Below are 72,089 nucleotides of genomic sequence, written 5' to 3'. Positions count from 1 at the left end.
TTTTTTTAATTGTTTGCTCATTTTCACTCAGCTTTTAACTCTTTGTTTAAGTGGGGCTCTCTTTCCAGAATGGAGGGTGCACTGTCCCAAGCTTCTGTTGTTTTATGCAGCTGTTTTCAGAGATCCTTTGCAGCTGTTTTGAGAGATCCTTCTAGGGACTTGGTCACAAGTCCCCTTTTCTGCCCTGAAACTGTCCCTGCTTCCACTGTAGCTATAAAGTCTAGTGTGCTAAACTTCATAGTCCTGCTTTGCTGACCTGGGGTGGGGAATAGATGCTGCAATGGTCTGCATGGGGACTGCATGCCTGACTCCCACCCCAATGACCCAGATCCTCTCTAATGACCTTCCAAGTCTTCCCTGGTATCCTCAGACCAAGAGGTCCAGAAACTACCTGCACTGCCTGCAGATTCATATGGCTCTAGGGTTGTGCATTGGGCTCCCCTGTTCCACAGACCTTTTCTGCTGACCTTCCAGGTCCTCCTTGGTGTATCTGGGCTGAGAGGTTTGGAAGCCACCAGGATTGCCACTGATTCAGAGGTCCTGCTTTGCTGGCACTGGGTCTGGGGCTGCGCTGGTACAATCTTCACCAGGACTGCACATTGGACTATCACCTGGTGTCATAGGCCTTTTCTGCTGAGTTTCTAAGTTGTCTTCAGCTGGAAAATGTTCTGCTCCACCTTTTTTGGGTGTTCTTATACCCATTTGGGTTTTTTTTGGCAAAGAAACTGGAATTGTTTGCTATTTCCTTCAGCAGATTTTTTTTACAGATTTTACAGATGAGGAACTGAGGCAAACAGGATTAAGTGTTGTGTCCCAGGCCATAGGTCAGTGACTAAAGCCTTTTTTGAACTCAGCTCTTCCTGACTTCAGACCCACCTCTCTATTCACTATACCACCTAGCTGTCCCAGGAGGGGATCTAAAATCATATAAATAGACAGGGTATTGAATCCACTGGAGCTGATGAGATCATCATGCAAATTGATATAGAGGATAAATAGAATAGGACTACAAGCCTGAGGACCCCCACAGTTAGTGGGCACAGAACACTGAGAAGAAGCCATCAGACAGGTAGGAGAAGAACCAGAGTAATTATACTGTCACAAAAACCTAGAGAGAAGAGTATCAAGAAGAGGGTGATCAGAAGTGCCAAAAACTACAGCAAAGTCGAAAAAGAGGAAGACCGAAAAGATCATTTAGCAAGTAAAAGATCATTGATAACTTTGAAGAGAAGATTTTCAGTTGCTCTAGAAACCAATCTGCACTTAGAGAGAGAGGTAAGAGAGTGGAAGCACTGGTTATAGATGCCTTTCTCCAGGAATTCAGCCACAGAAAGGAGGAAAGCTGTGGGAAGATATCTAATGGTCATGGATGGAATGAGCAATAATAAAAAAAAAAAAAGCAGAAACTAAAGGAAATATTTAAATCTGAAAAAGCACAGGTGAGCAAAGGAAATCATTTAAGGCTGTTACAGTAGTCCAAATAAGAAATGATTAGGATCTGGTTATGTGATTGGAGCGAAGATGGATTCAAAATACATTCAATAACTGACAAGATTTGGAAACTGATTACACATGAGATAAAGGGAAGAATCAGTGATAATTCTGGAATTGTGAATCCAGATGATAAAGAGGATATTAGTCCCCTTAAGATAAATAGTGAAGGAAGAGAGGAAGGGGTTTTTAGACATGTTAGATTTGAGCTGCCTAACATCCTATTGGAAGTGGCCAGTAGGCACTTGAAGGTACAATTCAGGAGAAAAACTGGAGCTGGATATCTAGGTCTAGAATTCATCCCTATAAGTATTGATTATACTATAGTATAATATACTATAAGGGGGGTGATGAGATCACTTCAAGCAGTGATTCAGGGAACATGGTAGCTGGGGAGACAGTGAACAGAGCCCAGGATTTGGAGTCAGGAAGACATGAATTCAAATCCTTCCTCAGACACTCTATGGACTGGTCACTTTCTGCCTCAGTTTCTTTGTTTATAAGCACCTACTTCACAGGATTGTTATGAAAGTTATATATGTAAAACACTTTGCAAATGTTAAAATGGTAAATAAATGGCAGCTGCAATTAGGAATGAAGAGAGAAGTATTCAGAAGTAAACGGTGTGAGATGTCATTTATAGACAATAGAATGAGAATGATGAACTAGCCAAGGAAACTGAGAAGGAAAATATGGACAGATGAGAGGAAAATTTAAAACCAATAACATCGTGTACAGTATTTAAGAAAGTGAGTATGGTTAATAGTGCCAAATGCTGCAGACAGGTCAAGGATAAAGACTGAAAAAAGACTATTGAATTTTACAATTAATAGGTCATCTTGGGGAAGCCATGTCTCCCTTTGTCCTTTCTAAATTTTCATTAGTTTTGACTATAGCATTATACCATTACCTCAATCCCAGCTTCTTGCTATCTGAAAATATAATGAGCATGGCATTTATGCATTTATTCAGGTCACTGATTAAAATGTTCATCAGTACAGGTCCCTGGAGTGCTTCCTTCTGAAAGTTGACATTAAACCATTAATAATTAACTACCAATTATTCAGCTAGATCCAAATCCTTTGAACTGTGCTATTATTTAGCTTTCATCTTTCCATATTTTCCACAAAATGAAGATAGTGACTACAGACATGGTGGTAAGATTCTGAAATGTTTTATTATGTACTATTTTGCTGAAATCTAGGTACATTTTTTCTCTTTAGCATTTCTATGAGCTAAAAGTTTTGTAACCTCATTTTTTAAAAAAGGAAGAAAATAAAAAAAGAAAATAAATGAGGTTACTTTGTTCTTGCTGAAGCTTTGCAAGCTTTTTATTGTCATTACTTCTTGTTTTTTTACCACCTTTTAAAAAATAATTTATTCTAGAATCCTATCAAATCAATATCAACTCATTGGCTGTTAGCATTATTTTTTTTAAATTCTGACAATATTTGCCTTCTCCAGTCCTGTGATACCTGTCTCTTTCGCCAAGGTTTTTCAGATGTTACTGACAATGCCTTCAGTCACATTTTTAATTATTTCAGTTTATGTGGGCTAGATAACTTGAATTTCTCAAGAGCAGCCAGGTACTTATCATTATCCTCTCTCATCTTAGAAATTAACTCCTTCCCTCATAACTATTTTTGTTCACCCTTTCCAAGGAACAGATCCTTTTCTTTGGCTGAGAAAATTAGCAAAGTAGGGGTGGAACAGTTCAGCCTTTTCTCAGGTCCAGTTACCATAGAATAGAGTCCTGTCTTCTTGGATTGTCTTTTCTTACTTTTTGTTGTCCTGAGCTTTCCTTAACAAATTTAGTTCTTTCTCAGTTTAAGTTCTAATTCCTAATATCATTCTTGCATTAACTTCCCTTGCATCCATCTTCTTTATATATCTTTTTTAAAAATTTAAATTGGCTGATGAATTATCTGATCAGTCTCTTCTGGCAACTTATTTTTTCTCATCTGAATTGGTTTCTGTGTCCCTCATAAAAACCTTTCCTGATTACTATAGTTGTTTGTATTATCTCCCCTATCAAATTATCAAATGCATTCTTGTTTGCATGTTTTCCCTTCATTGAGTGTTCTTGAGGGCAGATTTTTGTTAGAGAATGGACTTTTGTATCCTGTACCTTGCTTAGTACAATAGTAGATATTAAATATATTTTTTATTAAATAAGGAATATTGGCAACAAAACATATTAACATAAAAAGAGGCAGAGCTGGTCATATGTTGCTTAAAAATAGCAAATAGATATCATAAGTGCCATTAGAACAGAAGTTTAGATGAAGACTTATAAGGTATAATGAACATGGCATGTATGCATTTTTCCAAGTCATTGATGATAACTTCCTCTACGAAAGATCTATGGAATAAAGCATACAAGATTGACAAAAAGTAAGGAGGACATGAATAGATTAGAGTTTGTATTTATGAACGGAAAATTCTCAGCAATAGGATTGTAGTTCTTTGGGAGTAACAGCAGTGGTTTTAAAAAAAAAAAAGTTCTGAACAGAGTCAGAAGAGACCTGATTTTGAATTTAGCTAATATTTGATCATATGCAAATAATTTTATTTCAGTGAGCCTCATCTTTTATTGTTTAGTTGTTCAGTAATGAATGACTTCTCATGATTCTGTAAACCTTAGCACACCAAGCCTTTGTATTTTCCACTATCTCCCAAAATCTGTACTGCTTCATGCTCATTGTTTTCATGGAACTTTTTACTTCATTCTCTGCTGTTCCCTCTTCTTTTTCCCTTCAATATCTCCTAGCATTAGGGTCTTTTTCAGTGAGTCCTATCTTCTCAATATGTTACCAAAGTATTTAAGCTTCAGTTTCAGTATTTTTTCCTTCCAGTGAATAATTTGAATTGATTTATTTAAATATTGATTGATTTTCTCTAGTTGTTGTCCACGGGACTCTAAAAAGTGTTCTCCACACCACAATTGAAAAGCATCAATTTTGTAGCACTCAGCATTCCTTACTTCATCTCTCACAATCTTGCATTGTTACTAGAAGAACAAGAACCATAGCTTTGACTCTGCAGACTTTTGTCAGCAGGATGATATTTCTGCTTTTTACTATGTTGTCCAGGATGGCATAGTTTTCCTTCCAAGAAGCAAGAATCTTTTAATTTCATGGCTGCAGTCGCTGTGTGCAGTGATCTTTGAGACCAAGAATATAAAATCTGGCACAGCTTCCATTCCTTCCATTTCTCTTTGTCAGCAACTGATGGGACCCATTGCCTTGGTTTTTGTGATGTTAATAAAACTTTTAGTACTTATAAGGAAAGGGTTTCTGTAAAGATCAAACAACATGTAGATATTATATCCATACTGTATAAATGTAATATGTAAATTTTTGTAAAGCATTATGTAAATCATAGAACTTGATATTATTATTTCTTGATTTTCCTCCTCAAAATAAGGTTGCATTCCCTATTCCCTAGCTCCCTATAGAAAGAACCTTACTTATGTATAAATCATACTGGAACCAATATAACATGACTCCATTTTAGTAGTTTTGTGTATGTTTACATATATGTATTCATATAGGACATTTTATTACAATTTATAAGAAATTTTACACTGGTATGCTATGTACTTATTTATACTAACGGTCCATAATATGTTGTTTCTTTGAGAGTACTAATCTTAAAATAAATGTTGAATATAAATTTATCCCCCAGGAGCTGTTGTGACCATTACTGCACCAGTTAATATGAATGTGGACAGCCTCCAATCTCTGTCATCTGATGGTGCTACATTAGCAGTGCAACAAGTCATGATGGGAGGACAGAGTGAGGATGAATCTGTGGATAGCACTGAAGATGACGGAGGAGAACTCACAGCAACAAATATTAGTGGCCTGGTATTGGATAACAGTGATTCTCTGCAGTAGGAAGCCAGAGAATGTGACCATAGTTAGGGGGAAAAATGGACTTGACTGACTTTTTATAGTTTGCACAGCAAACATTTTACACAAGTTTTATTTCTAATGTTTTATATGTAGATATAGAAGGGTGCACTTTTTGTATTTCAAGTAAGCTTAAACAGTCTTTGCAGGTACAGCAACTTCTTTCAAATGTGTGTGTGGTTTTATTTTTGTTTGTTTTGGGGGGGTTTGAATTTTTCTTTAAAGGTTTAACTCTAATATAATGAATGACAAACATCCCTTGAGTCCCTTTATTATATCAATGGAAAGTGCTACCATTTTCTAAAGAATTATGCTGTTTTAATTTTTCTGTCTACTTTAAAGCAGATTCTCAATGGGCTAATTTAAATCTATAGCCAGTGAAATTGGATTATTACACTAGGCCCAATTATTTAGAAGAAGCTTTTGCACCTTAAAACTGCCAGTATGAGGTGAACAACAACATACCAGTATAAAAGAAGTATGATTAAGTTGTATTTGTATGGAATTTTAAAATAAGCTTAATTTTTCTCATTCAGTGAGCCTGTTTCATTTATTATTTAAAAAAAAAAAAAGAAAGAAAAAACCCTCCTATATTTACTTTGTTGGAATTATTGGATAAACACTATTTTTATAAATTGGTTACTAATTGGGATTATGGTTATATTGAACATAACTTCTAGAAAATAATACTTATTTAGTATTTCAAAATGGAAGTTTCTAAACTGACCAGATTTAATGAACATGCCAAAAGTTAGTATTTCATGGTTCTCAGAGTATATCTCAGATCTATCCCAGAATAATAATTTACATTTAGTAATGAAGCAAAAAACAGCAACTACTTAATGAAATTTTTTGTATCTTCAAATACTAGTTTATGTGTTATTTCACACTTGATCTAAACATATCTAAAGATATTTGCTAAGTATATATTTAAGTAAGTTAAATGAAAATGGTACCCAGTAATAGATCTTAAATAACCCAGTGTCCATATTTTTTTCATTTAAATATTTTTTATTAGTTTTCTATCACATTAACCATGTTGCTTTGGAGTTTAAAAAAAAACAACACAATGCTATGTAAAATATGTGACATTCTCTTCAGATAATTCAGGACACTAGGATAAATAGCAAACAATCTCCTGCAAGTGATTTTAAAATATTCGTGAACTAGTGATAAAAATTAATTTCATTATAATTATGGTTTGATGATATATTTTCCTTCCAGTCATCTTTCATTTTTGGTGGTTGTTCATGTGCAATTGTTTGGTTTTGATACTGAAAATCAACATTTCTTCATTATATCTTGTTTTAAACATGACTTATAGATACTGTCAACTATTTTGAAGTCTCAAAATCATTTTCCCCTCTTGATCTTATGGTAATGCTGGATTTGGAATAATATTAGAGCTTTTGATTTCTGAGTTGACATATAACTAATGAAAAGAAAAAAAAATGCTTATTCTTTTTTCTCCCAACAATCTAACCTATTTTATAGTGCAAAAAGACATTCTTTAAATGATTTTTAAAGAAAAGCCAATAATTTGTTTACATGAGATAGATGTATGATTTGGATATTATCAGTTCTTGAGATGGATGTAGCCAATTGGTCATTGAACTAAGATTATAATGAAGTACTTTTTAATGAAGATTTTGTTTTCTGGCACCATTTCCCCTCAGTAAATATTAAATTTATAAGTTATTCTTCGTTAAATTACTGCATATACTTTTAGCTTTCTAAAAGAATTGTTTATTTTAAAGACTATTTCAAAAACCAACTTAAAATTACTTAGCTACTCAATTTAGCAAGGAAAAAAAATACACTTTTTAAAAGCAGGAATTATTTTCTTATAAATTTTATTATGGTAATTAAACATGTGTGACTAAAACCTCACTTTTTTTTATCAACTTGATTTAAACTCTTAAGTTGCCTAAGTTATTTTTTTAACCAGAAAGTGCAGAAACTATTTCTTCCATTTAATGTTATTCCCAGTATTCTTCTTTACTAGTTTTTTGGTTCCAATTTTGACTGTTTGCTTTTTTAATTATTCCAGGTATTTGGAAATCATGTTAAATTTAATAGATTCATTACATTGTGAGTTGGGTGCATTGTGCTTTATTAGAGTGCCAAACTAGAGTAGTTTGGAGAATATAAAAGTTATTTTCATTTTGCAAATTGGAAATCAGAGTTCAACAAACTTTAGTGATTTGGATAGTGACTCAGGCTAAAGAATATTTTTTTTTCCTCCCTTTCATTTTTAAAAATGTTTGAAATAGTTTCCCTTCAAACCAAAATCCTCAATTACCAGTTTAGAAGACTAGGCAAAAGATAAATTTAGGTTTGGGGGCACATGCCATAAGAAGCCTTTAATCATCACTACTAATATGCTTTCAACATACTTTTATATGATAAGCAGTTTTTGTTTTTCCTTCAGTAATTCAGTCAGTATCTCAAAAATTTTCCTTTCCATCTATTCCATGGAACTAAGAGAATCTATGAGATATATTTTTGAATGAACAAATTGAATCCCAAACTCTATTCTTAATTGAAATCTTTACCATAGGAGGATCCTTCTAAATGTGTTTTAAAGTCTGATTTCTTAAATTTTGTTATTGATAATGTTGTTATTGTTGTTCCCTCATAGATCAAATGAGTTAAGGTTGGCTTTGCCAAACCCAAATAAAACTCTTAACTGCTGGACTTGCTAAACTGCTTCAGTGTTTTGGGGATTTTTTTCCCCAGGTGGTGAAATATATTCTCCTTTTATCCAGTATGTGAAATAAACTGGGAAAGAGCACAAGTATGCTGTTTAGACAGACTACCAAATATTTTTATTGGTAACCTGTTGTGTGAAAGCATACAGCATTCTTTCTTATGAATTAGTTCTTTGTAATCTGTTAAATGATCTTTGTTTCTAATCTGTGTGAGAAAATAATAGGGCACTTTTTTTTTTTTAACACAAATTTAAGCCTATCATCCAATCTTTCGTCCATATAGAGGGCTATCTGGCAAATAGTGACAAAAATATTCCAGCAAACTTTCTTTGTTTTAAATATATTTGGTCTATGAAACTGACAATCTTTAAAATGTGAATACTGTAACATTAAGTTTTTCTTGGATTGTTGTCTTTAAAAAAGATTTTTGTGAAGCAACTGATTTATCAAAGAAAATAATTAAAAATAGAAACATGCTTTGTGGATGATGTATTATTACGTGAAAATGAAACACATTTCCTATTTTAAGTAAAGCATTCAAATAACTCGGTCTCTTGACATTTAGGGTTTTAGCATAATTCCTGAACATAACAAAAATTAATTTACAACTATTATTGGAATCCCATCAAATCTAAACTGAATTTAAACAAGAATCTTTCTATTAAGTACCCAAAAAGTAGTCATCCAGTTTTTGTTTCAAGACTCCCACTAAGGGGAAACCTCCTTGTGCACCTAGTATTTTATGTATATGTACAAATGTGTTTTTAACATTCCCCACTGCCTCTTGGAGGTGTAACTTTTGGATAATCCTCATTGCTAGAAACTTTTTCCTTACATCTAGATTACATCTGTAATTTTCACCCAGTGTTCCTGATTCTGCCCTCCGGGACCAAGCAAAACAAGTCTGGTCTCTCATTCTTCCTTTGGAAATGGTCCTTCATTACTGGAAGGCTATCTTATCTCCCCTAAGTCTTATCTTCTCCAAGTTAAAAATCTCCACTTCTTCCACAGCTCCTCATATGGCATAATCTTCAGACCCTTTTTATCTTGAAACCTACTTTCCCTTCTTTAGACACTCTGCAGTTTATTGAAGTCCTTACCAAATTGTAGTGCCCAGAATTGAAAACAACATTGAAAATGATAGTGATACTATCACTAATTCTCCTATTTCAGAGGCCAATTGGTTTTCACTATGCAAAGGAAGAAGGAGAAATTTGGTTTTGAAAAGTTTTGAAAAAAATTAAGATGGGGATAGGGAGCAGATTAGATCTGGACTGATAATTTCAATGGAACAGGAACTCTGGGGCAAGGAAGCTCCCTCTACTAACACATACCAGTTTTTTCTTAAGGTCTTCGAAACTTGTCTAGAACACTTAGAGTGTAATTGAATTATCCCACTTCACATAAATGATATGTGACAGAAGCAGGAGTTAAACACAGATCTTTTCATTTCAAAGCCAGCTCTATGCTGCTAAGTTCAAGTTCAAGATAACAGTAGCAAAAAATACTGGAAAAAAATTTTTTTTGATTGAACAATAATGTTCTTCCTACTTTGTATTAAGCAAATAGCATCAAAGAATATCTATGAAAAATCATTCATTGTGTGGGAGTCCTTGAAAAAACATCCAGACCTCTAAATAAAAGAAATTAGTTTTCTTAATTCTAAGTATCCTTCCTTGTAATTCTTACCAGACCTTTAATGTTATTTAAAAAACAACCTTTATTTCTAGTTTTTAAAATATCCTCCCAAAATAAAGCTAAAGAAGATACTTGTTTTTCTTGTCAGGGACTATATATAAAAAGTTTATAATTTGAAAGAAATAAACATTTTTTTCATTTATAATGGGCTGTATTAAATCACTTGCAGAATATGTACCAAATTTAACAAGCAAAAAAATATCAATAGGCTATACCATTGAGTTGAAGCTAATAAAATTAAATGTAATAGTGGTAAATGTAAAGACCTGTGAAATTGATTTTTTGAACATAAGTACAGACTTAGAAGAAAAGGTTTATTTTTAATGATGTATATTCTATTATATTTTTATTTATTTAAAAATATTTCCCGTATGTTTTAATATTTTTTGAGTTCCAAATTCTCTCCTTCCCTCCATTTTACCCCTATCCATTGAAAAAACAAGCAATGTGACTCAATATACATGTGAAATTATGCAGAACATATTTCCATTTTAGTCATGTTGCCAAAAAGAAGCAAGAAAAATTAAAAAGTGAAAAAATATGCCTTAATTAACACTTAAGATTTTATCAGTTCTCTTTCTGGAGGAGGATAGCATTTTTCATCATGAGTCCTTTAAAATTAACATGGATTATTGTATTGAGCAGAGTAGCTAATTCTTTCACAGTGGATTATCATTGCAACATTAACTGTTATTGTGTACTGCTTGTTCCACTTCACTTTGCATCAGTTCTTGTGTTACCAGCTTTTTCTGAATCTGTCTATGGAGATGATAGCCAATTCTGAACAGCATCCAGGTGTTTTAAAGAATTACAATCCCAATATGAGAGAGAAGAAAATAATATAAATATTAAAATAAGAAACCTCTACTTTTTTCCTTCTTCTTTGTTTCAAGAGAGTTCCAAGAAGGAAAACAAAACTTTTAATTAAGATTAAAAGAGGGAAAACTGAAAAGAAAAATAGAATAATTGGAATAATCAGAAGAATGTATTTCTATGGTCACATAAAAATTTGACATTTCTATAGCAAAGAATGATAACTAGATATTTGTGTAGTACTAGCTATTTGCAAAGTATTTTTTGTTCATTAGTTTATTAGAAGTTGGAGTTAAAGAATTTCAAATGGCACCTTAGAACGTCCAGAATAGCCCTCACTTGAAAAAGAATTGCTCTACAATACAACTAGCAAATGGTTATTCAGCTTTATCTTGAAGGCTCTGGAGAAAAACAAACTATCTCACAAAGGCAGCCATTTCTGCTTTTAGATAATTTTTATTTTTTGGAAATTTTCCTCAAATTATCTCTAAATTTTCCTTTTGGCCATTTTGACTCATTGCTCCTGGTTCTTTTCTTAATCCCATCTTGTCCATGGCAGTCCTTCAAAGAACTGAATACAGCAGCTTTCCCCCTTTTAAGTCTTGTCTTCTCCTTGAAAAACATTGTCATATCCTTCAACACTGATCCTAATGTGACATAAACTGATCCTTCACCATTTGAAATGTCCCTCAAATGCTCTCTGTCTCACCAGCATCCCCTGATATGTGGCAGCCAGAACAAAACAGTAATCAGCTGTGACCCGAGCAGGTCAGAGCTCAATGGGACCATCCTCTCCTTATTCCTGAAAGCTATACCTTTCAACATATCCTAAAACTGCATTAGCTTTCTTGGTTACTGTTATCACGCTTTTGCACTTTGTGAACTTGCAGTTCACTAAAATTCTCAGAATCTTTCAGATTAATTGATTTCTAGCTTTGCCTCTTTATTTTGTAAATATGGATGTTTTTAATCTAAATATAAGATCTCTTAAATTTAATCTTGCTTTATTTATGAACATCTGTTGAAAGGACTTGGACAAAGATGTTGGATATCTTCAGAAATATTTGAAGGTCTATGATTAGAAAAGAGGGGCTAGATTTGTTATGTGTAACAATGGGAGTAAAACCCAGGAACAATTAGCAAAAGAGACCAATTTAGAATTGTGCTAGAAAATGCTGCAATTAGAGATATACAAAAGTGTAAGTGGCTACCTTAAAAAGTTGTTGGTAAATCCTCCTTCAAGCAAAACTTTGCTGGATGACCACTTGTTGGTTATATTATAGTGCATGGTTACAATCTTGAATGAGTTGAACTAAATCATCAGTCAGCAAATTACAGCTAATAGGTCAAATATGGTCCATTTCCTGTTTTTGTATGGCTCTAAGGATAGTGTTTATATTTTTAAATGGTTTTTAAAAATCAAAAGAAGAATAATATTTTGTGATATATGAAAATCATAAGAAACTCAAACTTCATTATCCATAAACAAATTTTATCGGAATAGAGCCATGCCCCTTTGTTTACATATTGCCTATGACTATTTTTGTGCTGCAATGCCAGAGTTACATAGTTGCTACAAAAACTGCATGTAATATTCTCAGCCCTGTTCCTTGTCTCAATACGGATTGCAATGACTTGACTGGCAATTATTTGACAATGTTTCCTAGTACATATATATCAGCATACATGCCTGCATACAAACACACACACATAAATATATATATACATATAATTACCAGCACATATCCCTCATGTCAAAACAGGAAATTATATTTCACATGTCATGCTCTTAAAGGACAGTGGAGGGTGGATTATTTTATAATCAAATTGATGGCAAAACATTGTGTTTATTAAGGAGTGATTTAATTATGCTAAGAGGATATGAAATACATCAATGTTATTTGATTAAACATTCATCACATTATTGCTATAAAGTAAGTTTCTGAGCAGTTCATTTGTTGGTCAGGCAAAAATTTTACTTATAGTGAATTAATTAAATCACATTTGATTGCAGCTGCTGAATAAATGTTTCCACAGAAAATAAACTTATTTAAGACCATTAGCCTTTCAGCTCAATTAAGCCCATATAATCATGGATTGATAGTAGTATTTGGCAGTACTTCTCTATGTGAAAAGACATTTTTTAAGATGAAATATGTAAAATATCATTACAAAACAGCATTAACAAGTGTCCATTTGCAATTGATTTTGGTGACAGGAACATTAACTTTGAACCCCATTTAAGTGAAATGTTGCCCTCCTCCTCCCAAATTCCTTTTTTTAATATTAGACCTGTATTACAAAAAAATGTACCTATTATTTTTATATTTTGAATATGGTCAATAAAAATATGGAAATTTGTTTTCTCTTGTGTATAAATACCTATATAATATTTTGCCTCTTGGACTACAAAGCCTAAAATTTCTGGCTCCTTGAATAACAAGTTGATCCTTGCATGAAATAAGCATAAAGGTTCCTTTCAAATCTAAAATTCTGTGATTTAGACCAAAACTTAAAGCCATAATTCAATTGATGAAACAAAGACATCAAAGGGAGCCTAAGAAGTGATTTAGAAAACACTTGAATTACTTGCCAAGCAGAAAGAAAAGTAACATCCAGAAGCAATAGTTTCTAATATTTTTTTAATTTTATAGAGGCATTCTAGGTCATGTGACCACCAAGATGGAGAACTAAACCTTTTCTTTTATCCTCTGGACTTTTCAAACCTCTCTATATTAGAGATTATGCACCAGAGATAAGATGATTTCAGTTGTCTCACAGTCTAGGAGCAAGAACCCAAACAAGGCAAAAATTAAACCCCTAATTACCCCCGATGAATACTCAATACCCTCTCCCCCATTGCAAAGGAAAGAAAGAAAAAGTGTCAGAATTGTCTATTGGAGTCTAGGTGAGGAAAGAGAAGGAATACTGAAGTGGAAGCCAACCATGTCAATTAGAGGTAAATAGTGTTGATTACATATCCTTGTTTTCACCATCTTCCTTAGAAAGAAGTTAGAAAAATGTGAAAAAGGGAAATAACCAACTAATAGTAACAATGGGATGACTTTATTCATAAAATGGGAGAGCATAACAATGCACTAAAAAGTAGAATCTATGGATTATTTGCAAGAACTATACTTGAAACAGACTGATTCAGAATTAAAATGAGAGATTAGAGCAGAATTTGTTATGCTGTAGGCAAATTTTTAAAAGTAGAGTAGTAATCATCTCAAAGTTTAAAAAAAAAGTAAAAATGGAAGTTTTAAAATACAAGCAAACGGAATCCATCTTCTAACTAGAGAGGAATCTGTCATATATGATGAGATGTGGCCAATATGAGAATCTGTTTTGCTTAACTGAATTTTTGTTTCAGTGATGTAAGATGGAAAGGAGAAAAGATAAATGTTATTTTTTTTAAATTTAATACATACAAATAGGGAAACTATGTAATATTTGAAGGCACCATAGATATTAATATTAAACAAATATGCACTGAATGACATATTGTGATAAGTAACAAAATTATAGTAATTGAGGATTTCAGTATGTTCCTTTTGTTTGGGACAAAGAGATCTACTCAAACTGACTACGCAGAGATCACTCATAGAAAGCAGAATTATTTATTAGAATCTCAAGAAGTGGACCCCATCCTGGTCTGTGAGCCAAATTCATATCAGGAGAGAGCCACTCCCTTGAAAATGTTCACAGCTTTTATACATTTCAGACAAAGGACTTCTAAAATCCCACCCTCTATATGTTGTGATTGGTCATATGAGTCTGTATTCCCCTATTTGGTCAGTGGAATGTAGTAGGCAATGTGATATACAGCCTCTTCGGCCACTTACATGTTTTTAATCCCTTCTTTGGATAATGGAATGTAGCCTAGGCTTTATCTAAAATCATGTCATTGGGGCCTATAGGCCTGATCTACGTTAGCTAACAGTCTCTGATCAATATGTGCTTAATCTGTAAATTCTTCACCTTTCCACACACTTTCAAACTTGGACAAATTTAAGAAAAAGCTAAAGCTAAGGACCTGAAAAATTTCTAGAAAAAGTAATTATAAATATCTGGTGATACTAACTGGGCAGATAAAGTAGTGTTCATATGTTCAAGTATACGTGACACCTTTTTGAAAATGAAAGGATCAATTCAAAAGAGTAAGTCAAATTTAGACGACAACAATATAAAGTCAAAACAGTCTTTACAGGAAAATTCATCTCACCAGATCAGAAACCCTTCCCCACCAAAAAAAAATCTAGAGAAGCAAAACAAATTTTTTTTTGAAAATAAAAATTGAATTATTTAATTCAGTTAATTTAATTAAGTTTTATTTAAAACAGTACCCATTTTAATTGAATAAAGTAGCTTGTTAACCAATCTGATGAAAATCGGGGGGACCAAATGGGGAGTATCAAAAGATGAAAAAAAATTCATAATAAAAGGGAATAGTTACAAAAAGACTAAATGCCAAGATTAACAAATCAATAAACAGTTTTAATTATGCATATTTGAATAATCCATACATTACCTTCAAAGAAAAAAACCAAGATTTGCAAATTAATTTGATCAAATATTCAAAGAATAATCCATGTCATGTCAATTTTTATTAAAGTAGAGGAAAAAATCAATTCTATCAAATTCCTTCCATGAAACAAATATATAAAAACTGAAGATAAAAATTAGAAAATAAAATTATAGACCAACATCCCAAATGAATATGATTCAAAATCCTGAATAAAATATTAGTAAATCTACAGTAATATACAAAACAAGCATATACTGTGACTAGTTAGGATTTGTACCCCTTAATGCAGGCTAATCTCAAATATTAGGGAAATGACAAACACAATAATATGAAAATCAAATATCAATAGATGCAGAAAAAACTTTTGACAATACAATGCCCACTGATATCAAGGACATTATAAAGTATATGAATCTATATATTTAAAAAATAATATATGGGGCAGCTAGGTGCCGCAGATAGAACACCACCCTGAAGTCAGGAGGACCTGAGTTCAAGTGTGACCTCAGACACTTAACACTTCCTAGCTGTGTGACTCTGAGCAAGACACTTAACCCCAACTGCTTCTGCAAAAAATAACAATAATATATTCAAGCATATCCATCCCAAACAAAGAGTGAGTGTTCCCTACGGAAAAATGCTAGAGGTCTTTCCAATATCAGGATAAAGTGAAAATATTCATCATAATCCTATTTATTATATAATTTTGGAAATAATCACTAAATCAAAAAGACGAAAGGTTAAAGAGGAAAAAAGTATAGGCAAAAAGGAAACAAAATTGTTATTATTATTATTATTGTTGTTTTTACAAATACATGGCTATTGTCCTTCTTAAAGAACAAAATGACTTCACTATGTTGAAGTCAAGGTACAGTGTATCCATCTATGTCTGGTAAGACCAATGCAGCCTTGGAAGGTTCTGTCACAGGTTGGCACAAATAGTTCCTATGAACATTTGGAATGGAGATGTCTCTAAATTTGCACATCTCACCTCTCTTTTGAGCTTCTTGCACTTCTGCTTCACTTATACAACATGTACCTTTTTTGATGCACAGTTCTTTGTCAGTAATTCCTATATCACTCAGTTGGTTTCAAAGTTCTTCAGAGATAACTTGAGAGTGTCCTTGTATCTCTTCTTCTGATTTACATAAGTTGATCATAAAGTAGTCTTTTAGACAAATATGTGATTGACATTCGAATAATATGGGCAGCCTAATGGAGTTGCTCTCTCAACAATAGAGTTTGAATGAGCATCATTTTAGCTTGAGAGCAGACTTCAATGTCTAATACCTTATCAGATAATCTTCAGTCTTCCTCAGATAATTCAAATTTAAATAGTTCAATTTTCTGGTACGCTGCTGGTTAGACTAGGTTTCACAGGCATGCAATAATGAGGTCAGCATAGCAGTTCTGTAGTTTGGAAGATAATATACTACCTTTTATTTCCCACACTTTGCTTTGGAGCTTCCCAAACACTGAGCTATCTCTGGCAATGAATGAGTCAACATCAACATCTATGTGTGTAACCCTGGGAGGTATACTGCCAAGGGTAAGATGATATGTTGATCTACTTAGAAAACCCTTAAAATTCAGTGAAAACTAATTGAAACAATAATTTTAGCAAAGTAGAATATAAAACAAGCCCACATAAATCATCAACCTTTCCATTGAAGGGAATTCCATTTAAAATAACTATAGAATAAATGAAATATCTAAAGATCCTTTGACATATAGACACTATATGAAGGGGCAGCTATTTGGCATAGTAAATAGATCACTAGCCCTGAAGACGAGGACCTGAGTTCAAATGGGGCCTCAGACACTTTAACATGTCCTGGCTGTGTGACCCTAGGCAAATCACTTAACTCCAATTGCCTCAGCAAAAAAAAAAAAAAAAAAAAAAAAAAAAAAAGAAAGAAAGAAAGAAAAGAAAAGAAAAGAAAAGAAGAAAGAAAAAGAAACTATATGAATATAACTACAATTTATTAAAATTAATTTTAACATTCATTTTCTTAAAAATTTTGAGTTCTAATTGTTCTCCTTCCCTCCTGCAAAATACTCTGTAGAGGGAGATACAAAAATAAAGACATCTAAATAATCCTGATATATTCCTGGCTAGGTCTTGAGAATATTTTTTAAAATGACAAACTAGTAAAATTAATTTGAAGATTCATACCAATCAAACCTCCTAAAATGTTATTGACTTAGAAAGAAAGCTAAATGCATCTGGAAAATTAAAAGATCAAGACTCTTAAGGAAGATAATTTTCTTAAAAGTTCTAAGAAAGGGGCCTAGCCTAAAGATTCTCAAATTAAACCAAAAAAATAGTAATCATCAAAATTATTTGGTGCTGATTAAAAATAAAATTTGATCAGTGGAAGAGATTAAGCACTTATAATATCTGGAAGAACATAACAATTTTCAATAAACCCAAAGACCCAACTATTAGACCTCATGATTCTATTAAAACTGCTGTGAAAACTGGAAAGGAGTCTAGCAGAAATTTGGTTTAGACCAAGATTTTTATCATATCCCATAAGACGTTCCAAACGAATATATAAATTGGATATGAAAGATCATATAAAAAAATCAGAGAACAAGGAAGAAAATACCTTTTATTTAAAACAAAAACTATGGCATAGTACTTTTAATTTTTTAATTTTTGAAAATTCTAAACTTAACACTAAAAAAGATGAATACTTCCACATACATATATAGTAGAACATATAAGAGGGTTGTTCATGGAACTGTGATTACTATATATAGCTTTCTTATTAAGAGTATAATAAAGACATGTAATTTTAAAAAAGAAATCTTGTTTGCAATTCCTTCTGGTGTGTTCCTTAAGGGGCTTTTTGTGCATTTTAAAAAATATTTCAATAACCCTTTTCTTTTTTTTTCTTTTTTTCTTTTTTCTCTGTCTCTGTCTCAGTACAAAGCTTGCAGTCCCCCACTTCCAGGAATGCCTTCTCCAACCCAGAAGCAGAATTTAACTTTAAAAGTATTGAAATAGGCTGGGGGAGGAGGGCAATGAGCAAAAAACAAAACAAACAAAAAAAAAGATATTTGAATTATTACTCCTATAATCTTTTTATTTTGCAATTATAACAAATCATAACAAAACTTGACTATGGAAAGTTATATGGTGCCAAGGAAGATCAAAACAAACTCAGAAGAGGACAACAGTGTTTAAACACCTACATTCAAAATCTCAAAGAAAAATGAGACTTGGTTTTAAGCACAAAAAGAGCTCCTGGAGTTCTACATCATAGATGTAGAAGAAAAACTGGGGAAAGGAATGAGAATGATACAAGAGAATCATGAAAAAAAGAATTAAAAGTTTGATAAGGAAAGCATAAAAAAATGAGAAAATATTTACAAAAATATACTGAAGAAAGGAACTCCTTAAAAAGTAGAATTAGACAAGGGGAAGCTAATAACTCCATGAGACATGAGGAATCAATCAAATAAAATCAAAAGAATGAAAAATAGAAGAAAAATATAAAATATGTCATTGGAAAAACAATAGACAAAACTAAAAGCCATGATTAAAAAAAAGAAGAACCAGACAGCATATTCAAGAAATGATCAAAGAAAACTGCTCTGATATTTTAGAAGCAGATGGCAAAATAGACATTGAAAGAATCTATCAATTATTCCCTGAAAGAGTTCCCCAAATGAAAAACTCCAGGAACATTATAGCCAAATTCTGGAACTCCCAGGTCAAACAGAAAATATTACAAGCAACCAGGAAGAAACAATTTAAGTATCGATGGAGCCACAATAAGAATTATGCAGGATTTAGCAATAATCTTTCCACTCTATTGCATTGCCTCCTATTTTGTGACTGCTTCCTTCTACTATATGACTGTATGGCACTGAACATTCTTGAATAGAGACTTCTAACCATGATTAATTCATAAGCTTAACTATTCTCCTATCGATCCCTACTATGGCATGATTTTGTCTTATTGAAACATCTTAATATTTGAATTGTTACTCCTTTAATCTTTTTTATTTTGTAATCATAACATTCAATGTCTGTGTAGCAAATTGAGAAAATTGTGAAAACATTAAAAAAAAAAAAAAAACTGACACCAAATTCATGGAAAACAAGGAAATCCACTGGAAGTGACTTCCTAGCTAATAATATCCCTGAGCTCCTGTTCCCTTGGGAGTTTATAGTCTACTTCATCAAAGTAATTGCCACATTATGCTACCCCAGATTTACTTCTGTGGAACATTTGTCAGTGTCTCCTTCATTTTCTATTTTTTTCTACAATTCTTTAGATAGAGAATGCATTTCATTCTGCTGATAATAGATGTTTTAAAGCAAAACACAAGGAATTCATGTTCCTTTTTTTTTCTCCAACTCAGATCAGACTGGAGAAAGAGCTATCAATCTGTCAATCCTTTCCGTGTCCGGGCTGGGTGAGGTTTCCCAAATAAAGTTAGGAGCAAGGTACACTTTAGACTTTATTTTCATAGAATGTGGTATGCAGAATCAGCTTCTTTTTGAGAAAGCAACATTCAGCCACCCTTGGTAGTGTGGGTGCTGTTCATATTAGTTGTGTGTGTGTGTGTGTGTGTGTGTGTGTGTGTGTGTGTGTGTGTGTGTGTGTATACATCTTGGGTCACTTCATTTACATACTTGTTTGATCTTTTTAACTCTATTCTATTTGATTACTTTCTCTTACCATGATATACATGGGCTTTACTTTACTCAAGTAACTATAAGCAATAAGACCTGGGATAAGGTAAGAATAAATCATGTCTCCTTTTCCAAATGTGGCATTCAACAGCTCTGAACTTAGCTGAGTGTTGGTTTTTTTTTTATTTTGCTTCTGATTTTCTCTACCAAGAGGTTAGTTCCCCACCTCCTTGCTTCAAGATGTTGTTCCTTTGCTTAGCTCAGTTCTCCCCCTCAAGAACATAATGTCTTTTCTGTAATATCAACTCATTACTGAGACTTGGTTGTTGGGCTGGCTCTTCACCAGATTCTGCCTATGACTTTGATGTTCCCTCTTACTGGTTCTGGTTGCTGAAGGAACCTTTGATGACTCTTCTGATGTTTTGAAGTTAATAAGATCACCGACTCGTTGATTTTATCTTAGGATATTCGTTCATCTGAAAAGTTCTGAGTTCTCTATAAAGAATGGCTTTAGGAAGTGTTTATTGGTCCTCCTTTCAGCCCTCAAATAAGAAAATAAGAGGCAACTGAGGAAATAGAGAAGTCATTGAGTATCAAATCTGAGTCAATCAGAATGGTAATGAGATTTCAGATACACACACACACACACACACACACACACACACACACCCATCCTGGGGGAAAGAAAAATAGAGCTGCTGATAGATGTCTGGGATTCAACTTGGCCAAAACTGAATTTATTGTCTTTCATTCCAATCCCTCTTTTCTTCCCAACTTTCCCTTTATTATCTAAGGTACCACTATCAGCTGTAGCTGACCCAGGCTCTTTTGAAGATGTCAACAATTCTGGATGTACAAATAATGGAAAAAAATTCTTTCCAATTAATAATATTTATACTATCCTTACATGCACTTCACAAAGCATCATGATTCTCTTAGTAATTCCTTAGAAACCTATGAAGAAATATGCAAATAAATATATAAATATATGTATTATAAAGATGTAAATATATACATATGTATGAACACATGGGTTTGTATATGTAATAAATACATACACATCCATTCATTCATGTATATTTGCCTTGAGATTCTTGACCAAGTCAATTTTGTTGTAGCCCTAAACATGTTAATCTTATTAGTACAGTTGTCTTTATTACCTTGACCTCACTTAATCATCAGTAAAGAATCATCTCTAAATGTATTTCTTTTCCTTTTTTCATGTAAATATTTTTACATAAGTTCCTTCTTGGTTTGTAAAATGTGTGAAATGAAATGTTTGCAAAGTGTGTCAGACAGGGCCCAATACATAACTGATGTTTAATAAATGCTCTTTCTTGCCTTTCTTCCTTCCCAATTTTAACGAGCAAAATTAGTTGCCATGCAGACAGACATCACTATTTCCTAAGAATATTTCACTGTTATAAATCAGTTGCCATAACAAAGAATCCAAAGACCCTAAAAATGCCTCAGCCAGCAAACATTTATTTGGGCTTACAGGGAGAGATATGGCAACCAAGGGCAACAGTAATTTAAAAGAGAAACTCATTTATAAATCTTATAGAATAGTATAAGATTATCAACTCATGGAACAGTGAAAAGTTGAAGAGGGTAAAGAAAATTGCAAAAAAGTTAATTAGGAGACTTAATTAAAGCAGATCACTCAGTGTTTAAGATGAAATTGAGAGGACAACAAAGAAAAATGGAAATATCCATTAAGATTTCTGAAATGAATTATTCTCATCAATGACAGTGAAATTATTATGTCTGGATGTTGATTCATCACAATAAGAACTAACATTGATATAGCATCTTATATTTTGTAAAGCTTTTAAATAAGTGTTATCTTATTTGAAGCCCAGGATAACTTTGTGAAGTAGAGGCCATTATAATCCTCATTTTACAGAAGAGGAAATTGATACTGAGAAGCTAAGTAACTTGATGGGGGCAGAACTTTCAAAACTGTTTGGAACACTGTTTACTGGATAAGAAAATAGAAATGGCAGTTAAAAAGAAAACATAGAGGAAAAGCTAGTGAAGATCAAATATACAGCACAGTAGTTTGTACTGGAGACAATTGAAGGAATTAAAGAATAATTCTCAAAATATTTGAAAAAGGTTATCAAGAGCTTAGAAAAAAGTCATGTGATCACACAATTGATTGAAAAATACAGTCTATTTATTGTTTACAAAATTCATTGAGAGATGAAACAACAAACTTTACTGAATAGCTCTCTGATTGTAAATGCCAAGTGGTTATAAAACAGAAAGATGTTTACCAAAGATATTTCCCACTATCAAAGACTCTCATGCAGAGTTCTAAATGGAAGAGATCCTTTATAGATAGCAAGAGATTTTTAATTTGAGATCTCTAAACTTGATGTTTTGAAAAACTATTTTGAGAGCTGTACAGGATGTCCACATACCCTGAATTTCGATGTAATTGATTTCTTTTGTAAGTTTAAGTATTTTATTTATTTAAAAGCATTCTAAGAAGAGGTTCATAGACTTTACCAGACCTCCAAAGAGTTGCATGAGACAAAAAAAGTTAAAAACCTGTTTTCCAGATGCTTTCTGGGAAGGTCTGCTGCTCAAGATTACCCTTAGGCATTCAGTTTCTTATAAGCAATCCGCCTTGGGAGAAAAAGCCACTTCATATCATTGATCTCCTACTGTGTGATGAAGAGAGAAGGCTTGATATCATCAAGTCTCAAACCTGGTCTTCAGGGGAAGCCAAATTATACCATTCCTTCTTCTCCCTGTCTGGAAATGCTTAAGGCTCTGAAAGAATTCCACACAGAAAGCAAAATCCTATAAACATTTAAAATCTATCTAAAATCTTCCCTTGGTGATTATTATAAACTTCTTGATTATACCCTTCCCATCCAATCATACTGAATCACTATCAAGCTTTTAGTTCTATTTCTATTTAAACTTTATTCTCCATTTCCTATTGATGATTCTTTATTCCCATTTCCTACAATTCTCCCAATGACCCATTCCCAAACTACCCATCCCTTTCACTGTGCTCTCTGGAATGCCTGCTGCATTTAGGATGAAAGCAAGTTTGTTGCCCATGCCTGCTGCATGGGCAACAAACTTGCTTTCATCCTAAATCTTTCTTTCTCATTCGTTCCATGTTCTGGGTATCAATGGTTCACTCCTGATGACAGTTTCTCTGGCTGTCCCTTCCAACACTGGCTGTACTTTCACTCATTCTCCTCGATTTACTGATTGAGATGAGGGAATTGGAATAGTTTGCTTCTCACTGCCACATCTGGGATCTCCCTCAACTACTATCATTCAGTAATCTCTCATCTTTTGACTCAATCCATACCTACCACTCCAATCAAAATTGTGGTAGCTGTTGTCTACTTATCTCTAGGATACTCCCCTGCTTTCTGCAGTGAATCTCACAATCTCCCCTCAATTCCGGCCCTTATACTAGAGTACTTTAATCTAAATAATGGCAACCCCTTAAATGCCCTAAAACCTGAACTCAATCACTGACCTACTCCCCCACCATATCTCAGTCACATACAAAGATGCTCATTTCTTTGGACATGCTATCATCATAGACTCCCATGTCCTGGAATTCCCTTATATGATTCACTGAATAGAGTTGAAAAATGCTATTTGGAAGAAATAATATTACTTTGCGGTTCTGGAAGTTTGTGGTGGGATGTGAAATGTGTCAGTTTGGAAGTCAGGGTTTGTGGGTTTAGTCACTATCTGTGTAATCTTAAATAAGACACTTTGCTCCTTTGAGGTTCTCACAATCCATATCTACCACCCAATAAAAATTCTAGTAGCTATCATCTACAAATCTTTAAGATATTCCTCTTCCTTCCTGAATGAGTCTCAATGCCTGGCTCACAATATTTCTTCCCTCAGCAATTCCTCAGATTATACTGGGGACATACATATTGATACTACCTCAAAAGTCCTAATCTCTCAATTCCTCAATTTATTTCTCCTTCTCTTAACTGAGACCCTTACCTCATTATTTTACTGAAAAATATTAAGGCCATTTGTCAAGAGCTCCCTCTTTTCTCCTCCTTATCCTACACCAACCAGATGCCTTCTGCCACTGTCTCCTCTTTCAGCCATGTATTTCATGAAGAGATAGCCCTTCTCCCTGCCAAGGCCAATCCCTTACATGCATAAGTAATCCCATGCTCGTACTACTACTGGGCTTATATCCCAAAGAAATACTAAAGAGCGGAAAGAGACCTGTATGTGCCAAAATGTTTGTGGCAGCTCTTTTTGTAGTAGCTAGAAACTGGAAGATGAATGGATGTCCATCAGTTGGAGAATGGTTGGGTAAATTATGGTATATGAAGGTTATGGAATATTATTGTTCTGTAAGAAATGACCAGCAGGAGGAATACAGAGAGGCTTGGAGAGACTTACATCAACTGATGCTGAGTGAAATGAGCAGAACCAGAAGATCACTGTACACTTCAACAACAACACTGTATGAGGATGTATTCTGATGGAAGTGGAAATCTTCAACATAAAGAAGATCCAACTCACCCAGTTGATCATTGATGGACAGAGGTAGCTACACCCAGAGAAGAAATAATGGGAAGTGAATGTAAATTGTTAGCACTAATATCTGTCTGCCCAGGTTACATGTACCTTCGGAATCTAATGCTTATTGTGCAACAAGAAAATGGTATTTACACACATGTACTGTATCTAGGTTATAGTGTAACACATGTAAAATGTATGGGATTGCCTGTCATCGGGGGGAGGGAGTAGAGGGAGGGGGGGATAATTTGGAAAAATGAATATAAGGGATATTATTTTTAAAAATTTTTTAAAAGTAATCCCATGCTCTTTGATCTTTTCCAACAGATTGGATCTCCTACCATTCCAATTCTTTCCTCATCTTCAATCTCCCTCATCCTCAAAAAGCCCTCCCTTGATCCAATCATCCCCATTATCATCTCAAATTTCTCCTACTAAAACTCTTTGAGAAGGGAATTCATGTTAAGTGATTCTATTTCCTTTCCTGTCAACTCAACTCTCCACAGTCTGCCTTCTGACCTTTTCATACTGCTGTAAAGTTTTTAACCCTCTCTTAGTTGCCAAATCTAATATCTCTTTCTCAATCCTCATCTATAACCACTTAGCAACTCTCTAATGCTGTTGATCACCCTTTTCATCTCTTACCTGTTAACTATATCCCCTAGATCTTTGAACTGAGCTCACTTCCTTTCTCTATTTCACTCAATTTCATAAGCTATGTTAATAATCGCCCTAATGATTCTCAAATCCACTTAATCAATCTTAACCTCTCTCCTGACCTTCAATCTTCCACCTTCTACTGCTTATTAAACATCTCAAACTGGATATTCTACAGAATATCTGTAAATTCAACATATCCAAAAATGAACTCATCTTTTCCCCCAAACTCTTCCCATCTCTCTTATTACTCCTGAGGGTACCACCATTTTCCCAGTTCCCCAGAGCTTTGGGAATAACCCGTCAAGATAATCTCTAAAATTCCTTCTACTTCTAAAATTCTGCCTTTTATCCTCTTTCTATATATGTGGATTTGTGTTTTCTGAAATATTTATAGTGATATGCATACCAAAATAAATTATTCAAAAACAGGTAAGTGTAAAAGTAAAAAGAAAATAGGGAGTGATAAGAGTTTGCTGGACATCTGTCAAAGTTCATGGGAGACAATGACCAATAAGAACAGTACACTACTTTCCCTTTCATTTTCAGGGATACAGGATGAGCAAGTATGCATGGATTATGACTTATATGGCACGTCTTATATTATCTTTCCTCCTATGTCAATCCCTCTTCCAAAACTTTTATTTCTGTAAAGGACATGACTCCAGCCAACCAAGTTAACAAACTTAAGTATCATCAACTCAATTTCCCTTGTCTCATATCTCCAATTATTTGCCATAGTTTGTAAATTCTGTTGCTTTCATATTTCTTGCAACAATTTCTGCTTTCTCCTCACAAAGTCAGCACCTTAATTCAGTCCCACATCATTTTTTTTAACCATGTGTAATAGACTCCTAATTAGTCTGCCTGTCTTAAATCCCTTTCTATTTCAACCCCTTTCACACATATCCTGAAGTGCAGGTCTGATCATGTCACTCTCCTGCCCAAACTACAGTGGTTCTAGATTAAATGTTATTTTATGTTTATCCAAACTTTAAATTTTTTTGGTTTATATGTACCTAATTAATAAATACTATGTGTACATGATTAATATGACACATATGACATATACATAACTAAATATATCTATATGGGGGTGCTCAAAAATTTATCAGTAGGGATAAAAGGGTTTAAAGGACACTGTTCTCAAGACCTAGGGCCAAGAAGCTAATATTATACTATATTTAGGCTACAGAAACTTGTCATTAGATTTGGGTTTTTTTTTCTGGCTCTAAGTGACTATTGTACTTTCATAAAAACATAACCTAAGCTTTGCAGAATGTTCCTTCTCCTTCTCACATTGCTGTTTTGTTCTTAGTCTTTAAAAAATGCTACTCATAGTTATTGGAGCTAAATATTAACCTCCCTGACCTGCTAAAGAAAGAAGCCAGAGGAAGTTCAAAAGACCCAAATCATATATTTGATAAGATCTGCATTAAAATCTGAAGCCTATTTGAATATCAACTCGTTGATAATTTCTTTCTGCTTTCCCCCAAGCATGAATTAACATCAGTTCTGAACTTGGATTCTTTGTCCTCTGGTCTAAGCTTCTGGCTTTCCATGATTGATTTTCATTAGAGAAGAATCTAAGAAAAACCCATACTTGTTTCATTTATAGTGAGTGCCTATTTCCATTTTCTATCTCCATTCTGGGACTCTATCCGATTGCCTTGTGTCCTTCCATCCTTACCACCCTCCTGTGTGCATCTCACTTCTCTTGCTTCACTCTCTGTTCTGATCTTGTACTGAATTTAATCTGGGCGTGTTGCATCTCCCAGCTGTGCCTCTTCTCTCCTTAGATATATAGACCTATAAGGGATATTTGTAACTGACAATTCAGCATCTGAACCTATATCCCAATTTTTTTTACTTAGGGAATGTGTAAAAATTAAGTGCTGAATCCCAAACTATATGCTCTGATAGCAGAGCCTTTTCCTTCTTTGGCACCAGCGCTGTGACTAATGGTGAACTCTGTGGCTTTGTGCTTTTTCTTTGGTAATATAATTGGTAAAAAAAAAGGAACATTGCATGTTCCTCTATAAGACCTTGACATTTCCAACCCTCTCCCCAGTCTTACTTTAGACAAGCTAATCATTTTGTTATATTTAGCAAATTTAGACTTAAAGAAAATCAGATATTTTTAAACCACCAAATTAATTGTAGCATAAAGAGATGTATTTCTGTAAATACTTAAAAAGAAAAATTGATAACCTTTCTGGTGATAAGGTTAATATTTCTTTACTAAATCAGATGCCATTCTACATGCTATTTATTGACAAAATATTAAAGCAATGCTTATTGTGTTACATAGTGAGTTTATCCCTTGATGTTAAAAAATGTCAGTTCTAGAAAATCAAATGATAAGAACATTTTTAAGCTAGTACAAAAAGAGAAGAAGAAATAAGAAGATGGCTTTGCAGTTTTCCTTTAGTAGCATCTTTATGCAGAGTACTTGAGATTAACTTGTCTTCTGTTCTCTTTCTCGGGAAGCCACAAAATTCAGCAGATCAATAGCTGTGACAATACCAAACACCATATGTCTTTTATTGGAGTTGCCATTGCTGTGATCTAGGGATTAAAAAAAAAATAAATTAATTAAAAAAAAAAAAAGAAAGAAAAAAGAAAAGAAAAAACCTTATTAGTTTCCTGGAAAACTTAAGAAGGAACTGAACACCAAATCTTTCTCAGGAAGCTCTTTCCCCAGACATTCAAAAGTACCAGAGCAATTCTGTCCAGATCAGAGAACAGCTGGGCTTGTAAATAATTGTACTTCAGATGACTTTGCCCCAGTATGTTCAGGGATGGTGAGAGGCAATACCTTGTTTACTTCTAAACTCTTCCATCAAATAAGATATTTCTAGAACAATGTAGTCTTAGTGTAAGATAGGGATACATAGAAATTCAATAGATAATATTAATCTTTAAATATGAACCACAACTCTAAATAAGTGTTACTATAAAAAATATACCCACCAACTGTAAAGACCTTTAAAAAACCTCAGTGTTTACATGTTTCATTATTACAACTCTGGACTACTAGTAAGTTATTAAACACTTAAGAGATCAGCATAGTATACCACCATATATATATATATATAAAACTTGTTCAGTCATTCTTCTATTGATGAGGAACTTCTCAGATTTTCATACTTTGTCACCTGACGATTTTTGTGTATCCTTATAATTTGTTTTTCTTTGGACCAATCTCTTCCTTAATCTACCCACCCTCAAATTCACCCTCCCTTGTGTCTTACTTTGCCCTGCTGAATGGAATGTATTTCTATACCTATTTGTGTTTATATTCTCCCTTCTTTTGACCAATTCAGAGAAGGGTACAGTTCAAATGTCAGCCACTCTACTTTTCCTCCTTGATTATATAGTTTACTTGTGTATCTTTATTACATGAGATAATTTTCACTAACCTTGTTTTCCTTCCTTGCTCCTAACCCTCTACCAGGGTGTTTATCTTTCTCTCTATTTCCATTCTTTTCTTGAACCACTCCATAGCCTTGTCTAATTGGATTGCATTTACGAATCTTGCCAATGACAGGATTTAGAAGGGACAGATATATCATCTTTCCCATATTTCAATATAAGCTATGAATCCTTATTTAGTCCTTCATCATTGTTCATTCATTTTAACCTTTTTGTTTCTTTTTATTCCTGACAGAACTTCAAAATCTCTCTATAGTGCTCATCTTTTCAACAGAATTGCTTAAAAGTCCTCTATTTTATTAAAAATTCATTTTTCCCTTTATAGCATTATGCTCAGTTCTACTAGGCATGTTATTCATTGAATGTAAGTCCCATATCCTTTGTCTTGGAATTCTGTATTCCAGTTCTCTTCTTCTTTACAGTGGTGGCTGCTAAATCATACATATGTGATCCTGACTTCTCAATACTTGAATTCTTTCTTTCTTTCTCACTGCTTGCAATATTTTTTCCTTTGACCTGGAACCTTTATATTTTGACTACAATGTTCCTGGGAGTTTTCATTTGGAGGTTTCTTTAAAGGAGATGACCATTGGTTTCATTCCACTTTGCCCTGTGGTTCTAAGAGATATGAACAGTTTTATTTTAAGAACTCTTGAAATAGGATATCTTGGTTCTTTTTTTTTAGTCATGGTGGTCAGATAATCTAATGATTCTTGATTTTTTTTCCCCTCCTGACCAGTTGTTTATATTATGAGGCATCTTATAGTTTCTTCTTTGTTTTTCAATCTTTTGACTTTGCTTCAATATTTCATGGCTGCAATTTGGTCTATTCTAATTTTCAGGGAGTTTGCTGCTTAGATAAGGTATGCTAAGTTTTCCAATTCTTTCTTCCATAGCTGTCATTCCTCTTCCATTTTTTCCAATTATAAAAAATATTTTAAAAGATTTTAAAAAATATTTCTTACTTCCTCCCTTTTAGGAATTCTGGATGAGTTTGTGTCCAAGTTGTATTATTCTCTGAGGTTTTCCTTGTAGATGTTTTGGAGATGTTATTCTCCTCTTTCATGTTTTGGTCTTGAACATCCCTGCCACCATAATAGCTCTTTATGAAAGGATTCTTTTTTTCATATGCTTATTCTTCTAGCCTGCTTCCTGACTCTGCGCTTTGGGGAAGTTCTATAATACTTCTGGAGGGAAGGCATGGTTTGGTCTTACTGCTGCTTTTTTGGGATTTTGAATGTTGTATGGTTATAAATACATAGGATATAAATAAATATAAATGCAATTACTACTATTATTACTACTACTACCACAACCACTACCATAAACATGACATCATTTGAGCCTCACTATTACCTTGTGAAACAAGCGTTACTGATATTAGTATCCTAATTTTATAGATGAAGAAACTGAGGCTAAGGGAGGTTACGTGTACATACCTGAAATCCCTCCTACTATTTCTGACAAGGACTGGTCCTGTGCTGTAGGAGCCAAGTGTATTAAAGTCAAAATGTTAGAAAAATGATCATGTCAAAGAAACCTCACTGGCAATCTTCACTATTGGAAAAACAACTGAAAACATTCACACTCCTATTGAAAGTAACAGTAGTTAAGAAACTATAAAAAATTCTGAAAAGTCACTATTTTAATAAATTAACTACTGATAATTTCCTATGTAGGAATATTTAACCTTTTTTTAATAATACAGATATACATATTTGTATCAGTCCTTATGGCATGAGCAATAACTTGGACTCATTTTTCTTTAGTAATGAATTACATAACTAGCCTTGCAAAATACCTCAATATTAATAGCTTATAATTTTCATATATTCACACATGCAGACTTTGGGTGGATTGTGATTTGTGATTTCATCAGTATGAGGAATTCCAATGAAGAAACTATTCCTCTTTCCAACAACAGATGAATAAATAATATGTAACATAGTTTTGGAAAGTTGACTAGAGACACTAAGAGATTAAGTGAGATGCTCATAGTCATATAGCTGGCATATATATATAGAAGGGCTTGAATTCAAGTCTTTCTGATTCAAAGGCTGGTCCTCTTTCTATTACCTCATGTATCCTTACATCTTTATTCACTTTTAATACACATTGCTTTATGAATCATGTTCGGAGAAAAAAATCAAAACAAAACAGAAAATGGGAAAGAACAAAATGGGAGAGAAAAAAAAAACAGAAAAAAGAAATGAACATAGCATATGTTAATTTACATTCAATCTCCATAGTTCTTTTTCTGGATGCAGATGGCATTTTCTGTCCAAAGTCTATTGGGATTGTTTTGGATAGTCTTACATCTATACAGAATTTTTTAAAAGTTAAAAAAGCAAGTTTGTTATTGTTCAGTTATTCTGGAATAGTCTGTCATTTCCTTCTCAGGGTCACATAAGCTAGCAAGTGTCTGAACTGTGATCTTCAGATTCCATGCCTAACATTTCATTCACTAAGCCACTTACCTATTTAGTGTAAGGTAGGTAACACAAGTGTTATTATCTACCTTTTAGATACGGGAAAGCAAAATCTCAAAAGTGACTCGCTCTAGTTACAAAACAAATAATAGTGGACTGAGAATTCAAATCCAGGTCTTTTGAGTCTTTCAGTGTTTTTTACAGTATATTATACCTCTATGACGATAACAATTCATAAAATAAATTTGACATTTGCAAGGTAATTAAGACAGTAGCTAAAGTTTCAGTAATGAACTGAATCAACTACATTCCTGGGTTTTTCTTTTAAATGTAAGATTGCCCTAAGTCTACTAAAGTAACTTTTATCAAGAAGGTCAAAAGATCTGAATATATAACCCCTTTAATATACTTGGTTCCAACAGCACAGGACTAAAGTCTTGGAAAGGTCAGCCTTATAGTGTGGACGATATAGTTTGCAAGATTCCACAAGATCTCAAGAATCTGAAAATAGTCTTCTACAGCCCTAGTAAGACATTCCTTGCTACCTGAATCAAAATTCCCACTCACACACACTCTCACACTTCTACCTTTGACTGCTCTTCCTCCCCCACCCCCACTCCAAGAACTTTCCTTCCTTTTCAGAGTTGGAAGGGAACTCAGAGATTTTTAAAATTTGTATAGAAGGTTAGATAGTAGAGGTGAGGGCACTGTCTTAAAAGGTTAGTGTTAATGTGCCCCTTTTAGTGCAGAGAACAAAAGAGGGGAAAAGAAAAAAAGCTGGAAAATTTCTCTTCTAGCCTTTTCACCATAAGCATGGGTTTTTTGTTTTGTTTCATTTTGCATATCAATTGATTATAGATTTGGAAAGCACTGAGAATCTAGCTTGAAGAAATGAGATAGAGAACATGGGTAAAGTCATACACGGGTTCACAATTTTGCTTGAATTCAGTTCTGAGTTATGCAAGAAAAAGGATTGGTGGGTCCCATGGCTATGAAAACTAAAAAAGGGATGTGTAGTTTGTGATATTCCTTCTAGAAAAGGGAAATGGCACCTTAGGGAAGGGGAGTGCTTTTTTTATGTAGTACTTACTATGAGTCAGGCTATGTGCTTTTTTTTTTTTTTTTTTTTCCCTGAGGCTGAGGTTAAGTGATTTGCCCAGGGTCACAAAGCTAGGAAGTGTTAAGTGTTTGAGACCAAATTTGAACTCAGGTCCTCCTGAATTCAAGGCTGGTGCTCTATCCACTGCGCCCCCTAGCTGCCCCCCAGGCTATGTGCTTTACAAATATTATTTGTATATACAATACAAATATTTGAGCCTCATAGCCCCCCTATAAAATAGTTGGTATTATTATCCCCATTTTACAGTTTAAAAAAAAAAAAACTGAGGCAAACAAAGATTATGTGACTTGCCTTGAGTTACACAGATGGGAAGTTTCTGAGGCTGGATTTGAACTCAGGTTTTCCTGACTGGGGACCCAGGATTCTAAACCATTGTGCCAGAAAGAAAACTTTCTTGTACATATACATGTGCCTAGAATCTGTTCCCCTATTTCTAATGCTAAAGAATGAAGGCAGGAGTACTAAGCCTGGTTTTAAATTAAGTAGTAACAAAGTATGGTTTTAAATTACTTCTTTCTAAAGAATTTCAAGTTAGAACAATGTAATAAAACAATACTTATAAAGAAAACAAACAAACAAAAAAATAAGGAATCTCCAAGATCCCTGGATTTGGACCTTAAACCTTATCTCAGGCTCTGAGGATCTCCATAGATGGAATAACAAACTAAACTTACATTGAATCTGTTCGTGAACCACTACAGCAAAATGGTCCGTCTCCAGGATGTGGGAAAGCATCCCCAAGGTGTCTGTCAGGTGAATCTGCAAAATAAAGGTTATTTATGTTTATGAAGCCTCTTAGCTCCCTAGAGACTCCTTCCTACCTCACTCATATCCCCTTGAAGGATTATGGGACAAAGAGTAATAAACTATGAAATTCCTACCTCCTTTAAGGTCTTCAAGTTTCTCACAGAAAATAGAACTCAAACTGAGTCAATAGCTAAAGTAGCAAGTGTGTAAACTTAACAGTTTAAATATGCTATGATTATGTGTGTGTGCATGTGTGTGTGTGTGTGTTTGTGTGTGTGTGTGTGTGTGTGTGTGAGAGAGAGAGAGAGAGTATATGTGTGTGCATGTGTGAAGGGAAGAGAAGGGAAGGGAAGGGAAAGGAAGGGGAGGGGAGGGAAGAGCAGAAGAAGGAAGGAAGGAAGGAAGTATAAACTAATAGAGTGAAATTGAACAGAATCAGAAGAACAGGAACAGAAGAACAGAAGAGTAACAAAATATTGTCAAAATAATCAACTTTGAAAGATTTTGTTACATATTACTTTTTTGGAATATGGCTAATTCATAAATTTGTGGGTTATATTCTATATATATGTATATAATATTTATATAAACACATTTGCAATGAGTTTTTTTTTTCAAGTTTAAAACATCAAATTTAAAAAAAAAACAGAACAATGGAGTAACGTATGAATGGAAACAAAATGTGAGTTTGCCTCACTAGAAAGTAAATAATTTCAACCTTTCATTCAACAAAGGACAAAGAATCTATGTTGTCATCAGCAAGTCCCCTTTGAGTCAGAAAAGGCATGTTAATTTGCAGTGAAGAAACAATATAAAAGAGAAATGATATTCATATATTCTAGGCATGTTGGTATGGAGAAAAGAACAATGAATGAATTGCATTCCTGTTCCTGGCTCTGATACTATCTAGCTGTGTATAACACTAGTCTTCATAGAACCAAGTAAGGAAATGTTATGTGAAAGTGTTATGTAAATCCCAGCAATATTAACCACAAATATTTAGGTGCTGATTTCATTCTTTTTTTTTTCTTTATATTAGTAGGTGAGGGAGAAGAGAAAATCTATTATAATAGGATATGATAGAGGAAAAAACAAACACTTCATAATCATGAAAATGAATAGGAATGAATTCAGAAAATACAGAAAGGTAGAAAAATGAAGGATGGCAGAATAGATTACAAAATAAAACCCAATAATTTGTTGTTTAAAGGAAATGCATTTAAAACAATGGTGCTTACTGAGAGGAAATAAGGGGTGATGGTAGATTTACTGTGTCTTAGTTAAATATAAAAAGCTGGAGCTATCATGTTGATAGCTATCATACAAAACACAAGTAAAAGAAGACTGACATAAGGAGGGATACTATAATAAGTTAAAAGATGCTGTAAGTATCAAAACAATATTAATATTTTTACATGCACATATACACACTGAATGAAGAATAACATCTAAATACTTAAAGGAAAAACTAACAACTATGAAGACTAAATAGTAAAATAAACATTTTAGGCAGCTTAAATGTGCCTCCCTCAGACTTGGATAAATTTGACAACAAAAAAGTTAAGGATCTTAATAGAATGTTAGAAAATTTAGGTTTGAAAGACCTATGGTTATTATTAAAGAATAATCTTAAGGAATACTTCTATTTTTAGCACATTTAGATACTAAATGCCTATATAAAAACTAACCATATACTAGAAAGCATTAAAAAATACATATACTATAAAGCATAAAATAAATGCCAAAAGGAAGAATTTGTACATTTTAAGAAATATTATGTAAACTGTGAAATGCTACATATACAAATATAAAGAATTTATACTTTTATTTTGAAATGACCTAGGTAAGCACAAATTCTTCCCCTCTAGCCAGTGTGTCTGTAAGGACTTAAGAATTTGACCTGTATTAGTCATGAGATAGTGGATGTGGTTGATTCAAAGTATGAGGTAGTGGTGGGAAAGTGTTACCTTCTTTGTTCATTAAATTATAGTTAAAAAACAAAACAAACAAACAAAAAAAAAACATTGCTGCATTGGAAGGTACTTTGCTCCAACACATTCAAAGCTATATAGAATTTCCTCTTCAAACCTCCTTCTACTTCCCAATTAAAAACTAAATAAGAGGATTTAACAAGTAAAGAAGTATAATAACAATTTTTTTTTCTTGCCAGGATATTAGCCATGTACTGAATTAATCCAAATCTGGCTAAGAAAATGCTTCATGTTTGATAATGGTTCCATAAATATATCAATCAGCCTTCACTAAAGAATTTAAAATGTAGCTCAAACTTCACAGCTTAAGAATTTTTCCCATTTGTTTTATTTCTCCTGCCATGAGGGCAGGGACTGTTTTATTGATCTCACTATCTTCCATCTCCTAGTACAGTATCTTACACAAAGTAGACTCTAATTTAATTGAATCTATTAAGAAATTACTTTGAAGAAAGGGCAAATTAAATTCTTGAATGTCCCTATTACTATCCTGTTTCAATATTCTGCTATTAAAATCACTAGTCTTTAAAGGCTGAGCTCAAGTGCCTTGTTAGGGTAGCATTTTTTTTTCTCTCACCTGTCAAGAATGACTGTTCCTTATATAGGCTTTGAACAGAACTTTAATGCCTCCATCTTAAATAGTTATCTTAGAAAAGTGGCTGGGAAAAGTGCTCAAAAAATTCTTGTTCCTTTCCTTTCCCCATATATTATTATTTTAGAAAAAAGTGAGTATATCTTCACCCCTCATTCTTTTACAAACTAAGAATCCATGAAGACAGATGCTATGACTTAATCTTTACATTGTTCTCTGTGCAAAGCACAATGTTCATCGCAGGCTCCTTATAAATGTTTTGTTTAAGTTGAATTCCCAGGGTTAAAATGTAAATGATATATCTCTTACTATGAAGGGTCACTAATGAGTGATCAGTTTTCTTTCTAGAAGGTGTTCCAAATCTTTCAGAGTATGGTTTGATTAAAAAAAAAAATGGGGAGCCCCACATAATTTCAAGTATAGGATTATGTGTCTGATTGCATGTGCTAGGTGAGTAAACCATATTTTTACCTGACGAAATTGCTTATAGATGATTTTGCTGACTTGGTCTGAAGGCTGAACCTTTCCAGCAAGCAAGGATGAAAGCATATTACCAAGAGTGACCATTCCCAATATCAAACTGTAGGGATATAGAGAACACAGAGATACATGTCTAAAATAGAGGCATCTTTCTCAAGTTAGACAACATCAACAGATTGTTCAAGGGGCTATCATAAAAGTAAGAAATAGCTTTTGTTTGATGTCTTTGTGTTTCTTGCTTTATTAAAAAAAAAAAAAGAATAGAGAAGAAAAAAAAGAACATGGATATCTTATTTCTTTACTGATAAGTTTTGATCTCAAAACTTCATTTGACAAATAATAGAAAAGACCTAAATCAGTGTCATCATTCACTAAGTGATCAGAACTTTCAGATGATTTTATAAAAGCAGAATGAAAAGTCTGTGTGTACTTTGCAAAATACATAGGAGTCTATGGTATGGACAAATCTATTTTGTTTTAAATTTCATCAAATAGTAAACAAGAACCAAGGTTCCAATGTGCCACCTTAGCAACACAAATTTATTCCAGGTCACAAAACAAATTGACAGGTTAACAAGCATCAGTACAAATGCACTTTAAGTTTCAATCAATTAGTTAACAGTACTTTTGCCAATCAATAAGCACCCAGTGAATAAGGAATTCAGCTAAATAATCCAAGAACTCTTTATTTCATCCTTATCAACTTTATATACCCCTTATGTACAATTGGTACAATTTAAATCCAGATTTTCCTCTTTAATTTAAATTTGCTTCCTAGGACAGGATCTTGTCTACTTTGATACTTAATAGACTACACTATGTTTCAAGTCCCAAGTAGAAAAGGATAATTTGCTTATTATTCTTATATCTTTCCTAACATATGACACAATGGTTGTCTACAATGGCCACTTAATAGGCAGGTGCTAAATAAATGAGTGAACTTCCTACAGGTTACTCAATTTTACCACAATGTTGAATGAACTGAAGGAAGTCCCTAGTACATTGAATGGATCCCTGGTGATGAATTTATGGGCAAAAAAACTAGAGCTGGACAGAATACATTGGCATCTGTATTTCTGGAGACAATAACTACAAAAAGAAATCACAGATCCACTGAAATATTAAAGGGCTGGATGATATAGAAAGACTCTTTCTTCTCAGTCACCAATATTATCTCAATTCAAAAAAATCTAGAAATAAAAATGAAATGCTGTCAAGTTTGTACTCTGAAGAAATATAAATAAGAAAAAGTCATACAAAATTTATTTTTGGAGAGAGAAAGAAAGGTCTAGACTTACCCAGATTCATCAACAACTGGTACTTGGTCAAAACCCTTCTCTCGGAGGATTTCAATAGTTTTTTCACAAGTGACAGTTGGTAAGACTGTCAAAGGTGCAGAGAGGCTTAATTCTTGAATCTTGAGGTGCCACCACCTGAGAAAAAATGAAAAAGAAGTGTATGCATCTGAGGATTGATGAGAAAGGGAAAATTATAGCCAAGATACAGAAACATTTTCATTAAAAGAATTACTTACATGAGAAAATATGATTGATTACTTATCTGCTTATCATATTATCTCACTATTTTTTAAACATTTTTAGTTTCTGGAAAGGAGTTCTCTCCTCAGATGGCTCTTTGTTCCTTTACCATGGCAGTCAGACTAGGTGGAATCCCAAATGATTTGAGTTGCCAAAATATTGGCATTCGGCAATCTGGAAAAGGTTTCCTTACCATGGCTTAGTAATCATGATATCTTCTTCCTTCATAAATCCCTTCTGAAACATCCACTTGTCACTCAGAAATTTGGACCTATAAATCATCAGAGAACCAATGTTATTAGTTTCTGGAGGGCTTAAAGACCTCCACTAACTGTTTCCTATGTACTGTGCCCAATGGAATACTTGGAACTGACTCAAAAGTTTGAAATCCTGAAGTTATAGTTTCAAGAGAGAGTTCATTGATGAGTGTTGGAATGTCCTGAAATCTACTCTCTTAGAGAGTACAGAATGAATACAGTAAGGATGTGAAAAACAAGATATTACCCAGGTGTTCAAAGAAAAGTCCTCTTTCTCCTCTTCCTGGATGTCCCTCTCTCCTCCTGCTCTAGGATATGTGCAGTACAACTTGGTCAGCCCAGGGAACCTCAGGATGGATATTTGCTGACCATAAACTAGCCTTAAAAACTGTCAACAAAGCAACTGGTATTTATGGGTCTCTAACAAGAGATGCTGTTGGTCCTCCTGAAGATTTCTCAAAAAAAGTGGTACTGATGATACTGATGACAATGGTTCCAGATACATCAATTCAAACACTCTCTTAATTTCTAAGAAGGATTCTGAGTCTGAATTTGTATCTTGAGCTCTGTGTGATTCAGGGTCTTGGTGCCCATAATGTGTACTATTTCCTACTATGCTTTGACACTGGCAAAAGCAGCTATCAGTCAGAATGCATACAACTAATACCTGGAATTTTTCTGGGATGCAGAAAGGAAAAAATACTGTTGTCATCAGCATGCAAAAGAACCATAATAACTAATGTGGCATTATAAAGGGCATTTACTTTCCCTGATATTTCTATCTGAGGACATAAATCCCAGAGATCATATGACTATCTCTCATAGAAAGGGCAGACCACTCATAGACAAACTCTAGAACGAGTCATAATGCAGAGTCAATACACACACACACACACACACACACAGAAAGAGACAGAGACAGACAGACAAACATGGAGAGAAAAAGAGGGAGGGAAAGAGAAAGAAAGAAAAAGAGAGAGAGAAAAAAAAAGGAGGGAAGGAGGAAGAGAGGGAGGGAAATAGGAGGCATTGAAGAAAGAAGGAAAACAAAAAAGGTTGCCTAAGGGAAACTTCTTACATGTAATTCCTCACAGAATCAGGCAAAATGACCACACAACGCTGACCCTCTTTCAGATCCTTGGCAGCCTTTACTGCAACGGACATCGAGCTGCCAGAGCTACCACCTGTCACAAAGAACCAAGTCACTTACTATTATATCACTTTCTATTATAGTTCACATTCACAATTTGAGGGGAGTCAGGAAAGCAATGATGGGTGTATCTAGTGGGAGGGCATCTCGTTACATAGGGTTGAAACCAAACAAAGCATCAGATGCAAAATGGAGTGCACTGAAAATCCAGTCTGTCTTCCATAAAGGAAAGCATTGGGAAGAGTTTGGTATCCCAGTCTCCAGCTATCCAATCAGAGGAGGGAGGTGATTAAGTGAGGTGGTGTCAATCAATCAAAGTTAGCACTTGCAGCATGGTGATGAGATTAGCATTAATGAATTAACAGGGAAGAGTTAAGAACTTTTATATTCAGAAGTTCTGGGCAGTTTACCTCTATTATTTCCTGCATTGTGTGTTAACATTTTTTTATCTTTTTCTGTTCTTCAGGGAGACCTATGATACTTAAATAATCTCTCAGCCTGCTGTCTTCAAGATCACTTTGTTTACATAGTGAGCATATGTTTAAAGTGTTATTTAACATGTTATTTTTTGCCTTTCTTCTTTTAGATTATTCTTCATTCTATTGTTCCCTCTTTTGTTTCTTAGTGAGACTTGCCATGTCATATTCCAGTTTTTTTATTTTGGTAGTTATTTTTGCTGTGCAGGCCACACATTCTTTTCTCTTCATTTTTGTTTTGGGCCATTCAGGAATATTGTTATGGCTCCATATTATCCCCACACTTCACAGAATCCTTTATTTCAAGTGTATCATTTTCCTTTGTTTTGCAATGTTTATTCATAGATGCATGAACTCAGAGATTTGGAGACATTTCCTTCTTTTGTTAATGTTTTCCCTATTGATTTAAGGTTTTTGAGTTTCACTTCCAGTTGATCAATGACGGACAGAAACAACTACACCCAGAGAAGGAACACTGGGAAGTGAATGTAAACTGTTAGCACTACTGTCTCTCTACCCAGGTTACTTATACCTTTGGAATCTAATACTTAACGCGCAACAAGAAAATTGGATTTACACACATATATTGTATCTAGGTTATACTGTAACACATGTAAAATGTATGGTATTGCCTGTCATCTAGGGGAGGGAGTAGAGGGAGGGAGGGGATAATTTGGAAAAATGAATACAAGGGATAATGTTATAAAAAAAATTACTCATGCATATATACTGTCAAAAAAATTTTATAATTATAAAACTAAAAAAAAAAAAAGTTTTTGAGTTTATTTCTTCCTGAAATTTTGGTAATTTAGGTGATGTTCCCTTATCCACTTTCTAACTTTGTCCCTTCTGATACTGGTGGTAGAGGGATTAATTACAAAATTTTTCATGCTTCTCCTATGCTGGACAATTCATCCTTAACCAGGCGGGGTCTCTGCCCAAAGTGACTGTTGGATGGTCAGAAACGGCTTTAGCTGGATGCTGTACTCTTTCCCTCAGGCTTAGTGGAGTGCTGCATAGTCACACCCCTACACCCTCCTACACACTGGGTCATGCCCTGTGTCCAGAGCTTTGCCACTCAGAGGTTTTAGCCCCTAAGTATCTTTTGCCCTTGAAGTGCTGTTGCCCATCACTTGTCATTGTCCCTGAGCAAACTTTCATAGTCTGGAGCCAGGGTCCAACAGTGGTTAAGAATTGAAACAAAACTCAACCCCATTCCTCCCTCCATCTTTCCAATGCCATGAAGATCCCATCCTTGTGTCTGTTAGTATAGCCTCAATAGTGGTAGTATATTAAATAGGGAGGGGTTCTGAGTAAACTCAGGGTCAGTGAATGTCAGTTCATGATTTTTTTTTGTTTTTTAACTCCTTCATAAGTTTTTTTTTTTTTGTTTTTTTAAACTCCTTTTTGGTTTCCGGCTATCTCAGACTACAGAGACAGCTGAAGTTGCCTTATCTTTGATGCATAATTTCTGTTTTAGAGAGATTTGAGAGTTATGGAATTAGAAAAAAAAATTTAGCCCATCTTGTTCACATGACCTAGAATGATAGTTTTTAAAAATTCTTTACATTATCTCAACAGTACTTCACAATCCACGAAACAAATATATGAATGGGTATTATTCTTATTGTACATATGGGAATACTGAGGGTAAAAAACATTAAATAACTTGCCCCTGGCAAAATAGCTAGTGTCAGAGGTGGGATATAAAGCCACTTCCTCATAAGTCTTAGTCCAGCTCTCTACTATTTTACAGTGAAAATAGAGAGACCTTTCTTCTTAACTTTAGAGATCTACTATAACCTTCAATTTACCATTGAAGGAACTAAAGTTAAATCTTGCCCAATGATCCTAGATTTGACTTGGTCTAGTTCATCTGCCTTCTCATTCTATAATCTTTCTAGAATACTATACTACCTTTAATCTTATCCAATATGTGAAGCAAACTCAAATAGCAATATTAAAATTTATGATTAAAGTTGAGAAAATTACATGTGACCTAAGTGTCATACCTTTATGGGCCATAAGGACGTTATGTCCTTGGATATCATTCCATGAAAATAGACTCTTTGCTCTGTAAAATGTGATGAAGCTATTCCTACTTTATAGGACACATATAGTTAAGAGTTTTTTCCATTAAGTTTCAGATCTAGACTCTAGGCTTAAGTTCAATATTTAACATGTATGGGACTGCCTGCCATCTAGGGGAGGGGGTGGAGGGAAGGAGAGGAAAATTCCGAACAGAAGTGAGTACAAGGAATAATGTTGTAAAAAAATTACCCATGCATATGTACTGTCAGAAAAAAAGTTATAATTATAAAATTAATAAAAAAAATAGACTTTTTTTTTTAAAAAAAGAGTTTTTTCCATTAAAGAATGCCTCTATTTCAAAATACAAGGCAGGAATCAAAGCAATTTTTATAACAAATTTTGGAAATGTTTCCTTATTAAAAAAAAAAAATAGTATTTCTTCCCCAGAATTCTGTCCCTTCCCCTATTTCTTTTCTGTTCTGTGTACAACACATCACTCAGAGTAAGGCTCAGTAATCTATTCACTCACTTACCACAAAGTAATCCTTCTTGTGCAATTAACATTCGAGCAAAAGCAAAGGACTCCTCATCATTGCTCTTGTACCACTTATCCACCACCTACAACCAAGTAAAAAAGAAATGAAGTTCTAGAATAGTTTTGTAGATAGCAACAGTAACATCACATATAAAGTTTCACAGAACATTTTATATACATTGCCTCACAGAAAGGTGTGGCTAGATGATTTAAAGGATAGAATTACAGTTAGATAGTTACCATTTAGCCATTAATTTCTTCTAATTGGACTAATTCCTCCTCTGTTATCTGGTACAGGTTCGAAAACAACTCTACTAGTCCTTTCAACACAAGGAGATTATCAGGTATAACTCTAGCTCTTTAAGTCCAAAATGTTTTCAAACTACCTGAAAATCATTATTTGTACTGCTTGGACCAGATTGTGTTATTACTCTCTCCAAAGTTTCACTCACTAGAGCCATCCTGAATAAGATTATCTGTAAACCTCAACCTTTTCTAACAATTGGACTGACCCATACCAGTTTGTTCTTATATTTTGCCAAAGTTCAGTTCCTACCATTTGCAAAGCACTCTATTCTCCAAACCTACCCAGTTCCTTCTTTCTATTTATCATACCACAACTGTCCTTTATGAGGAAACAATGTCCAGACTACAAACAAGATGTCCTGGATCCCAATTCAATCTGATTAGCTTCAAGTTCTTACTTATGCTTTAGGCCCAGAACTGGGCTTGGTTTTACACACTACACTAGTATCTAGGGAAATGGTTCTAGAAGATAAACTCTTCTAATTCTAGGAAATGATGGGAGAAGGGAAGCACTAACATCTATCCTCCAAATTCAAACCACCCTACTTTAAGACTCCACTACATTTCTATAACCTTTATGAATTTTGATGGAGAGGACACAAAAAGGTATGGAAATGAGAATATAATGACAGAAAAAGGCCCATGAGTGGCTTATACTGTCTTCTTAGACTCCTATTGTTTCTTTATCATCTGCATACATTTTTGACTTCCTGCTCTTTCACAACAGTTGTTTCTGTAAACTTTTTAAAGAGACTTCTGAGAATCTACCTAATCTCACCAAATAGATTTTATCCTCAAATCTCACCAAATCTACAATTCAGCTTACCTTCCTGTCTAGTACTGTAGGGATGAAATCATACCCAATGCCCTCTACTTCATAAACTGTTTTGTCGGTCTGGTTCAAGTCTTCTGGCTCAGCAAGGATAGATCCTTCTGGATCAACACCAATGATCTAAAGAGATTTTTCAAAATAAGCTTCAAGATTGATATCTTTTTAAAGTTCCCATATGAATATACAAAATAATCATCAGAAGCACTATGAAAAGTTTTAATAAATGCCTACTTGAGCATGATATCAAGTTATTTCATAGAAATGAGATTTACCTTTGAGTAGTTTATGATCTAAAATTCATAATATTAACACAAAATGTACTTAAGAAGGCTAAGCATTTACATTAAGTGCAGAAATACTACCAGGTCTATTTTAGCATTCTTCAATCAAAACAATTCTCCCACAAGTACTGTATCTAAACAGCACATCTGGAGTTTGACAATGAATTACAAAGAGTTGAATCTTACATTCTGAATTAGTATTTAACCTATAAACCTTAAATATTTTCAGTAAATTTTCTTGTATGATATTCTGAAATATGGTCACACATTGTTTCTTCACATTTTTTAGGTATCCTTATTACTCTTCTGTTGACTCACGTAGTTTTTGAAAGGTGTTTTGTTGGCCACTGCCATGTGCCATTCCATCCTATTTTTCAATAAAGTGATTGTTTAATTTCTATTTTTTCATGGCTATTTCAAAGTTGTTGAGTTTCATGATTACCTTATCCTAGTTTCTTTGCTAATTTAATTTCTTAATCTATTTAGAATTTATCAGCCACATGGTTGTATTTTTCTGTAGTCTCAGCTTTGTTTCAGCCTCACTGATATTATTTTATATTTAAGGGGGATATTCAGGATCAGATTTCTCTCACATTCTATCATTTTCCTCCATCCATCTGAGCTAGATAACTACAATTCTGATTATCAGGGATAGTACCACAAATCTGGAGTGAGATATATGAAAAGCATTCTTCATTGAACTTCTTAAGAAAAAATTCAACTCAACTGAATGAGCAGGCAGGCAAGCTGTATATGTAAATGAGGGTAAGGAATCTTATTTGGGACCTAGGGGAGATGAGATAGGGACACATTATCTAGTGGTTTATTATTTTAACTATTCTTGCTAATAAGATGCTAAATTTTTTTCAACCTGCTGAAGGAGTTATAATCTAAATTTGGATGTCCCGAGACAAAACTCTATTGATTCACTCTTAAAGTTTTCCCTCATAACTCTATATACCCCTCAATCTGGCAATTAAAATCTAAAAGCCTTGGGAAGAGACTGACAATTAATTGGACTCATGCCACCTGACATATACAATTCAGAAATATGTAGTAGAAAGGAGTTTCCATATAAGGCTTACATTAGGGATGTTCTTCAGGAATAGTTATTGAAATAATTGGATTCCCACAGTACTTACTTTGCATCCTGGGCATTTCTCCTTCAGCTTTCGGGCAAGACCTGTAATTGTGCCCCCAGTGCCAGCAGAAGCTACCAACATATCCAATTTCCCTGTTTTTGTGGGAAAAGTTAGAATGGCACAGTGACAACACCTTTAGACCATATTCCCATTCAAATTTTATTTAATTGGAGTATAAATCACTCAAAAAGCTTACCAAACCCAAATTGAGACAAATAGCCAAAGAAAAGATATATTTTAAAAAATAGGAAATGAAAAAAAAAAAAAAAAAAAAGGAGTCCTTTTAATCCTGAAAAAAGGAAGTTCTTATGAATGGCCAGGAAAAAAATTGATTTTCTTTCAATTATTTTTAAAAAAGGATAATGTTTTCTCCAGATTTCATTTTTCCTTACTTCACTAGTTTTATAAGAACTCCCTCTCTTGTAGACAGGTCTGAGCATGAGTCAAGAAAAGGTAGGTGGTACCTGGAGCAAAACTCAGGGTTTTTGGGCCAAAGCAAAGTAAACCAAAACAAGAACATCCAATAATGAGGTAACTAACTTAATGTTGCTTGGCTCTGAGACAAAAACCAGGTTTTAAGTGCTTTTTGATGTCAATGCTAGTGCTGGAGTAATGGGAGAGCTCATTACCCTCTTGGCAAACTACAGTCTATTCAGAAGCATTGGATACATTCCTTCTCTCTAAGGGAGATTTTATCAAGTAAATCAAACAAACAAAAATATTCCCACCATCACATACTTTGCTTTGGTTTCTATAAAAATACCCAAAGAAGCATCATAAATTTAAAGAAATTGGCCTAACCTGTTAAGAGGTAAGTAGAAAATATTATTAATTATGGTTTACAAATGAGCAAACTAAAATAAGGGAAGAATAAATGATTTCTTTATTACCCCTGGTTTCCAGCAATCAGTAGCAATCAAGCATAACTATAAGGACTGGATGTACATACCATCACATTGCTGTAAGATCTCTTCTGCTGTGCTATCATAGTGAGCGAGAGGATTACTGGCATTTCGATACTGTGTAGGAACACGAAGGAAAGAAGCAACAAATTTATAAGACAACTGTGAGGAAAATAACATTCTCCCTACAAAGTGTTCTAGCAAAGTGCTCATTGCCTAGAAGAATGGGAAAGTTGATTTTTTTTTACTTCATCTAATCCAATACTTTCAGCTTACAATGATTTTCATCAGGTCTTGAGAAATGAAATGATATGCCTAGAGGTCACCCAGAAAGTTAGAAATATAGTTAGGATTATAAATATCTCTAGAAAGTTTTCATTCTCATACCCTTTAACTACTTAAATTCCCTATGTGTTTGTATATAACAGTTCATATTTCTAAAGTAGACAAAGCTCCAGACAAAACTCTATAGGATAAGTAGTACAGATATTGCTTTTCCCATTTCACAGATGAGGATGGAGTCCCAAAGAAATTAAGTGACTTGTACAGCCACACAATTAATAAATGTCAGAACCTGGATCTTTCTATTATAATATTGCTGCCCTACAATTAGGTCAAGTATTTCCTAAAAATTTGTTTCCTTAGACGTGATCTCAAAGTTAAAAACAAATGATATGGAATGACTTAATGTGAAGAGTTTATATAGGAAGACTATCCCATGTCCTTTGCACAATATTCATTTCAGTCCAAACAAATAGCAATAAAGTATAAAGATGCTGATAGGTTAACATATAATTGACTTACAGAAAGCAGAGCACAACACTATACCAGTCTCCCCCAAGTCCAATAGGGCTAGGAAAAAATATGAGAGCCAGACAGAAATCATTCACCAATTACTTATTGTGAGTCTATTATTGACTTAATACTGTGCTTATCAATATGGAAGACCAACTCCTAAGGAAAAGTCCAAGGAAACTAATAGATATTCATGCTTCTCTTTTATGCCTTATATCAAGAACCCAACAAGGAAAAACCTTCCTTACTCTAAGAATTAATGCGATCTCAAAATCAAACATATAAACAAAGGCCCACTTGCACAGCCTTCAAGTGTATAGCCAGAACTTACTTGATCCAAAATGTGAGAATTAGGAATCTCATTTTTCAGTCGCCATGCCACTCCTACATGAGATTCAGGGGAATCAAACCTGGCACTGGTTGGAGTTCTCACAATTTCAGCTCCCAGTGCTCTCAGGACATCCACCTAAATCCAAGAGTACAATGCCATTCAGAGTAGTCTAGAGCAAGAAGACTATAGGATATACCGTGTTGGGAGTGTTTGAATGAGTACTTTTTAACATTAGAAAATATATCTTTAAGATTTATTCATTATTGCCTGAGTCTTCGGTTTGAGTAGATTTGAGCAAACCTACCTTTTCCATACTCATTTTCTCTGGCATCACAATGATGCAACGATACCCTTTCACTGCTGCAGCCAGGGCCAGCCCAATTCCTGTAAGATAAACATGCAACAAAAATAGAAGTTTAAAGAAGGGACTGTGTAACCATCCTTTAGGAATGACCCATCACTGGAAAGGCCCTATAAGACTCATCACTGGGAGGGACTTAGAAGTCTTTTGAATAAGAAATTTCTATATTATTAATAAGTTCATTTCAAATCATTGTAAGGACGTGACTTTCCCCATGTGAAACCAATCTCCATTTGACTGACTTTCTCCATATGAACCTAATTCCCACGTAAACCATGTGAACCTAATCGAGGTAGGACGTGACTTCTCCTATGAGAACCTGACCATTCCTTAACCCATAACAACATACCATTTTTAACCTATAAGATGGGAACATACCACCTGTGTTTTAGCTCCAAATATGTGATTCCAGAAACTTGCCACTCCTTGGAATAGTTGCCGTTGATAAGGACTGGCCCCCTTGTCAAAACAACACTTGACTGTAACCATCTGGAGCCCTTGTTGGTATGTTACTATCTTATATGATGTCTTTATTTGGCTCAAAGCCTTCTTTGTCTCGATCCCTATAAAACATGGGTAATACATTCTCCATTCGGAGTCTCACCCATGAAGATGACAATCTGAATGGGACCTTTTCTTTTCCCATTCGGGACCTAGAGGCTATTGAATCGGGACTCCCCAGCTGGTTGGAATCTAGTGTTGGTACTCTCCCGAATTGATGATGTATTCTCTTCCCTTTTCTGCTACCTTAATCATAACTCTCATATTCTTTGTCTTTTATGTATTATTTGTGTATTTGTTGTTATTGTAAGCATTCTATTCCGTGCATTGTATAATTAAATTTTACTTTCACTTTGATTGAGTCCGAGAGCATCATTTATAGGAGTGGATCCAAACTTTTCTCTAAAATCACATAACATCTTTCTAAGGACAAGTCCAAAAAGTACACAGTGGAAATATTACAATGACAGAGATCTTTTGGAATTTCAAATATATATATATAATTTGATCCTCTAGTCCCATTCCAATAAGAAGTTGAGATTTAGATTAAAAACATTAATGCATTGACCATAGGGGCAGCTAGGTGGCACAGTGGATAGAGCACCAGCCTTGAATTCAGGAGGACCTGAGTTCAAATTTAGTCTCAGACACTTAACACTTCCTAGCTGTGTGACCCTGGGCAAGTCACTTAACCCCAGCCTCAGGAAAAAAAAAAAATTGCATTGACCAGAGTAGAAAACCAATTGAATAGAGAACACAGACGGCCCAAATCCTTTTGATGAGCGTTTGTTACATATTTAATATCGTAATCACTGTACAAGGTACAGAAATAAAAAGTATAACAGGATGATTTCAGAAAGGCCTGGAAAGACTTACATGAACTGATGCTGAATGAAATGAGCAGGACCAGAAGATAGTTGTATACTTCAACAATAATACTATATGATGATCAATTCTGATAGATGCGACCATTTTCAACAATGAGATGAACCAAATCAGTTCCAATACAGCAGTAATGAACTGAACCAGCTACACCCAGCAAAAGAACTCTGGGAGATGACTATGAACTACTACATAGAATCTCCAATCCCTATTTTTGTCCGCCTGCATTTTGGATTTCCTTCATAGGCTAATTGTACACTGTCTCAAAGTCCGATTCTTTTTGTACAGCAAAACAACTATTTGGACATGTATACATATATTGTATTTACTTTATACTTTAACATATTTAACATGTATTGGTCAACCTGCCATCTTGGGGGAGGAAGGAGGAGAAAAAATTGAAACAAAAGGTTTGGCAATTGTCAGTGTTGTAAAATTACCCATGCATATATCTGGTAAATAAAAACAATTAAAAAAGTAAATAAATAAACCAATAAAACTAACTACTGTACTAAAAAAAAGAAAGAAAGAAAGAAAAGGTGTAACCTGTTTCTCAAAGAGCTAAGATTTAGGTGGACAGAACTAGGAAGTAAAACCAAAAAAATATGTACTTAAACACATGATAATGTGATATAAGTGATATGAATATCAGCTAAGGAAATACCAAATAAGAGAAAGTTCATAATAGAGTTGCTCTTTCAAGGGAAGAATTCTTAAGAAATCTTGAATCTTGAATGAAATAGAAGACTTGAATTATCAATGAAAAGGGGGTAAAGTATACAAAAACCTTATTGTCTATATTTTCCCACTGACTTGAGCACTAAATTTTTACTAAAGGCAAGGAAGAATTTTTTTTTTTTTAATCACAACTTTTCATTTTTGTAGAAGAAATCAATCAATCTTGAAAGACAATAGAACTTTGAGCAATATAAAAAAAAAAACAATCATGACTTCATAAAACTAATTATGAAGCCTGCCTTCACTTGGCAAATAGGTAAAGAATGAAGCATACACTGTAAAAAATTGCCAAAGTGTGGATTTGTTGTTTAATTGAACTTTTTGTTGTTGTTTCAGGGGAAGATTCTACTGAGGGTGATAGGGAGAAAGGTTAGGAAAGAGAGAAGGAAGGCTCTAATACTGATAAAACATACCAGTATTCCCAGAAGTTGGCTCGATGATTGTATGTCCAGGTTTCAAAATGCCTGCTCTTTCGGCATCTTCTACCATTCTCAGGCTGATTCGATCCTTCACACTCCCTCCAGCATTGAAATATTCACACTTTGCCACTAGAGAAGGGAGTAGAGGAGTACAATTAGAAGGTTCCAATTTGCATTAGGTCAGTCTATTTCCTTCAGAATTTCCTTTAGGTTTCTGCCAAATTCAATTCTGAATGCCTACAACAAGAAGACCCAAACTATTTTGGGAAGATTGTTGCTAAGCATCCACTTTCAGGAAGATTTTACACACTCAGATTTTCTTTAGTTACATCTGATTACATTTTCTATCATTTGAATATTTTTGTAGTGCTTAATGGGAACATAAAAGACTTAACTGCTTCATTACACCCAACACAATCATTCATCTATCACAGAAGATTACCTACCCCAGAGATTAAGGGGGTAATCAATAGTGTAAATGCTAGAGAGATCAAGAATAAGGGTTGAGGAAAAAAGGTCCTTATCTCCCTAGACATTTTATCCTCCCTTGATTTTCATGACCCTACTCTTTCTTGTCTCTCCTCCTATTTGTCTGGCTTCTCTAAGTCTCCAGTATAGTATCTCATTGTCCCTGTCCTAGCCTATATATTTATTAATATACTTCAGGATTCTTTCTTCTTTTTTTGCCTCTTCTTTTTCTATTTCCTTCCTTTTTCTAGGCAGATGACTAACTCTATATTAATCCTACTCCTTCTAAAATTCAGATCTGCATCACCAATGGTCTACTACAATCTCCAAGTGGATGCTTTATAAGCATCTTAAACTTAAATTGTTCAAAATAGAATTCTAACAACCCCATTTCTATTGAGAACATCACAATTCTTCCAGTAACTCAACTTCAAACTACAAATCATTCATAACAGTTCTTCTTTCCTCACCCAATCATTTTTTGGGGTTATATCAATTCTATTCCTACAATATTTCTCCCATCTGTCCCCATCTCTCAAAAAAAAGCCACCATTATAGTTTCTTGCCTAGACTATTGCAGTAGCTTCCTAAAGTTATCTTCCTGCCTCTAATCTTTTCCCTTTATAATTCATCCCTCACATAGCTACCAAATTGATATTTCTAAAGCAGAGATCTGACCATATCATTCCTCTGCTCAGGAGGAAAAAGACAGGTTCTGCTCAAAAACAAACTTCTTTGACATTTAAAGATCTTTATCAAATTGTACATATTTAATTTATATCTGATTACTTGCTATCTTGAAAAGAGGGGAGGGAAGGGAAGGAGAAAAATTTGGAACACAAAGTTTTACAAAAATGAATGTTGAAAACTATACATATATTTGGAAAAATAAAATAAATAAAGACCTTTATAAACTGGCTCAATAAACTTCCAAGCTTATCGAAATTTCATAGTGTGATAGCTTATGCAGATGGAGGGGCTTGCCTTGGTAAGGAGTACTTCTTTATATGAGGTAAAAGAGGAGATAATGGTTGAAGCTATCTGAGTAATGAGAGGGAAAGAAGGGAAAGAAGGGAATTCATAGCAAATGACTTCAATTTTTCTGTGAAAGATAAGGCAAGGTTCTCAGCTGAGGGAGGAAGGGAAGCCTTAGGAGATTTGAGGGAAAATGAAAAGATTTGAAGAGTTACTGTGGTGAGTGGGATAGTGAGTTGATTAGGGGACTAAACTACTTGAGAAGAGCAACTACAATGAATACCTTTACTTTCTCTTCTCTCACACTTTTTCTAACCCATAAGCAATCTGATCTCTGGCCTCATCATTCCACCAAAAACTGCTCTCTCAAGAGTTAGCAGTGATCCCAAATCCAATTCTCAATCCAAATTCCAATTTTCATTCTTCTTGACCTTTCTACAGCCTATATCACTGTTCATCACCTCTCCCCCTTTTCCTTAATATTCCATTCTCTCAAGATTTAAGATCTCATTCCCTCTTGGTTCTTCTCCTACCTATATGATCACTCCTTCCCAGTCTCTTTTGCTGTAGCCTTATCCAGGTCATGCCCTCTAACCAGAGTTCTGGGCCCTCTTGTCTCCTGTCTATACTACTTCACTTGGTGATCTCCTCAGCTCCATGGATTTAATTACCATCTCTATGATGGTGATTCTCAAATCTAACTTTTTTTTCCTACCCTCTGGCCTGAACTCAAATTTTATATTTATAACTATCTTTCAGACATCTCAAACTGGATATCTGGTAGAAAATTAAACTCAACATATCCAAAACGGAATTCATTATCCTTCCTCCTAAACACTTTTTAGACTTCATACTCTCCTACTCCCAGTCCTTCAGGCTTACTTACAATCTAGAGGTCATCCTCAGCTTTTCACTTTTTCTCATTCCTTCCCCCATATCCAAGCTCTTGCCAAAGCCTATTAACATTATCTTTGAAACATCTCTGAAATATGTCCCCTCTTTCTTCTGAAACTGCCACTATTCCTGGTACAGACCTTCACTATTCTGTCCCTGAACTACTGCTAAGGTCTGCTAGTGGATTTGTCTACCTCAAGTCTCTCCCTATGGCAATCCTTCCTCCATTCAACCATTTTCCTAAAGCATAGGCCTGCTTATAGTCTCACCCTTACTAAATAAACCTCCAGGTAATTTTAGCATTCAAAACCCTTCATAAGTTAGTCCCCTAAGTCCAACTCCTTTGGCCTCCTTGTAGTTCCTCCAGCTACAAATATCCTCTGGATACTTTCTCTGACTGTTCTCCCTAAAAGGAATGTTCTAAATCTTCAACTCTTGTCTATTGGCTTCCCTAACTTCTTTTAAGATCCAACTAAAATTCCACTTACAAGGACACTTTTTCCCAACCCCTTTTAATTCTATTGCCTTCTCTCCATTAATTATTTTCTATTTAACCTGTATGTAGATTGTTTGTACATATTTATTTGCATGTCATTTCTCCCATTAGATTATGAGCTTCTTGATGCAGAAACTATCTTTTGCCTCTTAGAACAGTGTATAGCATATAATAAGTGTTTAATAAATATTTACTGATTGATTCAGCTACTTCATGGACCAGTCAAACCTGATTTCTTCTTTTTCTATGGGCATAAAATTTTATCACCATCTCTAAATTTTTGTCCCATCTTTGACTTCACAGAACTCCAAGTTTTCTTCAAATTTCATATCAAGTGCCACTTCTTGAAAGAAGCCTATTCTGATATGACTGAGGGGCTAATGGCCTCCCTCCAGAAACTGGTTTGAATTTTTTTGTTGTTTTCTTTAAACAAATTATTTATCCCCAAAGAACTTATGTTCCTCAGAGTCAAAGAATATTTCATTTTTTTGTTTATACTTCTGCACATAACAAAGTGCCTGACACATAGTAGGCACTTAATAAATCCTGGTACTTTCACTTTCTTGTTGTTTGCTTACATTTTTTTTCTCAATTTTTTTTTCTTTTTGATCTGATTTTTCTTGTGTAGCATAACTGTGGAAACATGTATAAAGAAATTACACATATTTAACATATATTGGATTGCTTGCCATCAAGGGGAGAGGGGGGGGGGATGAGAAGGAGAAAAAATTTAAAACACAGGATTTTACAAGAGTGAATGTTTTGCATTGCAAAAATGCATATGTTTTGAAAATAAAAAGCTTTATTTTAAAAAAGAATGCACTAAGAATGTTTGTGGCAGCCAGAAATTGGAAACTACGTGGATGCCCATCAATTGGAGATTGGCTAAATGAATTGTGGTATATGAATATTATAGAATATTACTGTTCTGTAAGAAATGACCAACAGGATGATTTCAGAAAGGCCTGGAGAGACTTATATGAACTGATGCTGAGTGAAATGAACAGGACCAGGAGATCATTATATACTTCAACAACAATATTATATGATGATCAATTCTGACAGATGCGGCCATCTTCAACAATGAGATGAACCAAATCAGTTCCAATAGAGCAGTAATGAACTGAACCAGCTACACCCAGTGAAAGAACTCTGGGAAATGATTATGAACCACTGCATAGAATTCCCAGTCCCTCTAATTTTGTCTGCCTGCATTTTGATTTCCTTCACAAGCTAATTGTACACTATTTCAAAGTCCAATTCTTTTTGTATAGCAAAACAACTGTTTGGACATGTATACATATATTGTATTTAATTTATACGCTAACATATTTAACATGTATTGGTCAACCTGCCATCTGGGAGGGGGAAGGAGGGGAAAAATTAGAACAAAAGGTTTGGCAATTGTCAGTGTTATAAAATTACCCATGCATATATCTGGTAAATAAAAACTATTAAAATATATTTTAAAAAAATAAAAAGAATGCACTAATTCTTCCTACATGAGGTCATAAGTTATTCCTCATGGTAGTGAAATTTAACATAAAGAAATTTACTGTATGAAATTGACCAATATGGAATTGTGTCTATGCAATATCCCTTAATAAACTATGCAGAATTCTTGTCTAGGGAAATGTGTATAAAGTTCAGAACTAGTATGATTTTGTTTACAACATGCAGCATTAGTTGTAACTTATTTAAATTATTACAAAGGCATTGGTTGTGTGCAATATTCCAGTACTACCAAAATTGTCATGTTATTTTGCTCAGTTATTACCAATTCTTGGTGATTTCATTTGGGCTTTTCTTGGCAAAGATAGTAGAATGATTTACCATTTCTTTCTCCAGCTCATAAAGAAATTGAGGCAAACGGGGCTAAGTGATATGCCCAGGATCACACAGCCAGGAAGTGTCTGAGGCTAAATTTGAATTTAGAAAGATATGTCTTCCTGATTCCAATCCTCTATCCAATCTATCTATGCCCCTACACTGCTTTAGGTCATAAGAAGTTTTCAATTCTCTAAAAAGTTAAAATACTCACAAAGTTCACATTTCAGTCCAAAGTTCTTCCCAATCTTATTGATTCTGACCAAAGGTGTATCTCCAATTTTCTTCAAAATATCAGGAATGACTTTGGTTGTCTTTGACCTAAAGGGAACAATTTGTATATATAATCAGAAAAAAAGAATCCACAGGATTTAGCAGCAACAAATGAAAACATATTTTTATTGTCCTATAATGACAATAAACTATCAAATGGATATATTTATAGTCGCTGCCAATTTTTAAAAGTGCAAATCAAAACAGCTTTAAGAAATGCCTATAAAAATCACAACATTTCAGAGTTGAAAGGGAACTCAGATGCCTTCTATTCCAGCTCAGACTGAAACAAAATCCCCTCTACAGCTAGAAAAAAAAGTTTATGCTTTGATCCAATAATGTCACTTGTAGGGGGAAGAAAGAAGAATCTGGACCTTCACATGTATAGAAAACTCCCTATGTGAAAATGAATTCTACCAATGCAGGTTGGCAGCTCATCAAATAAGTGAATTTAAAAAACAATTTCCTCCTTTCCTCTTCACTCTCCATCTATCTGGAAAAAATCCTAATCTCCCAATCTCCTTCACTTTACAATAAAAAAAGTCCATCTACTCTCTCTATATACCTAGTTATTTATATAGTGTCTCTCCCATTAAAATGCTCTTTGAGAGCAAAGACTCTTTTTTTGCTTTTATTTGTATCTCATTATATAGAATCACAATGGCTATTACATAGTAAAAACTTACTAAATTCTTGTTGATTGGCTGAAATACTTTTATCAGATCCTAACTTCTTATTACTTTATCTCTTCTTATGCTTTAAACCTTCTAATCCTATTCTTGGCCTTCCCTGGAACCTTCAAACCTTTCAATTCTTTATACTCTCCCAAACAATTGTCTATAACTCAAGTTTGGGGACCTCTGCAAAATTTGATTCTATGGACTTCCGCCATCTTCTGTCTTCTTCTCTTGCCTGTTTGCTCCTTGTCAGCCTATTGATTCACACACTACATTGTATACCTTAAACGTAGATGTATGCTAGGGAAAAAACAAAACAACAACAACAAAAAAAAAAACACTTCCACATTATTGGGAATATTGTAGAAGGAAATCTTCATGTAGAAATCGAATTCTTTGTCTAAGATCACTTGATTAGTAAGTGAGGAAAAGAAATTAAAAAATGGGGCAGCTAGGTGGCACAGTGGATAGAGCACCAGCCTTGAATTTAGGAGGACCTGAGTTCAAATCTGGTCTCAGACACTTAAAATACACTTCCTAGCTGTGTGACCCTGGGCAAGTCACTTAACCCCAGCCTAAAATTTAAATTAAAATTAAAAAACAAGGTCTTTCAATCTGATGTTCTATTATTATATCTTTCACAGCCTCATTTCCCCAATAATGTCTTGTCTTTTAAAGCTCTTTGTCCTCAAACCCACATACTTTTCTCTTTTCCTCTTAATTTGTTCATGTTCATATTAATTTGTGTCATCTACTGAATAACAGCAATTTTTTGAAACTTCAATCTTTTAGGTGAAGTTTGGAGATAAGAAATAGGTTTTACTTCTGTCTAGTTATTTTGCATTGATTGGTTCATTTCTGACTAGGTGCCCCTTTACAAATACCTTCTCTCTATCCCTTCACCATCCTCTTCAGCTTCTTTTTAATTTGTTATCATTCCCCATTTGAATGTAATATCCTCAAGAACTATTTTTTTTTTGCTAGTATTTGCATTCTCAACATTGACGATAGAACTCAGCACATAATAAATGCTTTTTTACTTGATTTGATGTTTATAGCCTCTGATGCCTAAAAAAATAACTCAACTGCTATTGTTAAGAATTAAAATGGTAGTATGAGTTAATTTGGAGAATTTCAAAAATCAAAACACTTACAAGGAGACATGATGATGAGGAGATTCTGAAATAGGTTTGCCTAGCTGCCAAGTACACTTGCTAGGGTTGTCAGGACGGATCCACTTTCTTTCCTTCTCAACTTTGTTTCCACAGTTAGTTGATGTCTCTAGGTTCACATTCTCCAGGATGTTGCTAGAGAGATGAGGGCAAACCTTGGTTTCCCTCTTGATTGGGGAAGGATCACGAAGCATGCTATAAATTAAGCTGACAAAAAAGAAGCAGTAACAAGTATTCCACTTAAGATTCATCCTACATTTAAAAATTTAACTTGTACTTTTTAAAGCTTTATTAATACCATTTATTTTTTGCATTTCATTATGACCTTCCCACCTTTCATTCATAACCCTTTCCCTGCTCCCCAGCCTTCCCTTATAATAAAGAAAAACTGTTAAGCAAAACTAATCACCCAGCAACTATCTATGAAATATTCTTTACCAATTCTCCTTGTCTCTGCTTCAGAGATTGGTCATAATTTAAAAGTTGGGATACGTCATATTTTCTTTTTTGTTGACATTCTTGTCATTATCCATGTTATTTTATTATTTCTGTTTCAATTCATATATATCTTATGTTTCTCTGATTTTTCTTATTTCTCATTTTTTATGGCACAACATTCCAATATATTACTATTCCAAAATCTGTTCAGCCATTCCCCAATAAATGAGCATACTTTTTTCTAGTTCTTGATTATCTAAAAAAAATACTATGAATATGCTGAGATATATATATATATATATATATATATATATATATATATATATATATATAATCTTTCTGTATTTGACATTTTTGGTTCATATGCCCAGATATTTTCTTTAAAAAGTTATCACCTCTGATTTTTCTTGTGCAGCAAGATAACTGTATAAATATGTATACATATATTGGATTTTAACATATTTAACATGTGTTGAATTACCTGCCACCTAGAGGAGGAGGTGAGGAGAAGGAGGGAAAAATTTAGAATAGGTTTTGCAAGGGTCTATGTTGAAAATTACCCATGCATAGGTTTTTTAAAATAAAAAACTTTAATAATTTTTTAAAAACTATCATCACCTGTTCTTTTTCTTCAGAAGAATCTAATTAAATTATTGTAATGCACAATGATGCTAGGGATGTTTGGATATAAATTATATACTTCATAGGGACATAACTACAATTTTCCCCTTCATATTGTTTGTGTTTCATATTTAAGTGTTAAAAACTTAGAGCTAGAAAATACCTAAAATCATCTAACCCTATCCCCTCATTTTACTGACATTGTGTTTGATATATGTGTATGTGTTGCTTTGTAAACCTTAAAATGTTATATAAACACTAGCTATTGTTATTTTAGTGATTTTTCCATCCACATCTCATAAATTCTAAAGGGGAAATAGACAAGTGAGACATGAGGAAGGGAATGTTCTATACAAGAATGGAAGTGTTCCTAGAGTTTCTTTCTTTCTTTTTTTTTTTTTTTTTGCCCATGATGAAATTTGGAGTCTGCTATGCCATTCCATTATTTTCATTTTGCCAGTGGTGTTGGTGACTGCAGGTTAAGGAAACTGCTAATGCCATTATTAAAAAGTAGTAGAATGGGGCAGCTAGGTGGTGCAGTGGATAGAGCACCAGCCTTGAATTCAGGAGGACCTGAGTTCAAATATGATCTTAGACACTTAACACTTCCTAGCTGTGTGACCCTGGGCAAGTCACTTAACCCCAGCCTCAGGAAAAAAAAAAAAAAGTAGTAGGAGTAGAAATAAAGACTCCAGAGAAGGGTTCAAGATACTGTAGTGGTGAATGAGACTAGCATGACAGTGTGGAGAAGAACCTATTGAAAGGTTCTGTGGAACCTCAAGACTGATGATGGGATACTGACCCCGCCCTGCTCTTCCCACCCCATCACTTCCCCATCCCACCCCACTTTCCTCTCTAATTTCACCAATCTTGGCAGCAAACCCAACAAATATACAATATCTTCCTTTGACCTTGATATATCCACCTTCTTCATTCATTACCCTCTCCCCCTGCTGATAATTGAGTCTAAATAGGACCCATGATTTATGGGCCAGGAAGACATTTTATTGAAGAAAACTGTCAAAGCAATTTCTTTATAGCTTTGCTCTGTAACAACTGCAATATAGTTCTTCACTTTTTTGCATTTTTAATAAACAATGTGGCCAGTGAAAATTCAACTGAGAACAGACTTCCCAAATGTGAGATTGGGTAGAACCACTTCGAAAAACAATGGAGATTTATGCAATTTTAATATATAGAACTGCATTATGAGTTTGAGAACTGACTAGTATTCTAGAATTTGTAATTCAGATGAACATATATTCCTCTTCTATCTTTGAGAAAAATTTTGAGTACCAAGATCTTTGAACCAGAAAGCAGATTGGTCTCATATCCAGAAATTTTGAAAAAAAAAAAAGGGATACACGCTTGATCAGAGAGCAATTAGCAGTAGCAGCAGCAGCAGCAGTGGCTTATACCTGAAACTAAAATAACTATCAAGAAAGTAATAGCCAAGGGATCATCAGAGAGAAAAGCTGAGTTACAGTAAAAAGGAAAGAGAACATAGTGGATCTCTGGCAAGAACTCATCCATAATCTGCTAGTTTTAAGTTGTCTATTCAAGGCTTGAAAGAAACTTCAAAAGGTCTATTCTTGCTCCAGTTTCATCTTACTAAGCCTATCTGATAAGCAAATTCAATTTTTAAATCTTTTTTTATCTAAGCTCTTTACATTGAACCAGAGCTGTATATTATTATATTTATTATTGTTATATTTTTATTATATTTACTGTTATATAGTATATTATATTTATTGTTGTTATATACTATTATATTATTAATATAAATTCATTTATATTATATTACATACTTTTTAACTAATATAAATTCACTATAGAGAAAAGAAGCTAAAAAAGTGGGCTATTGTAACAAGGTGTCACTGAAAGTGGGAGAGAAAGGGGAAAGTTTGAAAAAAAAAAGAAGAAAAAAAGAAGAGGGACAGAAAGGAGGAATATGGAAGAGAGTTATATCCAAAAATAATTGTCCTGAAAAATAGTAAAAGCTTATCAAATGTTTGTTGACTTGACTTGAGATATGGCCTCAGATGACTCAGCTCTGCACCCTTCCAGAAGAAGAATGAAGAACAAGTCACAGCTGGGCAACTTTGACCTCAATAGCAATACCTACTGGTTACAAGAGCAATATTTCATTTTGTTTTTCCCCAATATTCCAAAATCAACATTGAAGCAGTGAAATTTCCAGTCCCAGAATGCCAGCTTCACTGATCTCTGAACAGAAGGATGAAGGTGGGACAGTCTAAGAACTTGTTCCTACAAGTTACATCTTCCTAGATGTGTTTTGTGGCGAGCACTGGTACAGAGAAATCCAACAGATGGGCACTAAAAGCTCTCTACTAAAAAATCGTTTAGCTAGCATCTTGAGTTAATACCACTTGATGGTCAAATTATGGAATATATTCCCTTGCTAGTTAATTCACAACCTGTTTTTTCTGTAGGTTTATAAACTGAGGATGAATCATAGTGCCTTCTGTCAGTTATGTCAAACTCTTAATTGGAAATAAATCCCTGAAGGCACATATTTATTTAGAAAACCACAAATTAACATAATCCATACCACATTACATTTTATTTATTTTGTTAAATATTTCTCAGTTACATTTTAATCTTGTTTCCCCAGCTGGTCTATCCTGTCATCAGAGATACTCACAAGTACATGACAGCCTGCATCATTGTTACCCACATAAGAAAAATAAAGCCTAGAAAGAGAAACTAACTCATTTATGATCACACAGCTGATCAGCTTATGAAACTAAGAATCAGATAATAACTAAAAGAAAGGCATATGAACTGAATGCAGAGAGATAAAGTCTGTGTATGCCATTAGATGATATATTGTAGAACAAAAGGGGCAAATGAAGTGTAAGACACGTCCCTCTTCTGGGTTTTGTGGATGAATAGAAAAATAAATACGAATAATAATATATTTATGTTATGCTTTAAGGTTTGCAAAGTACTTTCAGAACAGAACAGAAAAGTAAGTAATGCAAATATCATTCTCTACAGATGGGGAAACTGAGGCTTTAACAAGTTAAATAATTTGTCTTTGGTCCCCTAATCAGCAAATAAACTGTTGCCTTATAAAGATGATCAAGATACCATCAATTAATCAACAAACAAGCATTTATTTAGCACCTAGTATGTTGCAGGCATAGTGTTAAAAGAGTTAAAGACATAAAAATAACATTGAACAGTCACTGCCTTCCAATAACTTACTAGGGGAATGACAATTAAATACAAGCTATATTTGAAGTGTATATAAAGGCAATGGGGAAAGAGAACATCTGGAAAAGCTGCATTTTGAGTTGAGTTTTAAGAAAATTAAGGATCCTAAAAACTGGAGATTAGGAAAGCATACACTCCAGATATGAAAGGAAGCTTGCACAAAAGCATTGCAATGGGAAATGGAATAAAGTACAGGGAAGAACAAGGCACACAATGGCCAAGTCCAAAAAATGTCTCTTTTTGTACTCTGAATCTATAATTTCTGTTAGGTGGTAGGTGACAGACTTCATCATAGTTTCTTTGGAAATACATTGATAATTGTTTGGATCAAAGTTCTCAAATCTTTCAAAGTTTTTATTTTGGGTCTTTTTCTTGTTTTGTTTTTATAATATTTTTGTCCTTCAAAAGTCTCACAATCGTGTCCTTTCACATCTCTAAATATACAGCTGGGTTCAATCTTTCCCATCTTTGTTCACTTTAATTTCATTTCTATTATCTATTACACACACAACCAAGTCTATGATATGATTTCACTTGTTGCTAACTGAGAAGAGCTTATTATAAGGATTTGTATGACTCTGACATTGTTCTTCTTTGTTGTCCTTCTAGTTACATCCTTAAATACCTTCAGAATGACTCTGCCTAGCTGAATTTCTTGCAAAACTTTCTTTAAACTGATTTTACCCTTCACTGTTTCTCTGTACTTTATGAGATCATAATGCTCACAATTGTCCATCATCCTTCCTAAGATTTTACAAATGAGTTTATACTTAACAGACTGTTGCCCTTAGTAAACATTTCTTACCATATGGCAAGCCAAAGATCTACTGATTAAAGCACTTTCTGTGTTTTTTTTGGTATTCTTGTTGGGACACTTAATTTGTACTGGTTAAACTCCTGTATATAATTATTACAATTTATATTAAGGTTTTTTGGTTGTTTATTTTGTTTCAATTGTGTGCCATATCTTTCCCCATTATTATTATTTCTTTTTATTAATTTTGATGTTACCTTCAATTAGTTAATGGTCTGAAAACTACCACATCAAAAAGCCTTTTCCTGTCTGTTAAAATATCTATTTCATTTATTGTGGTGTAATTTGATACTCAACATATCTAACAACCAGTTCTTTCCTCAAAGATATTGTGATTTAAAGATGTGAAGTTTTTTTTTTTTTCAAATCTTAGATTTCTCTCATGCTTTCTTTCTGAACTATCTAGCTTCATATTATTTCTCCCTCTCTCACCTTTTCCCACGTTTGCAATGAAGTTATAAAGTATCACAGTATTTGTTGGTTAAATTTGGAGGCTTTATTAAGTTCTTTGTAGAATTTCTATATTTCATCCTTATCAACTGATCTTGGTTAATAAGCCACATTTTTGTTTTGTTTTGTCGCTATTGTTGTCTTTAATTCTTATTAACAGTATTGCAATGTACGATTATCAAATGTCCATGAAATAACATTTCTTATTGCCTATGGATTTATGATAAGACCCACTCCACCCACTTCTGTCTTTCCAAGGAATACCAGGTAGCTGTCTTTCCATTTAAGGGAAAATTTTTCTAGTTTCTGTGATAGAATGTTAAGACTGATAATAAATGATTCAGCTCCTTCAACAAGTGCCTCATTGAACAAGAACCTCATTTTTACAATATCAACAATCAAATTCAAATTTATGAACAATCTAAAATTGTAGTATTCTTAGCACCAGTTGTTTCCCTTCTGCCATGGTCACTGAAAAAATAAAAGAGGACTACACAAAACCAAGAGCCATTATATTTTTATTTATTATTATTTATACATATATTTATATTATTTTTATATGTATAATATATATTTATAATATATTTTTATTTGTTCCATAGGTTGCCATGGCCAAAAAATATTGTCACTAAGAGGCCGGCCTACTATATAGGTTCTCAGAAGACAGCCGCTAGTGGAGCCAAACTTGGAGCACAATAGAACCCAACAGAGCTTTTGCTTTCTCTTTGGAGAATGCAGGGTCATCTCCATATCAAAATAAAACATCAGAGTGCTTTGTGAAAGCACATAGTAGAATCTTAGTAAACACCTGTCAATCAATTGACCATCCTTTTTTTGTGGATATCTTTCATGCTGGGGTTTTTGGAACACAGATTTATTGTGCTTCTTTTCAGCCTATAAAAAAGATCCTGCTCAGGATCACCTGTCTGCTCAGTTGTTATCAGCTGGTCTCTCTTTGTGCAAGTGACCCTGAAGTCTTCAGGGGTCTTCGTGCAAATAACTCCCAAATCTATATATCTAGCCTCTTCTTTTTCCTGACATCTAGAGTCTTGCATTTCCAATTGCTTTGTGGATATCTCTACTTGGATGTACCAGAGGAAGAGAAGTGATCAACAATTAATTAGTGATCGTTTGAGGTGATTTGGACTGTGGCCTTTAAGCCAAAACATTGTAAAGCATTATTTTTGTTTTGTTATTTATGTCATTGTTAACAAATTGTATATTTAATAACTCTAGTGTTTATTTTATTTTTAGTTACACAGAGTTACCCTGATCCTACAAAATGGGTTATCTTTTCCCCCATCCTTAAACATATAAAACTGCCCAAGCAAACAGATGTATCAAGTATTTCTTGGGGAGGAGAAATAGAAAGTTGTATGTCCCTGATCAGTCCTTAATCGCCTAAGATAAAAAATGGGCAAAGATTCCTAGTTGGGGAGTAGGTTTTAAAAGGAAAGAAAACCAAACCACCTAATGTCATTACTTTTAAGCACTATTCTTAATAGAATCTGAGTTACACAAAATCCAGAAGCAAATATAGAAGGATGGGTTTGATAAACCTAAGGACTCCAGTTATCAGGGTAAGGACTTTCCACTCAACAAAAACCGAGAAAATTGTAAAACAGTCTAATAGAAGTTGGGTTTAGACAGTATCTTGAATGTATGTAGCAGGACATTTTATTAAAGCAAATATCTGGAAACAAAATAGGTGCCAATTAATTGGGAATGGTACAGGAAAGCAATGGAATAGTATTTGTCTCAAGAAATAACCAAAGGGATGGATTCAGAGGAATCTGGATCCCTGAGGCAATTGGAATTAAGTGACTTGCCCAGGGTCACACAACTAGAAAGTGTTAAGTTTGAATTCAGGCTGTCTTGAATTTCAGGCTGGTGCTCTATCCACTATGCTATCTAGATTGCCCAAAAATTCTAACAATGCAATGACCAATAATAACTTCAAGATAAATTAAGATTCTCATTGATGCAAAAAGGAACATATATTTTCCAGTGAAAGAAAAAGAAAGGAAGGAAGGAAGGAAAAAGGAAGAAGAAAAGAGGAGAGGAAGGAAGGAAGCAAGCAAGCAAGAAAGAAATATGGGAGGGAGGCAAAGAAGGGAGGAAGAAAGGGAAGGAAAGAAGGAAGAAAAGAAGGAAGGAAAGAAAGAAAGAAAAAAGAAAGAAAGAAAAGGAAGGAAGAGAGAGAAAGGGAAAACAGAAGGGAAGCAGAGAAGAAGGGAGGGAAGGAAGAAAGGAAGAAAAAAGAAAAAGGGAGGAAGAAGGGAGGGAGGAAGAGAAGTAGAGGGGGAAGGAAGTGAAACATTTGAAAATAAAAGAACAAAAGGAAAAAGAAAGCCAAACAAAATCATTTTCTTGTCCACTTCCAGAGGAATACAAGTCACCAGGCATTAATTTTTCACTTTTAAGTAACAAACTTCTGAATATTTCTTTTTACTTAAAATAAAGAAAAACAAACAAAACAAAAAACAATAACATTTCATTCGTCGCTTCTTTCAAAATCCTCCAAAATATCATCTTCCAAATGAATACCTTCCAAAAAGATCATCTGCATTAGAAAGAATGGGTGATTACCAACTGGCTAGCTATTACGTTCCCAGGAGGAAAGAAAATCCATCTTTCCTGCCCAACTAATACTTTTCTTCAGACAAAACAAAACGGGCTCCTCAGCAAGTGGGAACTTTGGCTTACAGTTCTGCCCAAATCCAAAAGAAGCTTCCAGGTACCACCAGACTACTTCTTAAAACTTGCCCAAGAAGGAACATCACAGCATGTAGGAGATGGTGACCCTTTCTAACCACGTGCAACCAAAAATAAAATATTTACTCCATTCGTCAGCCAACACCATCAAAAAATGAGTAATTCACGCCAAAATCCATTTTCAAATCAATCACAATTTTAGAAAGAATATCCCGGTGTTATTATCTTCCCAAAATTTTCAAAGTTAAGTTTAGAGGCTCATTTTCTTATCCCAGACAATCTTTAGATAACAAGTCAAGCGAGGAAGAAACATGCAAATCCGTAGCCTAATTACAAAGTCCTCAGTGGTTTCTCTAGGGAACTCCAAATGAAATTTGTAATTCTCTTTCAAAACAGTTAACTTAGCTCTCTCGGAAAGAGGGAGGATATGACTTAGACAATAAAGTGGATGGGAATGAGGTGGGGGGCTCCCATCCTCGCGAAGCAAGATAGGCGGTTAGCAACCACAGGAAATCCTAATTCAGAGTCTTTAGGTTAAAGACATTGAAACTCCAATGTGGCGCGCTGGGGAGGGGGAGCACTCAAAACCAATTGTTTCCCAAAGACCGCCAGCATGCCGGTCATAACTTGTCTAGACCCACAGAATACAAGGCCAAGTAGCAAAAATTTAATTTAAAGGGGGTGGGGAAGAGCACAAGTCACCCCGCTGGTACCATGCTTCCATTTACCTTCGGCAAAGAACAGCGTCTACCGAGATTCGGATGATGAAACATTGGGCGACGTTAAATTTCCGGGACTACCTACTAGCCTTAGGCCACCTTTTCAATTACTTAAGTTTTCATCTCGGAGCAGGAAAGTCCCGAGACGCCTCTCAAAATCAAAGAGGAGGGGGAAGGTGAGAAATGCCTAATAGCAGCAGCTATACTTACTTGAGTTCAAATTCAACCAAAATTCTCGGTGGGGGCAAAATGTTCCCCGGAAATTACCTGCAAAAAGAAGATGAGAGTAATTCAAGAGCTGCACCTACACTTTAGGTTTCAATCCCGACTCTCAGAAATCTGATGCAAAAAGAGGTATGAGGTCCAAACTCCTCCCAAGAGTAATCGTCGTAGTTCGATAATCAGAGAAAGCCGATTTGCTGGTAACTGGGGGCGTAGAGGGGCGTGATCAACCAATCACGGATTGGAGAGTAACCCGGTTTCCAGCTCCCAAAGTTTCGGCCTCCGTAATTCCTGCAATATTTGCGAATTGGCATGTGGCCGCCTTCCCCGTTCTGCTCAGTTCCTAAAGACTGGGAATGGTAACATGTGCTCTTCTGAGGTGCTTGTCCATTTTCGCGGTATTCCCTCCCCCATCTTCCCCTTCCTTCTCACTGGCCAGAGCTGTGAAAGATCCGAAAGCATGAAGCAATCTATAAGCTTGAATTTCTTCACTAAACGGCTAATTGTGGGCTTTAGAGGTGGCCTTAGCTTTCAATGAACAATGTCCCAAGAAGGGAGCCAAATGCCCTCCTCTGACCCTTTGTGAATAGAATCCCTTTTACTAATGAATTATTTTCTGTCTCATTTTGATTCTTCGCAAAATCAGGGTGCTGCCAAAGAGAGATACTTGGAGGATTGTGGCACATCCTTCCATGGAAGCATAAAACTATGAGGTAAAAAATGAAGATAGAATGAATCCCTGATAAACGGAAATGAGCAGAAGCCGAAAATAGGAATAAGTCACTCTTTCTAGGCTTCATATGTGGAGGAAAGAGGAGCAAAAGGGCTTCAGGAAGTAAGAACACATAGTATTCATGATTCATAGCGGAAAGAACTTTAGATCTAAAATTGAAGGAATTACTTGTCCAAAATCACCTTGTGTGACTTTAGATAAGCTATTTCTCCTGTTTGGGCCCCATTTTCCTAATTTGTAAGAAGAAGGATTTGAAAAAAAGATCACTAACCATGAAATTCCCTTTTAGCTCTAAAACCTTTAAAGATATCTGGATAACTGATTTGATTCTCGTTTGCTTTCTGGATAAGACTGACTCTGAGCTTAGTGACCTCAACAACAAAATAAACATTATGTTCTTGGTTTACTTTGCTTTGTACTTGGTGTCCTTAACAAATTCAAATCAGCTACTGGGTTTGTAATCAATTGTGAAGACAAGGAGAGAAAATCTGTTGTTTTTATCGATGATAATTGAAGTCAATTTTGTTTACAAAACCTTTATCTTTAGCCAAATAGTATTTCCCTCAATACCCTTGTTGAGGGATTATTTTACAAGGAATCAAAAGATGAATACACCAAAGCCATTTAAAAACAAACAAACAAACAAAAAAAAACCTTACACCTAAATATCCTGAAAAAGAGACTTGGAGAACCATAAACAGCAATGACTTATAAATTGTTTCCTTATGCAAAGTCTTAATGAGATTCAGCTATGCAGGTTGTTGATATTTGAACTTCATTTTTGAAGAGGAGCAATATCACCCAGAACATTTGATGAAGTAGGACTTTTGCAGTCAATATCCTTTACCATTTGGTAAATGACTGACAAATAAAAATAAAAATTATAATAGCTACCATCTATATAGTGCTTACTATGGGTTAGGCGCTATGCTAAGTGCTTTACAATTATTGTCTCATTTGTTTCTTACAACAATCCTGAGAGGTAGGTGCTATTATTAATCCCCTTTTATAGATGAGGAAACTGAAGCAAATACAGATTAAGCGATTTATCCAGCTAATAAGGCTGAATTTGAACTCAGGTCTTTCTAACTGCAGTCGCACTGCTCTGAATATTCACTGGCCACCTAACTATAAATATTTGTGTACAGTTTATGTTCAAAAATTTATTTTTTTTATTTTCAAAATACATGCAAAGATAGTTTTCAACATCCACGTGAAACCTTGTGTTCCAAATTTTTCTTCCTCTCTTCCTCCTATTACCCTCCCCTAGGCAGCAAATAATCCAGTTTAAACATGTGCAATTTTTCCAAACATATTTCCACATTTATCATGTTGCACAAGAAAAATCAGATCAAGAAGGGAAAAAAATGAGGAAAAAAAAAAGGAAGCAAACAACAACAAAAAATAGTGAAAATACTATATTTGCTGTTGATCAGAGAATTGTAAATTAAGACAACACACCTCTCAGATTGGCTAAAATGACAAGTAAAGATAATGATGAATATTGGAGGGGATGTGGGAAAAATAGGACACTGATACATTGTTGGTGGAGTTGTGAATACTATGTTCAGTCCCCATAATGAGGTTTAGATTTGGGGTACCCAAATGAAAACGAGGTTTAGTTTCTTTATAAAGGAATGTCCAGATCCAAAAGCCCAGATTGATAAAAGAGGTTTATTATGGGGATAAAGAGAGGAGGACACTGGAAACATTCCAGTGGGCAAAGAGTCTTTGGGGTTCCAGGCATGGCACTGGCATGTTTAGACCCTAGGCAAAGAGAGGGCTCTAGTCTGGCTCCTTTAAAATAGGGGGCTTTGCAATATAGAATTAGTCATTCTAACCATAAATGTGAATGGGGTAAACTCCCTCATAAAGAGGAAGCAGTTAGCAGACTGGATTAAAAGCCAGAATACTACTATATGTTGTTTACAGGAAACACACCTGAAACAGGGTGATACATTCAAAATAAAAGTAAAAGAGTGGAGCAGAATCTTCTATGCTTCAGGTGAAGCCAAAAAAGCAGGGGTAGCCATCCTCATCTCAGATCAAGCAAAAACAAATATTGATCTAATTAAAAGAGATAAGGAAGGGCATTATATCCTGCTAAAGGGTAGCATAGATAATGAAGTAGAAGCAATATTAAACATATACGCACCAAGTGATGCAGCATCTAAATTCTTAAAAAAGAAATTAAGAGAGCTGCAAAAAGAAATAGACAGCAAAACTATAATAGTGGGAGATCTTAACCTTGCACTCTCAGAATTAGATAAATCAAACCACAAAATAAATAAGAAAGAAGTCAAAGAGGTAAATAGAATATTAGAAAAGTTTGATATGATAGATCTTTGGCAAAAGCTAAATGGAGACAGAAAGGAGTACATTGTTTTCTCAGCAGTTCATGGAACCTATACAAAAATTGATCATATACTAGAACATAAAAACCTCAAAATCAAATGCAGTAAGGCAGAAATAATAAATGCATCCTTTTCAGACCACAATGCAATTAAAATTACATTTAATAAAAAGCCAGGGAAAATAGACCAAAAAATAATTGGAAACTAAATAATCTTATACTAAAGAATGATTGGGTAAAACAGCAAATCATAGACATAATTAATAATTTCACCCAAGAAAATGACAGTAATGAGACATCATACCAAAATGTGTGGGATACAGCCAAAGCAGTAATAAGGGGAAGTTTTATATCTCTAGAGGCCTACTTGCATAAAATAGAGAAAGAGAGGGTCAACGAATTGGGCTTACAACTAAAATTGCTAGAAAAGGAACAAATTAAAAACACCTAGACAAACATGAAACTTGAAATTCTAAAAATAAAAGGTGAGATTAATAAAATTGAAAGTAAAAAAAACTATTGAACTAATTAATAAAACTAAGAGTTGGTTCTATGAAAAAACCAACAAAATAAACAAACCCTTAGTAAATCTGATTTAAAAAAAGAAAGAGGAAAAGCAAACTGTAAGTCTTGAAAATGAAAAGGGAGAACTCACCACTAATGAAGAGGCAATTAGAACGATAGTTAGGAGCTGTTTTGCTCAACTTTATGCCAATAAATTCAATAACTTAAATGAAATGGAAGAATACCTTCAAAAATATAGTTTGCCCAGATTAACAGAGGAAGAAGTAAATAGTCTAAATAGTCCCATTTCAGAAAAAGAAATAGAATAAGCTGTTAACTGTAAAGGGCTAGAACTGAGCAAAGCACTTGGATAATGAAGCACGCAAGACTAATTGCCAATTGGACAGTTCCCTATTAACTTGTTTGAAGGTTGACCTTCCCCAGTTGTTCTGTGCTGACTTGATTGGTGGGACAAAGAGGAGGAAGTGACGTGTGGGAGGAGTAGGAGGAGAAAGAGGAATTGAGGCACAGACGCTGAGTCAGTCTCTCTGGGCATTTGAGGGAGGAAGGTGTATGTGAGGTTGCTAGGCCTAAGCCCCTGACCTTGACCGTAAAAGATCAAGAATAAAGACATTTAGTGATCCTGACTCCAGCTGATTTCTGGGAAGACAGAGTTCCAGCAATTAACCAACTCCCTAAGAAAAAATCCCCAGGACCAGATGGATTTACATGTGAATTCTACCAAACATTCAAAGAACAACTAACTCCAATGCTATATAAACTATTTGAAAAAATAGGGATTGAAGGAGTCCTACGAAATTCCAGCTGAAAACTGAGAAAGAAAATTATAGACCAATCTCCCTAATGAATATTGATGCTAAAATCTTAAATAAAATATTAGCAAAAAGACTACAGAAAATCATCATCCCCAGGATAATACACTATGACCAAGTGGGATTTATACCAGGAATGCAGGGCTGGTTCAATATTAGGAACACTATTAGCATAATCGATTACATCAATAACCAAATTAACAAAAACCATATGATCATCTCAATAGATGCAGAAAAAGCATTTGATAAAATCCAACATCCATTCCCTAAAAACACTTGAGAGTATAGGAATAAATGGACTATTCCTTAAAATAATAAGGAGCATATATTTAAAACTGTCAGTAAACATCATATGTAATGGCGATAAACTGGAACGTTTCCCAGTAAGATCAGGAGTGAAACAAGGATGTCCACTATCACCATTACTATTCAACATTGTACTAGAAATGCTAGCCTCGGCAATAAGAGTCAAGAAAGAGATTCAAGGAATTAGAGTAGGTAATGAGGAAATCAAACTATCACTCTTTGCAGATGACATGATGGTATACTTAGAGAACCCCAAAGACTCTGCTAAAAAGCTATTAGAAATAATTCAGAACTTTAGCAAAGTTGCAGGATACAAAATAAATCCATATAAATCCTCAGCATTTTTATATATTACCAACACAATCCAAGAGCAAGAGATACAAAGAGAAATTCCATTCAAAATAATTGTCGATAGTATAAAATATTTGGGAATATATCTACCAAAGGAAAGTCAGGAATTATATAAGCAAAATTACAAAACACTTGCCACAAAAATAAAGACAGATTTAAATAATTGGAAAGACATTGAGTGCTCTTGGATAGGCTCAGTGAATATAATTAAGATGACAATATTCCCTAAACTAATCTATTTATTTAGTGCTATACCAATCAGACTCCCAAGAAACTATTTTAATGACCTAGAAAAAATATCAATAAAATTGATATGGAAGAACAAAAGGTCGAGAATTTCAAGGGAAATAATGAAAAAAAAATCAAATGAAGGTGGCCTAGGTGTACCTAATCTAGAACTATATTGTAAAGCAGCAGTCACTAAAACCATCTGGTATTGGCTAAGAAATAGACTAGTTGATCTGTGGAATAGGTTAGGTTCACAGGGCAAGATAGTGAATAAAAATAGCAATCTAGTGTTTGACAAACCTAAAGATCCCAACTTCTGGCATAAGAATTCATTATTTGACAAAAACTGCTGGGAAAATTGGAAATTAGTATGGCAGAAACTAGGCATGGAACCACATTTAACACCACATATTAAGATAAGATCAAAATGGATCCAAGATTTAGGCATAAAGAATGAGATTATAAATAAATTAGAGGAATATAGGATAGTTTACCTCTCAGACTTGTGGAGGAGGAAGGAATTTATGACCAAAGGAGAACTAGAGATCATTATTGATCACAAAATAAAAGATTTTGATTACATCAAATTAAAAAGTTTTTGCACAAACAAAACTAATGCAAACAAGATTAGAAGGGAAGTAACAAATTGGGAAAACATTTTTACAGTTAAAGGTTCTGATAAAGGCCTCATCTCCAAAATATACAGAGAATTGACTTTAATTTATAAGAAATCAAGCCATTCTCCAATTGATAAATGGTCAAAGGATATGAACAATTTTCAGATGATGAAATTGAAACTATTTCCACTCATATGAAAGAGTGTTCCAAATCATTATTGATCAGAGAAATGCAAATTAAGACAATTCTGAGATACTACTACACACACACCTGTCAGATTTGCTAAGATGACAGGAACAAATAATGATGAATGTTGGAGGGGATGTGGAAAAACTGGGACACTGATGCATTGTTGGTGGAGTTGTGAAAGAATCCAACCATTCTGGAGAGCAATCTGGAACTATGCCCAAAAGGTTATCAAACTGTGCATACCCTTTGATTCAGCAGTGCTATTACTGGGCTTATATCCCAAGGAAATACTAAAGAAGGGAAAGGGACCCGTATGTGACAAAATGTTTGTGGTAGCCCTTTTTGTAGTGGCTAAAAACTGGAAAATGAATGGATGCCCATCAATTGGAGAATGGTTGAGTAAATTATGGTATCTGAATGTTATGGAATATTATTGTTCGGTAAGAAATGACCAACAGGAGGAATACAGAGAGGCTTGGAGAGACTTACATCAACTGATGCTGAGTGAAACGAACAGAACTAGGAGATCATTATACACTTCAACAATGATACTGTAGGAGGATGTATTCTGATGGAAGTGGATATCTTCAACATAGAGAAGAGCTAATCCAATTCCAATTGATCAATGAGGGACAGAATCAGCTACACCCAGAAAAGGAACACTGGGAAATGAGTGTAAACTGTGAGCATTTTTTTGTTTTTCTCC

General features: G+C 34.3%; 2 protein-coding genes across 7 annotated transcripts in view; one reads left to right on the top strand and one right to left on the bottom strand.

Moving 5' to 3' along the window:
• PKNOX1 (PBX/knotted 1 homeobox 1) overlaps window positions 1-6,739 on the top strand; it is a 149,901-nt gene extending 143,162 nt beyond the window's left edge. For all 3 annotated transcript variants that reach the window (XM_074300548.1, XM_074300550.1, XM_074300549.1), the window contains one exon: window positions 5,179-6,739. In XM_074300548.1, coding sequence (XP_074156649.1) covers window positions 5,179-5,390 — 212 coding nt within the window. In that variant the 3' untranslated portion in view covers window positions 5,391-6,739. The remainder of the gene's footprint in view (window positions 1-5,178) is intronic.
• A 20,478-nt stretch (window positions 6,740-27,217) lies between these two features.
• Window positions 27,218-65,476, bottom strand: CBS (cystathionine beta-synthase). Of its 4 annotated transcripts, none has more exons than XM_074300544.1 (17): window positions 65,355-65,476; window positions 56,032-56,256; window positions 54,142-54,248; window positions 49,262-49,396; window positions 46,671-46,750; window positions 46,367-46,501; window positions 45,288-45,357; window positions 44,339-44,430; window positions 42,910-43,035; window positions 41,776-41,860; window positions 38,664-38,769; window positions 37,522-37,599; window positions 37,089-37,223; window positions 35,782-35,890; window positions 32,655-32,739; window positions 29,871-29,912; window positions 27,218-27,564 (listed from the first exon to the last, which is right to left on the bottom strand). In XM_074300544.1, exons 2-17 carry the CDS (start codon window positions 56,241-56,243, stop codon window positions 27,455-27,457), a joined length of 1,707 nt encoding a protein of 568 aa, XP_074156645.1. In that variant the 5' UTR covers window positions 56,244-56,256; window positions 65,355-65,476; the 3' UTR covers window positions 27,218-27,454. The 4 variants fall into 4 exon arrangements, with proteins under 4 accessions (XP_074156645.1, XP_074156644.1, XP_074156647.1 ...); XM_074300543.1 differs by having other exon boundaries at window positions 65,257-65,402; XM_074300546.1 differs by lacking the exon at window positions 29,871-29,912.
• Window positions 65,477-72,089: the final 6,613 nt, after the last annotated feature.

This window comes from Sminthopsis crassicaudata, chromosome 3, assembly GCF_048593235.1.
Source record: "Sminthopsis crassicaudata isolate SCR6 chromosome 3, ASM4859323v1, whole genome shotgun sequence".
Lineage (NCBI taxonomy): Eukaryota > Metazoa > Chordata > Mammalia > Dasyuromorphia > Dasyuridae > Sminthopsis > Sminthopsis crassicaudata.
Note: the sequence above shows the minus strand (reverse complement) of the source record. Positions and strands in the feature narration are given on the sequence as shown.

Coding starts and splice junctions, on each gene's coding strand:
- CBS (XM_074300544.1), bottom strand. CDS start 56,243: ATGCTTCGTGATCCTTCCCCAATCAAGAGGGAAACCAAGGTTTGCCCT. Junction 45,358..46,366: donor ATTCTCACATTTTGGATCAA/GTAAGTTCTGGC, acceptor GTTCCTACACAG/TATCGAAATGCCAGTAATCC. Junction 27,565..29,870: donor AATAGTAGGAGGGATTTCAG/GTATGTACACGT, acceptor TTTAATCCCTAG/ATCACAGCAATGGCAACTCC.